The 50,884-nt window shown below is 40.6% G+C and overlaps 4 protein-coding genes, 1 non-coding gene and 1 pseudogene across 5 annotated transcripts; 5 read left to right on the top strand and 1 right to left on the bottom strand.

Moving 5' to 3' along the window:
* The first annotated feature begins 5,121 nt into the window (after positions 1-5,121).
* On the top strand, positions 5,122-7,423 carry LOC121765389. The gene is made up of 3 exons (XM_042161530.1): positions 5,122-5,395; positions 5,688-6,620; positions 6,803-7,423. The coding sequence occupies exons 2-3, from the start codon at positions 5,806-5,808 to the stop codon at positions 7,047-7,049; spliced, it is 1,062 nt and encodes a 353-aa protein (XP_042017464.1). The 5' UTR covers positions 5,122-5,395; positions 5,688-5,805; the 3' UTR covers positions 7,050-7,423.
* Positions 7,424-18,718: 11,295 nt separating this feature from the next.
* Positions 18,719-23,036, top strand: LOC121774619. The gene is made up of 4 exons (XM_042171486.1): positions 18,719-20,494; positions 20,618-21,035; positions 21,078-21,363; positions 23,033-23,036. Exons 1-4 carry the CDS (start codon positions 18,719-18,721, stop codon positions 23,034-23,036), a joined length of 2,484 nt encoding a protein of 827 aa, XP_042027420.1.
* Positions 23,037-32,509: 9,473 nt separating this feature from the next.
* Positions 32,510-32,616, top strand: LOC121793206. Its single transcript, XR_006049044.1, has one exon. It is a non-coding gene; the product is annotated as a small nucleolar RNA R71 (small nucleolar RNA).
* Positions 32,617-39,537: 6,921 nt separating this feature from the next.
* Positions 39,538-41,188, top strand: LOC121761993 (annotated as a pseudogene).
* A 425-nt stretch (positions 41,189-41,613) lies between these two features.
* LOC121761982 (26S proteasome non-ATPase regulatory subunit 7 homolog A-like) lies at positions 41,614-45,703 on the top strand. The gene is made up of 10 exons (XM_042157699.1): positions 41,614-41,892; positions 42,624-42,716; positions 42,809-42,890; positions 43,699-43,795; positions 43,941-44,016; positions 44,192-44,250; positions 44,339-44,461; positions 44,565-44,622; positions 44,747-44,832; positions 45,261-45,703. Exons 1-10 carry the CDS (start codon positions 41,706-41,708, stop codon positions 45,330-45,332), a joined length of 933 nt encoding a protein of 310 aa, XP_042013633.1. The 5' UTR covers positions 41,614-41,705; the 3' UTR covers positions 45,333-45,703.
* A 729-nt stretch (positions 45,704-46,432) lies between these two features.
* LOC121769456 lies at positions 46,433-47,392 on the bottom strand. The gene has a single exon (XM_042166262.1). It carries the CDS (start codon positions 47,095-47,097, stop codon positions 46,519-46,521), a length of 579 nt encoding a protein of 192 aa, XP_042022196.1. The 5' UTR covers positions 47,098-47,392; the 3' UTR covers positions 46,433-46,518.
* Positions 47,393-50,884: the final 3,492 nt, after the last annotated feature.

Genomic DNA, 50,884 nt, shown 5'->3' with positions numbered 1-50,884 from the left:
TTTTAATCCATAAAAGGAACCAAAGACATTTTAGTTATGACAAACTAAATAAAAAAAAATAGACATCATGAATGAAACAAAAGAGAGTCATAACTAAAATAAAAAAAATAGACATCATGAATGAAACAAAAGAGTAATGTTATATATAAAAGGTAAACTAAGATTGAACTACATATTTAGGCCGTGTACTTATCACAACGCATATTTATGGTCCATATACTTGTAAAATATCAGTTGCAATAACATCATGAATGAAACAAAAGAGTAATGTTATATATAAAAGGTAAACTATAAGATTGAACTACATATTTAGGCCGTGTACTTATCACAGCGCATATTTGTGGTCCATATACTTGCAAAATATCAGTTGCAATTTCTATATATACTTGTATTTATTCACGTTTTAAGATTTTTTTCACTTCTTGGTCTTTTTTAGACGAAAACACCCCAAATGGATAAACGGCAAATTTGTACAGTATTTATCCATTTCTCTCCCCATGTGGAATGTGGCGTCTTTATGAACAGATATTTTGAGAAACAAATATTTTAATTATTTTTATGAACAAAAAACAATTACTCCACAATTCAGAACAATGTGACTTTAATAAGCTTTGATCCATTTCAACGACAATGTGACATTAATGTCAAACTAATTTTGCCCCAGTTTCCATTACGCAATTCCTGAATCACCACACCACTCTCCAATTACTACCTCAGAAATCAAATCAGTAAGAACAATGATTTTCTTAAATTCGCTCCAAAATTATATTGGGCAAACCCTATTTTATTTTTTTAACCTTTTTGCAATTTGAATTTATAAAATTGTTTAATTTCATTATACTAGTTTAGATTGTTTTATTCTCATTGATATTTTTAATTTTTTTTTGTAATTACTTAATCATTAAAATTACTCTCCTCTCAATTAAAAATATCCACATTCATGGCACTGAACTTTAAACTGAGCTGTTGATTCTAGTGGGAAAAAAATTAATTGAATGTTTTAACGAAAGAGACAAAAGTGATCCTACAACAAAAAAATCAGACAAGGATACTTTTTAATCCTATTAATAATACTAATTTGTATGTCTAATTATACCATCTATGTTTCATAAAGAGTCCTTATTGTTAGTGCCCTAACCTAAATTAGTAGACATAAATAGAAGCATCCTAAAAACAAAACATTAAGATAATTTGCACTTTACTTAGGGACGCTTTCTTTTGCGTCCAGTATTGTGGTTATTTTTAAAATATTTCGAACGCTAGTAATTGCGTCTCAATTTTTGTATCCCTAGAAGATATTAAGTTTTTTGTAATGTGATATGATTTATTCTAGAAAAGGAAAGAGGACATTTTAATTGAGATAAACAAAAAAATCTAAAAAAGAGTAGAATTTAAAATAAAAGGTGAACTACAAATTAATATTTTTTACACTGTGACTTTCATCTTTGCTTCAAACATTTTAGTCGCATTTCATTAGTTTGCAAGAGTATTTGTCAATTCCTTTTTACTATTTTGCTTGTTTAAATTTTCTTAGATGCGCAGAAAAGCGAAAAAGGAATGATGCAAGAAAGAAATGAAGATAGAAAGGTTAAAAATACGGAACTTACATATTTCAAATACCTGAATTTGGTAAGTTTTAAATGTATAACATGTTAATTAGTCTTGGTCTTATATTTGCATGTTATTTTTTAATTTTTTGACATATTTATTAAGCTTTAATAGTTAATTATAGAAATTAGAAGGCAACGAATTGAGCCACAGGACGCACTCAACAGTCCACTAAGTGGTTCAGCAGTCGATGACCGCACTCCCAACAGCCCGCTTCAGAACACGCCCATAATCAAGAATATACTCAGCGGCCCACCGAGACTAATGCTGACAGACCGAGCCAAAGTCAGTAGTCCGCTGAGATCGAGCAACGAATGTTGAACCATAATTCAAGTAGATTTTTTCCGGTTAAATTCTCTAAATTCTGTCCCACATCGACTTGGTGAAGATCGTAGCTCCTCTATATAAGTATGGATAACCCTCCCTTTCATAAGGCCTTTTAAGAGGTGAGTGAATCATTTCTAATATAGTATCAGAGCGGGCTCAAGTCAATGATAGATTTCTCTTTATCTGTTATCTATCTACCTCACGAGTGGAAGACTGATGTTCTTTCCGGCCCACATTGATGATGGTTCTCTTATCTCTTGCATTGCCTACCCACCCGATGTCCTTTCCGGCCCACACGTGAGGGACCGTGTGGTCTGTCCCACATCGACTTGGTGAAGATCTCATCTAATCTATATAAGTGTGAATAACCCTGTTAAATTCTCTAAATTATGTCACACATCGACTTGGTGAAGATCTCATCTAATCTCTAAATTCTGTCCCACATCAACTTAGTGAATATCTCATCTAATCTATATAAGTGTGAATAATCCTTCACCTTATAATGTATTTTAAGGGATGAGTGGCTTATTTCCTCCACCTTAGAGCATCCACTACGTGTCGCGCCGGCGTCCCGCGACCCGTCCCGGAGAGATGGGTCCGTCGCGCGACGCGTTGCAGCTCGCCGTCCCGTCCCGCGTCCCATGTCGCCGAGACAAGCGACGGGCCGTCTCGCCACGCGCCTAGGCGACGTGGCGCGACCCGGCGTCGTGCGTGACGCCCACTCGTCGGCCCGCGAGTGGGCGTCGTCACATGCTGACGCAATAAATATTTTTTTTTACAAAATTCGAATTTAAAAAAAAATAAATGGAAAAAAAATTCTAACGGTAATAATACCGCTTTATTGTTTTTTTTAATTTTTTTTTAATTTTTAATTAATTTTGTTACTCTATAAATACTCCTAAACTCATCCTCATTTCACACACAACTACATATCTATTCTTCTTATCATCTCAAATTCCTCTCAAATTTTCATATAACAACTCAAGATGTCCGGCGACGGCAACTACGGCGGTTCCGGCTCCGGCGGGTGGGATCTCAATGCCTTCGGCGATTGGGAGACCATGATCAACACACTGGAAGGTTCCGGTTCGTCAATGCCGGGGACCCAGGGTTCGGCGACGCCGGGTGGGTACCAACCACCCAATTTTGACGTTGATGCATATGCTCGTCCCTCCGCCCAGCGGTATTCGCAGGGATTATCCCAGATCCGGGAGGATTTTCCCGTTGATCCCACGCCGGGAGGTGGGAGAGGCGGTGGAGGTGGCCGAGGCCGTGTACAACCCCAGGCGGGCGAGGACGAGGAGGAGGAAGAGGATCTAGGCCGACATCCTTACAACAACCTCGAAACGCTGGCTGTGTACAACGTCTGGATCACCATCTCGTACGATCTCATCGTCAGGAATCAACAACCCCGGAAGTGTTTCTGGGAAAAGGTCTGCGAGGTCTACAACCAGATAAAGCCGAAAGGCTCCCGCAAGCGCAAATATAAAATGCTACGCTCTCACTTTGACCGAGTCGACCGACAGGTCAAAAAATTCTGCGGCATCTACTCGGCCGAAGCGGCGCGCTACCAAAGCGGCGCCATGGCAACCGACATTTTGACGTCCGCTTTGCGTGCCTACTACCAGGACACCCGTCAACAATTCAGATTTGTTGATGTTTGGCAGGCCGTGAAGGACGAGGAACGGTGGGCCGGCGGTTTCCGCTCCAGCTCGGGCTCAAACTCGAAGAGCACCAAGTATACGGAGAGTGGCCAATACTCGTCTGCTGGTGACACCGCTGAGGGCATCAGCCCACATGAGGCTGAATCGCAGGAGTTTGCGGGTACGGTCGGCGATGCTGGAGGATCTGGAGGTGGGCGCAGTCGGCCGCAAGGGACGAAGGCGGCGAAAGTGGCTAGAGCGAGGAAGGGGCGAGGCGAATCAAGCCAGGCGGCCTCGGGATCGGGCTCGCAGGGAGGCTCGGATACACTTATGGTGGTGTACATGACCGCCACAATGGCGGACGTTTCCCGCTACTCGCCCTCCCAATACGCGGCCTGGTGGAACGGAGTTGTGCATATGGCAGCACGACTTGGCCTTCCAACTCCCCCTCCTCCTCGACCGCCTCCGGATGATGATTCGCCTGCGGAGTAGTTTTTTTCCTCCAGATTTGTATTTTAAATTATGTTGTGTGTTTTTTTATGTTGTGTATTTTTTTTAATAAAGTGTGTTTGTTTTAATTGAATTGGGTTGGAAAAAAATAAAAAATGAAATTGAATGATTAGTAATTTAAGGGACGGAATAAGGGACGGTTAAGAGACGGAGTGTTGCAGGTTATGTCTCTTAGTTAAAAGATGGAGGACTAAAGTACAATGGGGCCCTTAAATAGTAGTTTAAGGGACGGTAGGGGACAGCACAGTGGATGCTCTTATAAGGTCTTTTAGAGTTTTAAAGAATGGGTGGCTTATTTCTAATACCCTTTCGAGCTGCAATTGTTACTAAATCTTGGGAATATTTGTTTGGTCTGTTGTTACGTTGTTGCTGTATTTGGAATTCCAAAACAGTGGAATTTGAGGGAGGAATACTAAATAAAGGTGGGGAAATGAAGTAATTGTAGGGTAGCCGAGGGACATAAACAAAATTTCAAACAAAAATAAGAAAATAAAATTTTGATTTTTGATTAAAAACTACTCCCTCCGTTTTCTAAATATTGTCCCACTTTGACTCGACACAAGTTTTAAAAAATATAATGAAAAGTGAGTTAAAAAAGTTAGTGGAATGTGGATCCTACTTTTGTATATTAGCTTTATAATAAAATGTGAGTATGAATGAGTTAGTGGAATATGAGGTCCATTACCAAAAATTATATAAAATGAAATGGGTAAACTTTGTGGGGCGGACAAAAATAAATAAATGAAGAAACTTTCATGGACGGAGGGAGTAAATAATTACTCCATAGTTGAGTCTAGATTTCCAATGGATTTCTAGTCGACAAGTGTAATGCCCACGTGTATAGTTCCGTCAAACATGAAATTTTATGAGTTTATTTTGTGTGTTAAAAGAAAAAAAAGAGAGAATATGATATTATTTGTAGGATAAACTAATGAAAAAAAAGTGTCCTATTAGTTGAAAGAAATATACTCCTATATAATGCAAAATTTATCCTAAAAAAAATCAATACGAAAGCAAAAAAATAAAATTTAACCGACATTCCAATTGCAAACCGCCATAGATGAAGCTGCCTGCTGCCCCACTACTGATCCTAAAAGCGCAACTCTTGATTTTTTGGTGCTTACCAAATATCGTCTTCTCCTATCTTCATATCCTTGTATCCCTCATCCAATTCTTCCCTTCATCTCCCTTTTCCTCTATTTCCCATATTCTCCCAATTTCTTTTTGTATATCTCAACAATAAGCTTTTTCCATCCTACTCATTTCAACTCAAATTTCCAAGCTTCAGCGCAGTTTATCCGAATCCCGTGAGTTCCCTTTTCGCAAAATCTAATCTTTTTTCATCCTCTTCTCTTTCAGTTGTATATAATTTGAATTCATTCGTATATATGAAATTGTAGTTTGTAAAATTTGAGGTGTGCATATCTTTTTAAAATGTCAATTGCTTTATTGGGCATTGGTTTCATTGCATTGCGATTGTGGTGGAGTAGAAATTTCAAACAAGAAGGATCTTTATGCTTCTTGATTCTTGACATTTTATAGCTTGATTAATACCAAATTAATTAATTAATTAGTTTTGTTTGCATATCTATGTCACAGGTGTGGGCGGAAGAAGCGGCACTGTGCCATTTTGAACAATAGCGTTAACGACACCAGTAGGCGAGGTGGGAGGGATCAAGACTCGTTCTTGGAGTCACGTTTTGACTTCTTGGAGCCGATGATGCTAGTGATCAGACCGGAGTTCCCAGAGTGGCCGGATAAGGAAACGGCTGCTTGGGCGATGGTTGAACAGAAGGCGAATAGTTTGAACATTCCCCTCTCTCTTAGGATGATCAAGAAGAAGCTGCAGCTTGAGGAGGGCTTTGCTGGTGGCTCCGAGGAGGCAGAGGCGGGTGGCTCTTGCTCAGTGAAGGCGGCCTTTGCCTCGATGGTGTTCATCATCGTTGAGCTGCAAAGCTGTGCCTTGCACATGAGGGAAGCTATGTGTGATGAGGATTTAGATGTGATCACGTCTAAGGTACAGAAGGAGTTGCATTTCTCATTCGTGTGGCTGTTCCAGCAGGTGTTCTCGAGGACACCGGCTTTGATGCTGCACGTGATGGTGCTCTTGGCTAATTTCAGTGTACATTCGACCTCCCACAACGCCGCGATGGTGGAGCCTTTTCAGCATAGGCAAGGGCAGCAGTATCAAGTGTTTGGCTCGTCGTTGTCTATGATGGAGGAGAAGACTGAAGGTGGTTTAGGGAGTCCGAGCATTTATCTGACTGATGAGTTTGGGAGCATGGCAGAGATGTTGTTGTGGGACTCAATGGTTGATGAGGCTAAGAAGACAAGGGAAGGCGTGGACGTGGATCACGACACCATGAAACATTTTGTTTCACCCGTGGCTGTGGAGATCGAGAACGATAGCTATGACGATTTTCTCAGGGCGGACCTCTTGTACCAGATTAAATTATCTTTCGAACCTAATAATGCACTCTTGCTATGCAACTATGCGCGATTTCTGCATCTCGTTGCACGCGATTATCAGAGGTGATCTTTTGCTTCTGTTTCATTTCTCACGATATCACACCACATTACAGTCTCAATCTGTTTTTTTAATAGCTGTTTAACATAACCTTTAGTAGCACAAGCTAACAAAAACCAAGATGAGATGAGTGACTATTTGCTGTGCTTTATTTTATTCTTGCTAGTTCTCACGTTGTGTTGAACAGGTCCGAGGAATGCTTCAGGCGGGCAGTACAAGTAACGCCACCGGATGGAGAATCCTTCAGTGAATACGCCAACTTCCTATGGACAGTGAGGAAGGACTATTTGGCGGCCGAGGAGACCTACCTACAAGCTATGGCGCTCGAGCCACACAACTCCTACTTCGCCTCTAGATACGCCAACTTTTTGTGGAGCACTGGTGGCGAAGACACCTGCTTCCCTCTCAACAATTCCTCCAACTCGAACGTGTAGGAAGCCATCGAGCATCATCATCTTGATCGTATAGTTATACAAGAAGAATACAATTTGTTTGTCCCTTGCTTTTCCGGGACTCTGGAAGCTCGATCAATGGGGCTGGAAACCCCAGGGCATGAGGATATCTTTGTATGTGTTTGGGGCGACACTGAATATTGAAAAGGCTAGTTTTTTGATGGAGTTGGTCAGGAAGAAGGTGAAGGAAGATTTTTACAGCAGGTTACAATGCAACTCTTAATTTTTACAATTTGTACAGAAAAATGTTAGTTTTTTGTTACTAGATGAGTGGCATTATGTTGCTTCACTTGCTTGTATACTGTACTTACTACTCAAAATGGGGAGAAACTACATTTGTATATTATTACCATAAATTTCTGCAGAGAAGCCCCTCATGAATATGCATGCTAATTATTGTTTGATCCTTAAATTTGAGAAGTTGATGAATTGTAAAAAAAACAGTAAAGAAGAAGGGGACTACTGTTTAGTTTCGAATTTTATTTTGCTTATGGTTCATTGTTTTATGGATAAACAATTAATTAATACCACGTTTTAATATTTATATAAAATTCCATTTCAAAAAGTTATCTTATACTATTAAAAGATATTTATTGGACAATTCAATGGGATAAAATCAGTCATAACTAGTAGTCATAACTAGTAGCCGGGAGTGTTAGCTCACTCTAAAATTTAATCAATAAAATGTTAATTGTAAGGCCACCCGCAACGCGTCATGTGGGAGGCCCGTATTCCGTCACGAAGGGACGGGACGGCGGCGTGACGTGTTGCAGCGCCACGTCTAGTCCACAGCCCATTCCGCGCTCTGTCACGCCGTGACGGTTGGCGAGACGTCTCGCCACGCGCCGAGGCGATGTGGCGCGCTCCGGCGCCATGCATGACGCCCACTCGCCGGCCCGCGAGTGGGCATCGTCACGTTGACGCAATAATTTATTTAAAAAAAAAACAAATTAAATAAAAAAATTAAAAACGGTAATATTACCGTTATATTACCGTTTTTTCAATTTTTTTATTTTTTTTACTCTATAAATACTCCTAATTCATTCCCATTTCACACACAAATACACATCTATTCTTCCCAAATCATCTCCATTTCCTCTCCAATTTTCATCTAACCTCTCATCACAAAACGTCCGGCGATGGAAACTCTGGCGGACACTTCCCGCATGACGCCTCCCCAATACCAAGCCTATCTTAACGGAATTGCGTTTATGGCGGCACAACTTGGCATTCCGCCTCCTCGCGGCTTCAGTGCACATCCACCGCCTCCGGAGGATGATTCACAGGCAGAGTAGTTTTTTTTTAAATTTTCTATAAAATTGTATTTTAAATTATGTCATTTTTATTTTTTTAGGATTTTAATTATGTGTTTTTTTTTAATTTTAGGTTGTATTTTTACTTTATGTTGTAATTTTATTTTATTTTTAATGAAGTGTATCTTTTTAATTGAATTTGATTGGAAATAAAAATAAAAAATGAAATTGAATGAATAGTAATTTAAGAGACGGTTAAGGGACGGAGGGTTGCAGGTTACGTCCCTTAGTTAAGAGATGGAGTAAAAAAGTACAATGGGGCCCATGAATAGTAATTTAAGGGACGGTTAAGTGACAGCGTTTCATCTTGCCTAACATAGAGAGGATGGTCGTCTTGTTTCCATGCCTAAGGGTGAGTTCTCCCTTAGTGACATCAATTAAAGCTTTTCCGATTGCAAGGAATGGCCTTCCAAGGATGAGAGGGACATTTGGATCCTCCTTCATGTTCAAAACAACAAAGTCCACGGGAAACTTGGACTCACCCTCACTAAGACATTCTCAAGGACTCCATTGGGAAACTTGGCGGACTTATCCGACATTTGGAGGGTGATGGTGGTTGGCTTCAAGACACCAAACTTCAACTTCCGGAAGAAGCTTAAGGGCATGAGATTTATGCTTGCCCCCAAGTCACACAAGGCCTTAGTTTGCCTATCATTCCCGATTACACAAGAAATGTTGATGTAACATCCCTAACTTGAAATATAAATTTTTGCATAGCAACATATTTTATTCAGAATTATATATTACTCTCTTTGGTATTACAAGACATATTTTTTTAGAATGTTATAGAAGATGTTATCTTATTTAATTATGTGGAGTTGATATCATTATACATGGTATTAAAATTATTTATTATACATATGAACAAAACATATATGTATATAGTTAACTAGTTAAATTAGTTTATTTGATTAATATGTATATGTAATAGTAGTGTACATTAAAATATAAATTTAATGCTTAGTTTATAAAATGTGCATGTGTACACACGTAACTTTTACTAAAGAAAAGGAAGGATCACACGTATTCTATACGTGTACAAATTAAATCCCTACATATGTGTTGCATGCATGTATTTTGATTAGGTAGACAAATTTAGACCCAATGACTAAGCGTTATAGGATCCCATATTTGAGAAAGTATAATTAAGAAAAAAAGGAAAAGAAGAGGCAGGAGACGAAGTGAAGACGGTATAGAATCTGGAAAAATAAAAAAATAATTACATGGATTGAGCTATGTAGTTAGGACTGAGGGCTGTGAATTAGGAGACAGAATAAGAGGTTCAGTTAGACTCTTGTCATAATCAGGTGTGTATAAATCACACTTTTAGTTTTACATGTGTTATGTGGTTGATTGTTATATGTTGAATTGGAGTGAATTATTTGATTATATGGTGTGAAATTGATATGATTATGAATTGTTTGATTTTGATGGTCGAATATGATATGAATATTTGATTGCTGAAATGGACATGTTTGTTTAGATATATTGGATAATTTGATGGAATATGATATGAATATGTTATTGGTGCAAAGGATATGTTTATGATACCGATTATGTGAATCATTGGATTAAAGAGGATCTGTGATAGCCTTGTACTGGATCTGAAAGTTTAGAGGGACCTATGAGTCCAAATACAGAGGGACCTTCGGGTCAAATACAGAGGGACCTATGAGTCCAATTACAGAGAGACCTTCGGGTCATAGAGGAATCCCAGGCAGATACCAGGCTTGACTGTTACAGAATAATAAACTGAATAGAGTGGCATATGCATATGAATATGAAATGGTTTGTTTTTAAATTATGATATATATTGTTTCTAATTATATGTATTGATAAAAGAATATGCTTGATGTTTGTATCATGTGAGATTAAAGGTGGAGATTTATATATACTGAGTTGTGGCTCATATAAACCACTAAATTTTTCAGGAATAAGATAGCAGTAAAGTTTTGACTGACATGGGTCATAGGAACTCCACGTGTTATTAGGTTCGGCGGCTGACGCATATTGGCAACCTTCTCCTCCTCGTCATTTTGCATGTAGATAAATGTATAGTATATAGAGTGGTGAGAGGGTTCCACTACTTTACAGGATATTTTGAAATATGTATCGGATAAGTGTTGGTTTGAACTTATATAATATGGGTGTTCTATGAATTAGACACGTGTATTGATTGCTTTTATGATAAGGGTTTTATTTATTAAAAGATTATACGTCAGAGGGGTTGAGGTGTGACAATTTAGGTGGTATCAGAGCGGGGATAGAATCCCGCTGGGACATAGTATTCATGTATATCATATGATACATTTATGCTATAAGTTTCATTTGCATTTGTATTTTCATGAACATATCTCACTGAGGAAAGAAAGGTCAGCCGCCCTGCATCGTCAATTAATTGTAGAAACATTTCATATACATGTTGCATCATATGGGGATTACCTAGGCTTTTGGAACAAAAAGTACATGGACCAATGATGGGGTAAAAAGGTAGAAATTTTAGAGAACTCCGAAAAATGGAATTGTTGACTTTATGAGACTACTGATCCGGCCGAGGCTGAGATATGGTTGAAAAGGATAGAGAACATGTGTTCAATCAGATGAGTTGTATATCAGAAGAACGTTTTGATTATATAGTGTCTCTTCTTTGAAACAATATTTACTATTGGGCAGAAACAGTCCCACAAGCTATTATATAACCTTTGGTACTATGTTCTGACGATTTTCCTAGAGAATTTAATGATAAATATATGCAACAAGTGTATTGTGATGATGAAGTAAAGAGAGATTCTGTATTTAAACAAGAACTATGTTTGTTGTTGATTATAAGCTGGCATTGTTTCAGTATACACGGTTTATCTAGACTGCGTGGTGCGAGTTAATTCAGTTGAGCTGCCAGCGGATATTGATTCCTTTGTTCATACACAAATTTGATATTATCATGAGTATAGATTGGTTGTCGCTTCATCGAACAAAGGTAGCTTATCATGTAAAAAAATGGTAATATAATCATCGAGACGAGATCGAGTGATATTTAATGGTATCGATAAATTGCAACTTGTCTTATACTAGTAGCTACATCGACTTTTCGATTTATTCAAAGTGGAGATTTGCCTGGATTAGCACCTGATCAAGAGACAAAATTCACTATTGAGTTACTACCAGGTACTGCATCTATTACTATTCATCCTTATCAAATGTCTTGATTAGAGTTTCAAGAGTTAAATAAATAGTTACAAGAGTTGTGAGACAATAGATATGTATGACTCAATGTTTTACTTTGGAGAGCACCAATATTATTTCTGAAGAAGAAAGACGACACACTGAAGCATTATATACACTATTGGAAGTCGAATCAAGTGACTGTGAAGAATAAATATCTATTACCGAGAATAGAAGACTTATTTGATCAATTTCAAGGTATGCAACTGTTTTCGAGTACTGATTTTCGATCAAGATACCATTAGTTGAAGATAGCTAAAGAGAATATTGCAGAGACACCATTTTAAACTCGATACGACCATTATGAGTTTTGGTTATGCCTTTCAAATTAACTATTGCACCTACAATTATTTATGGCATTGATGAACAAAGTCTCTCAACCATTCCTATATCACTTAGTGGTTATTTTTATTGACTTACTAGTATATTTCACGAAGTACAGATGAGCATGTTAATCACTTGCAGTCACTATTACAAGTTTTACGAGATAAACAACTTATTGCAAGGTTGGGTAAGTGTGAGTCTAGCTAGATCATGTGGTATTATTGGGACACATGGTATCAGGTTGAAGAATAGAAATGGATATACAGAATATTGAAGTATTTGTCAACTGAAAATTATTCTCGATTATGGTTGAATTGATGAAGATGTTATTACGGAAGAGTTCTTCTCTTATATGGAGTGAAGCATGTCAAAACAGTTTTGATTAGTTGAATCATCAACTGACTATGTCACCTATATTGACAATTTCCATACGTACATGATCTTATGTTATCTACAGTAATGCTTTGCAACAAGAATTTGGTTATCTTTTGATGCAAAATGGAAAGTTTACTACTTATGTGTCATGACAATCACGAGTATATAGAGTTTCTTATTATGTTCATGATTTGGAATTTGTAGCATTATATTGTTTTGAAGATTTGGCATCCTTATCTACATGGATAGACTTTTTGAATTTCAGCCGATCATGACAGATTGAAATATTTGATGAGTTAGAAGGAATTGAATATGAGACAGAGACGTTCGATAGATTTTCTTAAAGGTTATGATTACACCATCGAAATACCATCTTAAGAAGGTTAATGTTGTTACAGATGGTTTTAGTTATAAGTCAAGCAGAGTGATTACACATATGCAAATAACATCATTATTAAAGTATTATTGGTGGTCGAAGATGAAGAAGAAAGTCGTAGAGTTTGTTTCAAGGTGTTTGACATGTCAACAGGTTAAAGCAGAACAGTGTGTACCTATAGGGTCACCGATAGCACATTTCTTACCTATAAGATGGTGTTGTTCGTTATATCACTTTGCTGAAAAGTACGCGAGAGATGTGTAATGTTTTTCACCCTTAGAAAGATGGTAAGTCAGAGAGAACTATAAAGACGTTGGAAGAAATATTTTGTGCTCGTGTTATTGAATTTCAGGGTTCAGGGAATGAGTATATTCTGCTGATAAAGTTTGCGTAATGTAACCATTTTCATTTATGACACTGTATGAGACATTGTATAGTAGAAAATGTAGAAGTTCAGTATATAGAGATTATAGAAATGTCATAGATTATTAGAGAAACTGTTCCCAAGATTTACATTATTAAAAGCATATTGAAAGCGACATTGGACAGACAGAAAAGATATTATGATAAGTATATAAACAAAAGATATGGAATATGAAGCGGGAGATAAAGTGTTTCTACGAGTTTCACCATCTAAAAGAGTAAGTTGAACTGTAATAGCCGAGACTTAGATTTCTCGGGAGTTATGAAATAAAATACTAGAACTTTTATTGACAAATGAAAGAGTATTTTTACTTCTTGAAAAAAAGGGGTACAAATTACAATTTTCAGAAACTCAAACTAAATTACAATCGTTGACAATGAAAATAAAAGTCGAGCTACACTACTACTTTTAGAAATCCCTAAGGGCTACTGTGGCCTTCGTCATCGGGCCGTCTCGGCCCCAGGGTTTTTTTTTTTTTTTTCAAACGAGCCGGGAGGGCGAGACCACGAGGGAAGACAGCCTCGTTGGCCAGTCGCAACTCCTGCCAAAGCGCACGAAAGAGAATTTGTTGCATGAATAGAGACTGTTGGTGGATTGTGATAGCTCGCCACCAAGCACGGCAGTTCGGCACCGAGCTCGGCAGTTCGCCACCAAGCTCGGCAGTTCGGTACCAAGCTCGGCAGTTCGCCACCAAGCTCGGCAGTTCGGTACCAAGCTCGGCAGTTCGGCACCAAGCTCGGCAACTCCGTGATCTGGAGAGAAAGATCAAAACATGAAGAAGAGCTCGGCTGTTATGACAACTCGTTTCAACAGCCGTTAGATCTCCTCAATCGTTTACAGAGACAACAAGAGAAGTGTATTAAGAAAGGGAAGGGGAAACAATACCTTGCAGAAATGCGAGTGGGTGTTGGACCGAAAGAAGCAAACTCCAGCCAGCAGGCTCCCCTCCAGCTAATACTCTGCCAAGCTGCAGGTAACAGCCCTTGCTTTCCCTACCCAGACTGGTTATACTCCGGAAATCAGCCCCCACAATGCCACCTCTAGTGTGCACCTGCAAAAGAAGACAAAATTCATGAATGAGCTAGGGTACAAGGCAGCACAAAAACACCAGAAATCAGTAAAGGATGCTGCAAGGTCAGCCAACATATAACCAACCAAGGACCCCTTTTCAGCCATGTACACCCTGCGAAATGCTGCAGAGGTAATGGCCAAATCAGCCCACCAAGGACTGCTTCCCCACCAGAGATGACAGCCTTTCAGGCTTTCAGTTAAGCCATGAGCATAAATAGGGCTCAGCCTCTTTCTCCCTCTTCATCACCAAGCATCATCTAGTAGAGAAAGAAAGGAGCCGAGGCAGGGGAGAGAGGCGAGGGGGAAGCAAGAGCAGAGACAAGAGCTAGCAGCACAAGTTCAGTGGAGGTAACCACACTTCCTTTCAACCTCAGTTAACCACATCATACCATCATGCAGTAGAAATTTCACTTTTTAATAGTGAACACCAGCATGCTAGGATACCGTAATTAGAACTCAGGGCGGTAATCAAAACATAATCGGTTGAACATAGTGATTATACCGCAAGAACATAGGGAGAATGAGAACTTAGCTTCTCCCGTTTTGAACCATAACGTAAGCTAAGTAACAAGTTAAAAGAAGGCTTAGCTCTAGGGGTTGTCGGAGATGGCGGTGACGACGGAGAGGCGTCGGGAGAAGCTGTGGGCTGCCTCCGAAACAGCAGCTGCTCTGATGGTGAGACGGCGTGGCTCACGGGCGGTGACGGCAGCGAGCACGCCGGCGGAGGTAACCACTGGGAGAACTCCTGCTCGACGGAGAGTCGGAGCTGGAAGGTGACGCCTCCTCCCTCTCTTCGGCGACCGCGCGAAACCGCCGAGCTTGGTGCCATTTCATCCGTCTCTGTTTCGGGAATCTCTCTACGATAGATGGCGACACTGCTGAACGCCGGAGAGCAACCGGCGATGACTCTCCGTCGCGCGGAAGGGAGCGGCGGCAATGATGCTTGCCGAGAGCTGGAATCGGACGACGGAGGAGCTGCCGACTTGTGGAGAATAGAGAAATTAGGGATTGATACTCAAAATTTAGGAATTTTGAAAGAGGAAAAAGGGCCGATGCGGATGGGGGATAAGAGTTCTCTCCTAATTAAATCTAAATTGGGCCATTTTACTTTGGGCCCAAAAGAAGGGAAAAAAGGGAGAGTGTGGGCTGATGATTAAGTCTGGGCCCGAGAATGTGTACAGTACCATCTACTTGGTTGAAGCCATGCTCCTAAATCAATTCCAAGAAGTTAATGGAATAAAATTTCCTAAGCCGCGGAAGAAGAGAATTTATAAGCCGTGATGAAATAATTCGCGAGAGGTTTTTTAAAGCGGACTTTAATAGTCGCAGAAAGTATTTCTTAAAATACTTAAGATAATCCGAGAATTCTAATACCGAACGGGTCAGCCGGTTACAGAACAAATTAAATCACCGTTTTAATTAAAGATTTAAGACTTCTAATTTTAGAAGGGCAGAAATTAAAACAATAAGCACACGCTTAGGCATGCATTCATGCAAGATTGAATGATTACTCAAAGCCTAATTTAAGTACATTATTTTTTGAAAAGGGACGTCGTCGCTCGACGAGTAAATCTCAAGTCAGACAGTACCCGTTTGAAAGGGTTAAGCAAACGAGGTGGGCTTTTCTATCCTACATTATGTGTGGGCTTCTTTCCTTTTTATTTACAGAACTCTATGAGAATAAGTGTGAACTTTTGAATGAGTTGTCATGCCATGTTTTATTTTGTGATTGCCATTCATGGTTAAAACGAATTCGGGTCCCAGTAGGTCAGTAAATCCTACTCGGACTAGTGTATACTTACGGACCGTGAGCTAGCGCAAGGTTGGCCGGTCTAGGGGTCGTGAGCTAGCGCCAGGTTGGCCGACCCAGTGATCGTGGAATGTGGCCACATTCCCGATTCACACAGCTTGACATGGTATATCATCAGAAAGTTAAAAGACTGCAGTTTATTTCAGAAAGAAATAACAGATTTTAGTGACCGGGACTTGTTTTCAGAAAAAAAACCCCGCGTTCACTCAGCTTGGCAGACAATTAAAAGAAAAACAGTTTTCGGCATAAGCCACTGAGTATATCAAGTACTCAGCCCTGCATATTGTTTTTCCTTAATGTGCAGGTTGATCGATCGAGGCAGAGGAGGTGTTGGGACTGAAGATAAAATAAAAGAAGGGTAGCTAGTGTAGTATGTCTCCATACATGTTATACTTGTCTTGGAACTCTTCCGCTGCATAGACCTAGCTTTGTCTCAGTAAAGACAATGTCCCACATTTCACTCTGATGTAATAACTTGCTATCTTGATGACTTTTAGACAGTATTTCCTTAATTTCAGTAATTATGATGATGTGTTGAGACAGTTTAGTATTGTTAGTCGCGAAATAGCTGCGCTTTCTTTGACTAGGAAGTTGTGGTCGTGACAGAGTGGTATCAGAGCACTTTTCTTTCGCTCTGACCCAAGAACCTTCTTTCTAAGCCTCAGTCCAGAACAGTAGCACTAGGCTAGAAAGTGAACAGAATGATCAGTACAAGATCCCAACACCTCAGCTCGACACGATCAACTGCACCAGAAACAGGGGTCGACGCCCGCTCGTCCAGAAAAGAGAATTTTGAAGAAAGAAAATATTTTTCCATTTTGAGAAAGAAAATGAAATTTTCTAAGTTTTTTTTTTTTTTTTTTTTTTCAGAAAAAGAAAATAATTTTCACAGCCCTTATGGGAACGAAAATGTTTATTTGAAATGCTTGCAAGATGCAACGTGATAGCTGATACTTTGCATAAGATATGCTTACTGTATCTGTGTTTTATGAGCTTGACATGAATGAATAGATGTCATGGGGACTATGTATGTGAACCTAGAGTGCTTTAGAGAAGTACCTTAGGTGAGACATGCAGAATCAAGTATTAGCAGAATGAGAACTTGTTACCGCCTTCCACGGCGACGAGACCAACTGAACTCATCAGTTAGGGAGAACCCCTAATTCCACAGAATTTCAAAAAAAAAAAAAAAATCAACAACGAACCAGAAAGTATCGTTGCAATATCAGTAGACAGCAAAGAAAGGAAGTCCATTCCTTTGAGCATACAGATAGTACATATATAGATATGTGTGTATACCAGCCGGTTATGAGACATAGCCACAGACAAACCTAGTACGACCTCTTCGAGAGACAACGACTCAGTTCATACCATCTTTTACAGCTTTTCGCATACTTGTATATGCATACTTTCAGTTACGAGCCGTTTTGAGGGCTTTTCTTCTTTTATGTAGAGATGGCACGACAGCGTTTTACCCACCGACGCCCACTCCGGACAGGTGCTGATCCAGATGCGGTGGTACGTTACTACAGGACGTACCGGCGTTGCCACGGGGACACTCTCGCCGAATTCGTCGCCCATTATGGTAAGCTATGGAAGGAGGCGAATTGGCATGGGGTGAAACCCTACGAGGGCATCGTGAGACTGGTGGAGTTGTTCCCACCGGAGTGGCAGGGGTGGATGGCAACCACAGCCCAGTTGTACACTTCTTCGCGGCCTCCGACCTATGAGCCGATAGGAGACATGCCGGGCTTCTTGAGTGCAGTCTCGGCAGGGTGTTTCCACTTTGGGAACGGGCCCCCGCCAGACATGCAGGCCCCGGGGAGTGAGCGGTTCCGTAGCCTGCCACCTTTGGCCCTGATGCGGGCGGCAGACGGAGTGTTCGAGGAGGGACAGTCGTCCCGAGCTCCCGGCCGTCACAGAGGTAGGGCAGAGATGGGAGATGTGTCGGGGTCCAGCGACGAGGTTGAGCAGTTAGAGAGCGGTATCGGGGGTGGAGAGAGTGAGGAGGATCCAGAGGAGGAGGATCCAGAGGAGGAGGATCCCGAGGAGGAGGATCCCGAGGAGGACATAGTAGGGGACGATGATGATGACGAGGAGCCGCAGATTGGCAGTCTCACGGACCAGATAGTGGGGGTCAACCCTCCACAGCCCCTCGAGCCACCACCAGAGATTCCTCCACCACCCATGGAGCCATTTCCCGAGGAGTTGGAGCAGCCCCTCCACCCAATAGATGAGGCGTTCTACAAGGGGCTATACTACTACGCCAAGCATGTGGACAAGGATTTCGTCTCCGACCTCGACGTACCAGTGGCGCCTTGCATGGCCCCAGAGATCCCGCAGCCGGTCGTCGCCTCCGAGGGCGAGGAGGAGGTATGGTCACCTATAGAGATGCCCCTCCCTGGGACGAGCCACGACGACCCGATGTGGATCGACAGTGACTTGGAGTAGGGGTCGGTCAGGCGGGACATAGCCGTGCTAGCTTAGTAGATTAGTTTCCCTTTCTTTTGTAAGAACTGCAGTGATGTCATATGTAAAAGATATTAAGACCTCGTGAGAGGCAATTTGCCCACTTTATGATGAATGCATATGATGTACCACTTTATGACTCCTATTTGATTTTGTTAAACATATGCATGAAAGAGAATGCATGGGTTGTGAAACGAATCCTAAGGAAATATGAACTCCGTATTGATGAAAGTGAATAACTAGTACTGATATCGTGTTATAAACAGAATGCCTCCCAGAAGACAAGCAGGCAGGCCGAGAAGGTACGCGCAAGTACCAGAGCAGGTACCTAGGAGAGACCAGGCTGGGGGAGCAGGAGCACAACCGCCACCTCCTCCACCACCGCCTCCTGCAGTGCCGGAGAGGCGAGTGGAAGAAACATTTCTCAAACAGAACCCACCTGTGTTCAATGGTCTGGGAAATCCTGCTGCAGCAGAGACCTGGGTGCGTGCGATCGAGCGCATCTTTGATTTTCTTCGGTGCACCGACAGAGAGCGACTCTCATGTGTGAAGTTTCAGCTGGTTGAGTCCGCCGACTTCTGGTGGGAAGCCAGGCGAAAAGTTATGACTCGTGAACAGTTGGAGCACCTGACCTGGGAGGAGTTTAAGAATGAGCTGTACGGCAAGTACATCCCCAAGAGCTACCGCAAGGCCAAAGAGGTGGAGTTTTACAGTTTGAAACAGGGAAAGATGACAGTGACCGAGTACGATAGGTTGTTCTGTGACATGTCACGCTATGCGCCTGAACTAGTAGACACGGACGAGAAAATGGCCGAAAAGTTTTGTACTGGCCTGAGATCGGAAATAAGAATGGCTCTGGCCAGTCATGGAGGTCTGTCTTATGTCGAGTCATTGGGCCGGGCCCTGGACATTGAGGCAGCTATGCCCAAAGAGAGGCCGACGACACATGTCACCACTGCTCCACCGCCGCCACAGCAGCGGTTCCCTCGAGAAAAGAGGAAATGGGAAGGAGACCGAGTCCCGACTGATGCTAAGAAACCACAGTTTGCCCCTAAGCCACAGCAGAACCGTTGGTACCAAACTGCCCCGACTCCAGCTGCGGAGCGCGGAGCCCAGGCACCTCTATGTGCGAGATGCTCGAAGAGACATGACGGCGAGTGTAAGGCCGGGACTGGTGGATGTTTCCACTGCGGGCAGAAGGGACATTTTGCCAGAAACTGCCCGAGCAAGGCGACTGGAATGGGAGGACAGCGTCCGCAACTGCGGGCACTCCAGGTTGAACCAAGGAGAGAGAATGCGATGCTCCCTGCACCACGTCCTCAGCGACAGCTACGCCCGAGACTTCCCCCACAGGCAAGAGCCTTCGCACTGCAGCAGAAGCAGGCCAGGGCCGAGGAAGGGAAACGGGAGCAAGGCAATTTGGCAGGTATGGGAACTCTCCTCAACGTACCAATCGCCCTTTTGTTTGATACCGGTGCATCACACTCTTTTATATCAACATCTTGTGTGGATACTTTGAACTTGCCTACGGATGTGATGGAACATAGTATGAGGGTGTCCTCACCCGTAGGAGGCCTGATAGATATCACACGAACGTGCTCAAACATAAAATTTTCCATGGGAAACCTGAACCTAGTAGCTCATAACTTACATGTGATGTTGATGTGGAGCGTCGACATTATACTAGGAATGGATTGGTTAGCCGAGAACTACGCCACAATCCGTTGTAAGGAGAGACAGATAGCGCTACAATACCCTGGGACAGAACCCGTAATGTTTCATGGGATCTCCATGAGGAAACGAAAATCGATTATTTCTGCCCTACAAGCAACAACCATGATGAGGAAAGGATGCCCTGCATACCTCGTCTTTTTGAACGAAGAAGAGAAAAAGGACAAGAAAATTGAGGACGTGGCAATAGTACGAGAATATCCTGATGTATTCCCAGAAAAGCTACCAGGCTTGCCACCAAACAGGCAATTGGAGTTCAGCATCGATCTGGAACCAGGATCAGCTCCAATATCAAAGGCGCCTTACAGAATGGCACCAAGGGAGTTAGAGGAACTCAAAATGCAATTACAGGAACTACTAGACCTGGGCTTCATTCGACCCAGTGTGTCGCCGTGGGGCGCACCAGTACTTTTTGTAAAGAAGAAAGATGGCACCTTAAGGATGTGTATCGACTATCGAGAGCTGAACAAAATAACCCTCAAGAACAAGTATCCTTTACCGAGAATCGACGACCTCTTCGATCAGCTGCAAGGAGCTGGAGTGTTCTCGAAGTTGGATTTGAGATCGGGTTATCACCAGTTGAGAGTTCGACAAGACGATATACCAAAGACTGCGTTCCGCACCAGATATGGCCATTATGAATTTACGGTAATGCCTTTTGGGCTTACCAATGCTCCAGCTGTGTTCATGGACCTAATGAACCGCGTGTTCCACCCGTACCTGGACAAGTTCGTTCTGGTCTTCATAGATGATGTGCTCATCTATTCGAAGAACGAAAAGGAACACGAGGAACATTTGAGAGCCACCTTGGAAACGTTAAGAGCCGAGAAACTCTATGCTAAGTTCAGCAAGTGTGAGTTCTGGCTCAATGAAGTGAATTTCCTTGGACACATAGTGACAGCAGAAGGGATCCGAGTAGACCCCGCTAAAGTTGAAGCCGTGCAACGTTGGCAGTCACCAGCAACGCCCAATGAAATTCGAAGTTTCCTAGGACTGGCAGGATACTACCGAAGATTCATTGAGGGGTTTTCTAAAATAGCAAGGCCGATGACTCAACAACTCAAGAAAGGAGTTAAAGTCAACTGGACCCCAGAATGTGAAGCAAGTTTCCAATTGCTTAAGGAAAAGTTGACCACAGCGCCGGTGCTAGCCGTACCAGAGGCGGGAGTCGACTATGTGGTGTATACAGATGCATCGAAGGTCGGACTCGGGTGCGTGCTGATGCAGAGGGGTAAGGTGATAGCATATGCGTCACGCCAATTGAGGCCGCACGAGTTGAACTATCCGACGCACGATCTGGAATTAGCAGCAGTGGTCCATGCGCTGAAGATTTGGAGACATCACCTCTACGGAGTTCGGTGTGAGATCTTCACAGATCATAAGAGTCTCAAATACTTTTTCGAACAGAAGGATCTGAATATGAGACAGCGCAGATGGCTGGAACTAGTCAAAGACTACGACTGTGGTATAAACTACCACCCAGGCAAAGCCAATGTAGTAGCAGATGCTTTGAGCAGAAAGACAGCGCCTCAAGCAGCTGTTTTCCTCACACAAGAAGAAGAGCTTATCCGGGAATTCGCCAAGATGCGGCTGGAAATAGTAAGAGCCCCGGGGACAGTGGACAGCAGAATATCCACCTTGGTCGTAGAACCAGATTTAAGAGCCAGAATTGTGGAAGCCCAGAGAGACGATGACGCTCTAGAAAAGATCCGTCTCAGAGTAAGGACGGGAAAAGGGGAATACTACCACGAAGAGGCGGATAATGCTCTCACTTTCAAAGGGAGATTATGCGTACCCAATAAGGAGACACTCAGAAATGAGATCATGAGTGAAGCTCATGAGACACCCTATACTGCCCATCCTGGAAGTACAAAGATGTATCAGGACTTGAAGAAGCAATTTTGGTGGGATGGCATGAAGAGAAGCATAGCGTCATTTGTGGAAAAATGCCTGGCTTGTCAGCAAGTGAAAGCTTTGCATCAACGACCCTATGGAAAGTTGCAGCCTCTCGAGATTCCAGAATGGAAATGGGAGCATATAGCAATGGATTTTGTGACAGGATTGCCAAAATCACAACGGGGAAACACGGCCATCTGGGTTGTAATCGATCGCCTCACCAAAAGTGCTCATTTCATACCAATTCGTATCACATACGGTTCAGACAAGTTGGCACAGATTTACGTGCGAGAGATCGTACGTTTACATGGTATCCCAGTAACGATCACCTCAGATCGAGATTCAAAATTTACTTCTAGATTTTGGATAAGCCTACAGCGAGAGTTAGGCACTCAGCTGAATTTCAGCACAGCGTTCCATCCACAGACGGACGGACAGTCCGAAAGGACGATCCAGACATTGGAAGATATGTTAAGAGCTGTAGTGCTCGACCGTGGAGTGAGCTGGGAGTCAGTACTTCCACTTATAGAGTTCGCCTACAATAACAGTTACCAGGCAACTATTGACATGGCTCCATACGAGGCATTATATGGGAGAAAGTGCAGATCACCACTTTACTGGGATGAAGTTGGTGAGAGAAGGATTCTCGGACCGGACTCGGTAGAGGAAATGATAGAAATTGTCCGACAAATCCGAGGGAGAATCAAGGAAGCTCAAGATAGACAGAAATCCTATGCAGATGCTCGCAGAACGGATTTACAGTTTAAAGCAGGAGACAAGGTCTTTCTGAAAGTATCCCCATCAAAAGGGATAACCAGATTTGGCGTCAAGGGCAAGCTGAAACCGCGTTTTATCGGACCTTACGAGATCCTAGAAACAGTCGGCTCTGTGGCGTACAGATTAGCGCTTCCGCCAAGTTTCGGGAATGTTCATAATGTGTTCCATGTATCACAGTTGAGGAAGTACGTGTTTGACCCCAAACACATAGTGCACCAAGAAGAGATGGTGTTAGAACCAGATTTGAGCTATGAAGAAAAGCCAGAAGCAATTCTGGACAGAAAAGTTAAAGAACTGCGAAATAAAAATATTGTGACAGTGAAAGTCCTTTGGAAGCATCACGACCGCAAGGAGGCGACGTGGGAGCTCGAGGACCAGATGAAAGAGAAGTACCCACAGCTTTTTGCCTAACCGAGACAAAATTTCTGGACGAAATTTTTGTTAAGGGGGGTAGAATGTAATAGCCGAGACTTAGATTTCTCGGGAGTTATGAAATAAAATACTAGAACTTTTATTGACAAATGAAAGAGTATTTTTACTTCTTGAAAAAAAGGGGTACAAATTACAATTTTCAGAAACTCAAACTAAATTACAATCGTTGACAATGAAAATAAAAGTCGAGCTACACTACTACTTTTAGAAATCCCTAAGGGCTACTGTGGCCTTCGTCATCGGGCCGTCTCGGCCCCAGGGTTTTTTTTTTTTTTTCAAACGAGCCGGGAGGGCGAGACCACGAGGGAAGACAGCCTCGTTGGCCAGTCGCAACTCCTGCCAAAGCGCACGAAAGAGAATTTGTTGCATGAATAGAGACTGTTGGTGGATTGTGATAGCTCGCCACCAAGCACGGCAGTTCGGCACCGAGCTCGGCAGTTCGCCACCAAGCTCGGCAGTTCGGTACCAAGCTCGGCAGTTCGCCACCAAGCTCGGCAGTTCGGTACCAAGCTCGGCAGTTCGGCACCAAGCTCGGCAACTCCGTGATCTGGAGAGAAAGATCAAAACATGAAGAAGAGCTCGGCTGTTATGACAACTCGTTTCAACAGCCGTTAGATCTCCTCAATCGTTTACAGAGACAACAAGAGAAGTGTATTAAGAAAGGGAAGGGGAAACAATACCTTGCAGAAATGCGAGTGGGTGTTGGACCGAAAGAAGCAAACTCCAGCCAGCAGGCTCCCCTCCAGCTAATACTCTGCCAAGCTGCAGGTAACAGCCCTTGCTTTCCCTACCCAGACTGGTTATAGTCCGGAAATCAGCCCCCACAATGCCACCTCTAGTGTGCACCTGCAAAAGAAGACAAAATTCATGAATGAGCTAGGGTACAAGGCAGCACAAAAACACCAGAAATCAGTAAAGGATGCTGCAAGGTCAGCCAACATATAACCAACCAAGGACCCCTTTTCAGCCATGTACACCCTGCGAAATGCTGCAGAGGTAATGGCCAAATCAGCCCACCAAGGACTGCTTCCCCACCAGAGATGACAGCCTTTCAGGCTTTCAGTTAAGCCATGAGCATAAATAGGGCTCAGCCTCTTTCTCCCTCTTCATCACCAAGCATCATCTAGTAGAGAAAGAAAGGAGCCGAGGCAGGGGAGAGAGGCGAGGGGGAAGCAAGAGCAGAGACAAGAGCTAGCAGCACAAGTTCAGTGGAGGTAACCACACTTCCTTTCAACCTCAGTTAACCACATCATACCATCATGCAGTAGAAATTTCACTTTTTAATAGTGAACACCAGCATGCTAGGATACCGTAATTAGAACTCAGGGCGGTAATCAAAACATAATCGGTTGAACATAGTGATTATACCGCAAGAACATAGGGAGAATGAGAACTTAGCTTCTCCCGTTTTGAACCATAACGTAAGCTAAGTAACAAGTTAAAAGAAGGCTTAGCTCTAGGGGTTGTCGGAGATGGCGGTGACGACGGAGAGGCGTCGGGAGAAGCTGTGGGCTGCCTCCGAAACAGCAGCTGCTCTGATGGTGAGACGGCGTGGCTCACGGGCGGTGACGGCAGCGAGCACGCCGGCGGAGGTAACCACTGGGAGAACTCCTGCTCGACGGAGAGTCGGAGCTGGAAGGTGACGCCTCCTCCCTCTCTCCGGCGACCGCGCGAAACCGCCGAGCTTGGTGCCATTTCATCCGTCTCTGTTTCGGGAATCTCTCTACGATAGATGGCGACACTGCTGAACGCCGGAGAGCAACCGGCGATGACTCTCCGTCGCGCGGAAGGGAGCGGCGGCAATGATGCTTGCCGAGAGCTGGAATCGGACGACGGAGGAGCTGCCGACTTGTGGAGAATAGAGAAATTAGGGATTGATACTCAAAATTTAGGAATTTTGAAAGAGGAAAAAGGGCCGATGCGGATGGGGGATAAGAGTTCTCTCCTAATTAAATCTAAATTGGGCCATTTTACTTTGGGCCCAAAAGAAGGGAAAAAAGGGAGAGTGTGGGCTGATGATTAAGTCTGGGCCCGAGAATGTGTACAGTACCATCTACTTGGTTGAAGCCATGCTCCTAAATCAATTCCAAGAAGTTAATGGAATAAAATTTCCTAAGCCGCGGAAGAAGAGAATTTATAAGCCGTGATGAAATAATTCGCGAGAGGTTTTTTAAAGCGGACTTTAATAGTCGCAGAAAGTATTTCTTAAAATACTTAAGATAATCCGAGAATTCTAATACCGAACGGGTCAGCCGGTTACAGAACAAATTAAATCACCGTTTTAATTAAAGATTTAAGACTTCTAATTTTAGAAGGGCAGAAATTAAAACAATAAGCACACGCTTAGGCATGCATTCATGCAAGATTGAATGATTACTCAAAGCCTAATTTAAGTACATTATTTTTTTGAAAAGGGACGTCGTCGCTCGACGAGTAAATCTCAAGTCAGACAGTACCCGTTTGAAAGGGTTAAGCAAACGAGGTGGGCTTTTCTATCCTACATTATGTGTGGGCTTCTTTCCTTTTTATTTACAGAACTCTATGAGAATAAGTGTGAACTTTTGAATGAGTTGTCATGCCATGTTTTATTTTGTGATTGCCATTCATGGTTAAAACGAATTCGGGTCCCAGTAGGTCAGTAAATCCTACTCGGACTAGTGTACACTTACGGACCGTGAGCTAGCGCAAGGTTGGCCGGTCTAGGGGTCGTGAGCTAGCGCCAGGTTGGCCGACCCAGTGATCGTGGAATGTGGCCACATTCCCGATTCACACAGCTTGACATGGTATATCATCAGAAAGTTAAAAGACTGCAGTCTATTTCAGAAAGAAATAACAGATTTTAGTGACCGGGACTTGTTTTCAGAAAAAAAACCCCGCGTTCACTCAGCTTGGCAGACAATTAAAAGAAAAACAGTTTTCGGCATAAGCCACTGAGTATATCAAGTACTCAGCCCTGCATATTGTTTTTCCTTAATGTGCAGGTTGATCGATCGAGGCAGAGGAGGTGTTGGGACTGAAGATAAAATAAAAGAAGGGTAGCTAGTGTAGTATGTCTCCATACATGTTATACTTGTCTTGGAACTCTTCCGCTGCATAGACCTAGCTTTGTCTCAGTAAAGACAATGTCCCACATTTCACTCTGATGTAATAACTTGCTATCTTGATGACTTTTAGACAGTATTTCCTTAATTTCAGTAATTATGATGATGTGTTGAGACAGTTTAGTATTGTTAGTCGCGAAATAGCTGCGCTTTCTTTGACTAGGAAGTTGTGGTCGTGACATGAACCCTTGTTATATTGAACCGTATGATATTGTTGAACGAGTTGGACCGTTAACGTACATGTTAGCATTACCTCCAGAGTTAGAGCAGATTCATAATGTTTTTCACGTCAGCATGCTTCGACGTTATCGGTCTGATCCGTCACATGTTCTGAGAGATCCTGATATACAAATTTCTGAGAATCTGAGTTACATAGAGAAACCAGTTAATATTGTAGACCGACAGGTTAAACAATTGCAAAGAAAAGAGATCCCAATGGTTAAAGTTAGTTGGCGGAATCACAGGGTCGAAGAGGCTACTTGGGAAACTGAAGAAAAAATGAGAAAGAACTATCCACATCTGTTACGGGTTAGTGATTTTATTGGATGCATTAACTCATGGGGAAAGCGAATTTTGCGGACAAAATTCTTAAAGAGTGGAAGATTGTAACATCCCTAACCTGAAATATAATTTTTGCATAGCAACATATTTTATTTAGAATTATATATTTATTACTCTCTTCGGTATTACAAGACATATTTTTTTTAGAATGTTATAGAAGATGTTATCTTATTTAATTATGTGGAGTTGATATCATTATACATAGTATTAAAATTATTAATTATACATATGAACGAAACATATATGTATATAGTTAACTAGTTAAATTAGTTTATTTGATTAATATGTATATGTAATAGTAGTGTGCATTAAAATATAAGTTTAGTGCTTAGTTTATAAAATGTGCATGTGTACACACATAACTTTTACTAAAGAAAATGAAGGATCACACGTATTCTATACGTGTACAAATTAAATCCCTACATATGTGTTGCATGCATGTATTTTGATTAGGTGGACAAATTTAGACCCAATGACTAAGCTTTATAGGACCCCATAATTAAGAAAATAAGGAAAAGAAGAGGCAGGAGACGGAGTGGAGACAGTATAGAATCTGGAAAAATAAAAAAATAATTATATGGATTGAGCTATGTAGTTAGGACCGAGGGCTGTGAATTAGGAGACAGAATAAGAGGTTCAGTTAGACTCTTGTCATAATCAGGTGTGTATAAATCACACTTTTAGTTTTACATGTGTTATGTGGTTGATTGTTATATGTTGAATTGGAGTGAATTATTTGATTATATGGTGTGAAATTGATATGATTATGAATTGTTTGATTTTGATGGTCGAATATGATATGAATATTTGATTGCTGAAATGGACATGTTTGTTTAGATATATTGGATAATTTGATGGAATATGATATGAATATGTTATTGGTGCAAAGGATATGTTTATGATACCGATTATGTGAATCATTGGATTAAAGAAGATCTGTGATAGCCTTGTACTGGATCTGAAAGTTTAGAGGGACCTATGAGTCCAAATACAGAGGGACCTTCGGGTCAAATACAGAGGGACCTATGAGTCCAATTACAGAGAGACCTTCGGGTCATAGAGGAATCTCGGGCAGATACCAGGCTTGACTGTTACAGAATAATAAACGGAATAGAGTGGCATATGCATGTGAATATGAAATGGTTTGTTTTTAAATTATGATATATATTGTTTCTGATTATATGTATTGATAAAAGAATATGCTTGATGTTTGTATCATGTGAGATTAAAGGTGGAGATTTATATATACTGAGTTGTGGCTCATATAAACCACTAAATTTTTCAGGAATAAGATAACAGTAAAGTTTTGACTGACATGGGTCATAGGAACTCCACGTGTTATTAGGTTCGGCGGCTGACGCATATTGGCAACCTTCTCCTCCTCATCATTTTGCATGTAGATAAATGTATAGTATATAGAGTGGTTAGAGGGTTCCACGATTTTACAGGATATTTTGAAATATGTATCGGATAAGTGTTGGTTTGAACTTATATAATATGGGTGTTCTATAAATTAGACACGTGTATTGATTGCTTTTATGATAAGGGTTTTATTTATTAAAAGAGTATACGTCAGAGGGGTTGAGGTGTGACAGTTGAAACTCCCCGGATCCTTCATTTTTGCCAGCATCTTTTGTTGGATGATTACACTACAATTCTTGGTCAAATTCACGGGTTCATAATCAACCAGCCTCTTCTTCTTTGACATTATCTCCTTCAAGAATTTGAGATAGCCGGGCATTTGTTGGAGGGCCTCAATAAGAGGTATGTTGAGGTGCACCCTCTTGAAGATATCAAGGAACTTAGCAAACTTCTCATCCAACTTCTTCTTTTGCACCACTTGACAAAAAAGAATTTTAACCACTTTTGGCCTAGGAGGAGCAATTGCCTCGGGTTGAACCTCGGATTGCATAATAGGTGATTCCACCTCTATCTCATCTTCTTCTTTCTCTTCGGGCACTTCCTTAGCTTCCACCTCGGGCATAGGAGGACTCTGTTGGTTCCCTGGGTGATGTTGGTTGCCTCTTTGATGTGGCGGGACATAACTCACCATCTGGTTGTTCGTTGCCTTCCCTGGTTGCTTGACTGGTGGCCTTGATGTCTGTACCCCCAGTTTCCTTCATTCTGTCTACTTGACCAGTTGGGCTGTCCTTCACTGGACCAGTTCCCTTGAGGTCCACTTGACCAACTTTCCTGACCTCCCTACATTCGGTTCCCTCCGTTGTTTGATCTTTCTTGGTTCCGAGCGGGCCTGTTGGGCTGCCCTTCAGAGGGTTGTATCTGTTGTGTCGATGGTTGAGGCGGATGGCTTTGATTCAGATCAGTCCACCTAAAATTGGGGTGGTCTCTCCACGGGGCGTCCCTTTGCTTCCCCTGGATCCAGCTGTCACTCGCGTTCCAGTGTCCTACTGCATTCACCTAGGGTTGCGGCTCCGCCTCAGGGGGAAACTCGCAATAATAGTAGTGGTGCTCCTCTGGCGGTGGCGGTGGCGACACATATTGCTTCTCCTTCGGTGCAGGCGGTGGAGGTGCTCTGGACTTCTCTACTGCCTCCAGCAGCTTCTTCTCTATTTGCTCGAATCGAGCCTCTAACTTCACATCATTGCGCGCCTCTGCTGCGTGCACTGCACCTCTTCTGTACTGGCCACGGGATATCTCATACGATCGCTTGGCTTCGATTAGCCTCTCCAGGATACTCTTTGCTTGGCTGAATGGGGTTTTTGAGAAATCCCCTTGAGCTGCTAGGTTGAGATCGTTCTTGCTATCCACTGTAAGTCCGGCGTAGAAGGTTGAGTAGATCTCCCTTTCTCCCATCTTGTGGTTGGGGCATGCTTGAAGCAGCCCTTGGAATCTATCCCAGTACTGGCCCAGGGGCTCATCATACTCCTGCCTAGCCTCTGTAATTTTCCGCTTCAGAGCACTCGTCTTCGATGCTGGGAAGAAACGATCTAAGAATATCAGACGGAACTCGGCCCAGGTCCTGGTCGATCCTTCTGGCAACCTTGACAGCCAGACTCCCGCATCGCCCTTTAAGACGAAGGGAATAGCCTTGAGCCTGTAATCTTCTGATGTGGATCCAGCCGGCACGGGTTGAATATCACAGTATCTGCAAAATTCCTCTAGAAAGGCGTAAGGACACTCCTTCGATAGGCCATAGAAATTGGACAAAACGGCCAGTACTCCTGATTTGATTGCGATGGTCCGCATCCCAGGAGTAACAGCAATGGCATGGGTGGGCTCCTTCTCGTCATGAGCGTGCAGAGAGTCAATTCCTGAGTCGTTGTAGACGAGGGTCATCTCTGCTTTTGCTTGTTCAAGTGGTGGTAGCTGGGGTGGTGCGTTCTGTTTTCCTTCTTCTTCGCTAGTCAGTTGATCAGCGGCTGCTGCTGCTGCTAGCGCGGCTCTGTACCGAGTGGTAACAACACCGGCTTCCTAGACTCGCAATTTGAGCGTTAGTGTCTCTGTATATATGAGGATGATTCCAGTGTCCGCCGCGTTGGTACCTTCTCATGAACAGAACGAAAAACAATTAGAAAAGAAAGAAACAAAAACTATTTACACCTATGAACTAAACACATCCATAAAATAACACCATGCTTCCCCGGCAACGGCGCCATTTTGGTGGGAAGGTTGAGCGAATTGAGATACGAGCGAATCAAGTAATATCAGATTATCACTTCATCAAGGTGTTCTCGCTCTCGCTCACCACCAATATAATTTATAACTCCCAAACTCGCACTACTTTAACAGTAAAGCGGCAAGAACGGGGTCGATCCCACAGAGAAACCGGTGTATCGAGTGTGTGAGTAGTGAACAGGGTTCGACTACTGCCACGCTTTAAATTGAGAGTTTTTTACGCTACTGTATTTATGCTGGGCAGAATCTAAACTAACTACTTGATCAAGCTATTTATCATGATGACACAATTAATGGATCAAGTAAGCGACAAGCAGAAATAAGAGCTTAACTACCTAGGCATGCTACGAGAAACACAAACACTCTGCCATTCATCATGATTAAATACTAAATCAAGGACTAAAAAGCGAAACTGAACTGGAACAGTAAACAGGATGACGAAAACAAAACAACTCCGATTTTTATAGCTCAGAACAGTGCGGTGAACATGCAGAATACAAAAATATCAAAACTTGAACTACGGAACAACACTGAATTTATACTAAGCTAACAATTTCAGAAAGTAAGAAAGTGAGTAAGGCCGAGGAGCTCTCGGTTGGAAACTTGGGACGGCGCCAAATAGATATTGAGTATTCTATCGTGCTCCCTTCAGTCGCTATCTCTCTAAATATTTCTTTAACTAAGCTACCTTCAGAACTGGAAACTAAACTCAAAACTGAACTAGAACGGAAAAAACGAAAATAAAAGAAGAAACTGAAAAGGAGATGCTGAAAAGAAGATTTTTAATTATGGTGGCACATCCTCTATTTATAAGCTCGCCGCAATGACCACTAGCTAGATAATGATCTCGGAAGAGGATATTCGCTCACGCTGTGATCGAGCGTCTCATCGATTGATACGTGCCTTCCTTCTAGAATGACGTCGCTCCTCAATAACAGAATGATGACTCAGCTCCGTCCTTGCGTCTTGCGTTTCAGCACGTATCCCCTTCTAGAACATCGTCATTGATAACAGAATGATGATCATCATCCAGCTCATTAGCCTCACGTGTCCTTCTTCTAGAACGCAGTGGTCCTCGCCTAACTGCTTGATCACTCCCTTGATCATTTCACCCGATTTTTGGCCTTTTTCGCCTTTTGTACCAACTTGATCAGCTTGGCCTTGTTGCCTTGGTCAAGCGGCATTCCTGCACAATTACCATTTGCTTTGCGCGATAAACTGATCAAGTAGCATACATTTTACCTCTAAACCGATGCATGAAATAGGCCTTATCAGACCTCCACTACCGCGGTTTCCACTTTATCAATCCTCATGGTGGAGTGTGTCATGATCACATCGGTCTTCTCCATGAGAGCTTTCAAAAGCTCATTAGTGACATCACTTGAAGATTTTGAAGTGCAGGGTACATTGGCCGCCCCACTTGGTGCTCCAAATCCGGGAGGTGGAGGTGGTTGGGTAGCATTACTCGGATTCCCATATGAGAGGTTTGGATGCCAGTTGAAGGGTGGGCGATAGCCTTGATAATTACCACCCTCATTGTTAGGGCGATAATTGTTGAAATTCCTTTGATTTCCCCCTTGGTTTCCTCCTTGATGTATGTAATTCACATCTTCAACGGTCGGTTGAGGTTCTCCCATGGGTTCCACCCCCACACTAAGGCTATCCACCTTTTGATTCAACATCATCATTTGTTGGGTGAGAAGATTAAAGGCATCCGCATCAACGACCGAAGCTACTGGCATTGAACCATCTCGGCCCGAGCTCCAACCCTTGCTTGTATAGGCTAGCCTTTGAAGCATCTTCTTGCATTCATCAACTCCTTTATCCAAGAAAGACCCCCCCCCCCCCCGATCCAAAGTCTAGTTGACTTTTGATGAACTCCGAGCATCCATTGTAGAATAGGCTCACTTTATGGCCCGGAGATAGCCCATGGTTGGGGCATTTCTTCAACAAGGCATTGAATCTCTCCCATGCTTCAAACATAGACTCTTGGCTCTTCATACTAAAGTGGGAGATCTCCGCTTGTAGGTTGAGAGTGGAGCTAAGAGGGAAGAACCTATCCAAAAACTTTTGGGCTAAGTCGTCCCAACTTGTAACCGAGCCCGACTCAAAGTTATCAAACCAATCTCTAGCATATCCCGACAATGAGAATGGGAATAGCCTAAGCTTGATTGTATCGTCGGGAACCCCATTAAGCTTAGTTGTATTGGCAATCTCCAAGAATTTAGCTAAATGCCTATTAGGATCCTCCGTGGGCTTTCCCGAGAAAACACGTTGCTCCACAAATTGAATCAATATCGTCTTCAACTCAAAATTGTTGGCATTCACCCTTGTATCATAAGGTGGAATTGGGATATTGATGTTCCCAAATGCATCTCTAACCGTTGCCTCTCGCCTCCTTTCCTTCTCTCTTTCCCTTCTCATCTCCGCCATTTCTTATTGTAGTTGGAGAATGATTTGGTCTTGATTCAATGGAGGTGGATGTGGAGGGGGAACTACCCATTGTTTCCATGTGGACTTTCCATTGGCTCAACTAGATGTTGAGCTCGTGCTCTCCTCCTTTGTCCTCTTCTCCTTCTATTGGTGGCTTCTATTTTCAAGTCAATCGGCTCAAGGGGTAGACGCCTTGAGCGTGTGAGCATACACACGTACACAACACAAGAGAAGAACAAAGGGAAGTTAGAACTAAACAAGAAAACTAAACTAAATATAGCAAGTGAAAATTGTAAACTAGTATTCTCAATCTTATCACAATATCAAACACAAAAGAAAATTTAGTCCACGGCAACGGCGCCAAAAACTTGACTCATGTTAATTTTGCATTAAAAAACATCACCCACAAGTGTACAGGCTAAGTAGCATATGGCAAGCTAAAATTATCGATCCTCAAAGACTAAAAGTCGGTTTGAGTATTACGATGCAACTTTAAACACTATTTAGACTACTAAAAGGGGTTTTTGATTTTCTATTACTAAGATCAAAGAACAATTAATCAAGTAAAGACAAATAACTAAGCAAGACAAACAAATGATGGTTTTTCACACAAATTTGGAAAGGTAGGGATATGGATCACGGGTTTCACCTAGGGATCATGCTCATCTATTAGTTATCATGTATGGCTAGGAAGGTCGGGTTAATTGGTTAGACCCCCTCTCGGGTGCATCTAACTCGTGGATTAATCCCTAGTGTAGGAGTCTCCTCCATACATTTCAAGATTAACTCCCTAGAACAACGGACCCAAGTCCTCTCTCTAGCTCATGCATCTCTCGATCACATGTAACGCACGTAGTTGTTGATTACCTAACCATTCTAATCATGCATCTCTCAATGTCATTAATTAGAACAAGATATATCAAATTGTTAGCTAGGAAATTGGACAATAAGAGCTCAATAACCAACAAAACCAACACAAGAGATAGATAGTATAAATCAAGGATCAACCCATGGATTTCATACAAACATCACCACATCCCTAAGGAAAATCTAGCTACTCATGTTCAAAGATGAAACAAAAAGGAAAACAAAGCAAATGGAAGAAAACAAGGATAGAAAATAGAAACTAGAACTCCATATGGCAGAAATGAAGGTGGGGAGTCTTCTCCTTCAATCTCTTGAGAGGGGAAGCTCCTAAGCCTTCAAATCCTCTTCAAAACCTTGCTTTCTTGCTCAGAATCGTCGTGTGGGAGTTAGGGGCTCAAATGTGTGAAGTCCCCTTTTATACTCAGAGTGAAAATCAGGATTAAATGAGTAATTATTCAAAACACTCGGCCGGGTGATCTGTAAGTGGCGAAACACCCGACCGGGTCTTCTCTCTGGAGCCCAACTTGTGCTACAAAACACCCGATCGGGTTTTCCGGGAAATGGAAAACACCCAGCCGGGTTTCTTCTCTGGAATCCTCCTCCTCGGCTCGTTTCAAGCTTTTATCATCACAAAACTACGAAAAGCTCATTAACTCACCTAATTAGTGTATATGTGGTGAAAACCCTATATTAAACACCTTAAATAATCAAAATCACTATCTAGTCACCCATTAAACAATCCTAAACTATGAGTTTGTCAGTAATCCATGTTAATTACATCTGCCCGACAAAATGCTCCAACTTCTTGCAGGAAATCATCTCATCCAGATTCTCCGAATGATTATACGTCTTCTTTCACATTCTCAATCAGATGATTGCATTCAAAACATTTTGATCTCTATATTGTAGTGCACAAGATAATGCGTCAATCATACCCAATAAATGTTTCATCAACATCACGATAAACGCAAAATCATATTGTTCCATATTTTGAAGCGAACCTTTTTATGTCCCACTATTATGACCATCTCCATCACCGAATAAACTTTCAAGTACTTTGACTACTGAGGGCCACATAGATGCAAGATGAAGTATAGTTGTATAATGAGATCCCCATTGAGTATTACTCGATCTATGAGGAGAAGTTTCTTGATTTAGACCTTTAGTTACCTGATCTTATTTCTCCCTTCTCAATTCTTTCAACCATTCTATCATATTCATTATGTTGAAGTTTATCTGCCTTTTTGCAAGAAGATTCGTTACAAATCATTCTATCATATTCATTATGTTGAAGTTTATCTGCCATTTTGCAAGAAGATCCGTATCTTGTAACAGTAAGGCTAAGATAGTCGAAAAACTTAGAAACATGTCTATTTACCTTACATACTGTCACATATACCAGTTGAAGCTGATGAGTAAAACGTACATAAGTGCAATTATGAGAGCTGCAAATAACATTTTTAAAATTTAAGTATATGTCGATCAGTCTACGTAAATGAATGGAGTTGATAAATCATTGCTAGTATTAACTTCGGAAGTAAACAAAACTTTAGCAGTAATGGAAATAGAAAATAAACTTTATTATATTGGACCAAATTTCGTTGCAAACATTTTCTAAGATAAAGTAATATAGAAAATGACATTCAACAACCAATTTTGTACTTGAGAAATTAGCTAGCTAGGGGCATTCATCAAACTAATTTTCAAGATTATTCTTCCCACTATTTAATTATGACGGCTTACATTATACTCCCACTAATTGATCTATATTATCCTCTCATGGTCACATAAAAAAAAGGAACAAAATGACTAATAAATAAATTTAATTATCACTTCATATAAAGTTAATTAGCAAAATAAGAAGTCAATCATTGGTTATCCATTGAGGGATGAGAGCTGGCAGGACAACATTATACATGTAATTATTAGCAGCTCATCAAATTGCATTATCAGGTAGTGATTGACGTGAAAACGAGGTCTTTAAAACCAAAGCATATTCGCAATACCAATATTCAGTATACACAAAGACTGCTAATTAATGTAGCATGCAGAATATACAGAAAAATAGTGAAATAAATTTAAAGATCTATCCTAATGACTGCCTATGTTATACTTATAAAGTGGCAAAATATTTTTTTTAGTATAGTAGTATTGGTTTTCAACTTTTCATAATTTCATTTTCCCCAGTTGGGAGATGTTCATCATTTTTAGGTATATCATGAATAATTAAACTACTCCATTTAGGTCATGTTTGGTTACCACGATTCTATCTGAGAAAGTAATCTGATTCCATAAATTTTAAAATCTCGTCAACCAAACATGGCCTTAGTACTATCTCCGGCAACAAAAAATAAACAAAGTTGTAAATAGCACGAGTTTAATGTACAATTGGTAATGTCAGGAGGAGATCCAGGAATTCGGATTCAAAAGAGGCAAAAATATTTATATAAAGAAATTTTAAGAATTTGAGGTGGGGCATTTATAAAGGAAATTGAAAAAATTGGAAAAGCATAAAATGATTAAAAAAATGTGTTGAGGAGGGGGCATTTGCCCCTTAACCCCCTCAAATAGATCTGCCCTGGGTAAAGTAAAAGAGAGAATGAAAAGATAGTGGAAGTAATGTTAGTATTGGTTTAAAATTTTCTATATTTAGCATAGTCTAATTTTGGTGGATGACCCTAAATGATAAAATTAATTTATTTTTGGTGGATAGCCCTAAACGATAAAATTAATCTATTTTTTGTGGGCGGAGGTTGCAGTATATATTTTACTTTTCATCAAAGGCATCATTGTCCGTACCAAAGTGTGACCATACAGTGGAATTTGCGGTCTAGTCCCCACATGCCAAACGTTGACAGAATGGAAGACGAAGCTTAGTCCTAGACCAGGAGACCGTGTGCGAGTTGTGGTCTGACCCGGCAACAACTGCATTGCAGGACTCTGAATCACACTACATCCTAATTTTTATTAAATATTTTATTGTACTTTCCTTTTACTAACTCAATTCACTCACATTCTATGGTATGTAGGTCTCACATTTACTAACTCACTTCACTCACATTCTATTATCAAATTTATATAAATAAGTGAACCTTATATTCCACTAACTTTTGCAATCTACTATTTTTCATACTCCCTCCCATAAATATATGAGCGGATGAGATGGCATGAGAATTAAGATAAAATAGGTAAAGTAAGAGAGAGGAGGAGAATGGTAGTTAAAGTAGAATTAGTGGATAGTGAGACCTATATTATTAAATTGATATAACTTTTCAAAAATGGGATGCATATATTTTTGTGGGACGGACGAAAATGAAAAATTCACATATATTTATGGGATGGAGGGAGTATTTCTTAAAACCTAGGCTCATATTAAATGTGATTGTTATTGTAGAACGAAGGGAGTGTATCATAATTAATCTTCATCTTTAACATTGAAATTCAATTTATCTGTAATTGTTGAAAATTGAGATTTGTATTTGTCGAAACACGAGAAAGAGAGAGAGTGTGTAGGCTGGGCGGCGTCCTCTCTTGTCACCACTATTATTCAATTCCGCTGTTATCCATCACCACAAAATTAAACGATTAAGAGCATCCATAATAAGAATAGCCCAGCCATAGTTTAGCCACAAACTCCTCCTGCCACATCATCAGCACCAAAAATCCTCTTGCCACATCATCAAAATAAACAAATAGCCCAACAATAGCCTAGCCATATCACTCAAAATTATATAAAACAAATAATTAACAATCATACAAAATACGGAATTAAATTTACGACACAGATATGGGAAAATTCAATTATATTATTAAAATTTAAAAAGTACATTAATTAAAAAAAACCCGTCTCCGTCTCACTCCTCATCGCATCGTCGCCGCCACCTCCGTCGCCCAACCGTGTCGCGGCGGCATTCAAATCGGCTTGCATGCTCACGAGCATTGCGTGAAGAAAACTCTTCTCCTCGGGGTCAGTTGCCGCCTTCTATTCGGCTAAGGTCTTGGCCATCTGAGCCCGCGTTTGTTGACGCGCGAAGAAGGCGAGATCGGCTGTCGACTGGCCAATAGGGGGGATGCCGACTGGACCTCTTGGGACCCCCCGGCGACCCCCCTCGATTTCCTTTGCTCCCGCCTTTGACCAACCGGGCGAGTTCGGTGAGCGAACGATGGAGGGGACGGGAGCTCCTGAGCACCCTCGGGTAGGTCGTGGGAACCGCCGCTGCTGCTGCTGTAATCACCGGTATAGTTCAGTCGCTGCTTCTTCGGCCAGCCAGCGTCGACACTTGCCCGGAACTTCTCGGAGTCTGTCAGCACCTCATAGCAGTTCCAGTAGGTGAACTCCTTGTAGAGCTCAGGCACGGGGAAGGCTTTCTCCGCTATCCTCCTGCAGTCCTCGTCAGTTTGGCCACTGCTCTGCATGCGGAGGGCGTTGGCGTACAAGCCCGAAAATCGGGAGACCCCAGCCCTGATTCGGTCCCACGCCTTCCGCCACTCCTCCCCGTGGCGTGGCCTCCCCTCCGGGCAAAATGCCTTGTAGGCTGCTGCTATTTTGGCCCACAAGTTGACGATCCTCTGATTGTTTGAAGTGAGGGGATCATCGCAAACACTCACCCACGCCTTGGACAGCGCGACGTTCTCCACATCCGTCCACTTCCTCCGTACCTGGCTGTCGTCATCAACCGGCTGTGACGACTCGCCGACCCTTTTGCCCTTCCCCTTGCCCTTCTTCTTTGTGCCGTCCCGACCCCGCCCTACTCCCTCGTTTGAACGGGAGTTTCCGGAACCCCGAGAAGATCAAACCTCAACTCCTCTAAGGAGAAAGTATCAAATTGCGTGAACTGCGTCTTCGATGGGGTCGATGTGTCCGAAGAAGCAGTCGAAAAATCAAAACTGGGGCGATAGACGTCCCCCCCGGCGTCCCCAGCGTCACGGGCTGCATCGCCGGTACCCCCCGGGATGAAGATGCCACCCCGACATTATCTGCATATCGGGATGCATTCCCGGTACTCCCTGCCATCCCGGCATACTAACCCCGCCTGCCATCCCGGGCATACTACCCCCGTCTGCCATCCCGGGCATCATCTGTTGCCACGGGTACATGTTGTAGTACCCGGGCATCGGACCCCATCCACCTCCCACAGGTACCGAGGGAGTTTGAGACCCGCTCGTCACTGGAGTACTTTCGTTGTTGTTATCCATTTCGCGTTGTTGCTCTTGTACTGAAATTAAGATAGGGAGAAAACTCGTTAAAACAAGTGGTGCGAATGAAAATGACGTGCAAAGCGCGTATATATAGTGTTTCGAAAATTAAATAAAAAAATAAAAAAAATTCCGCTCGCCGATCCGGAGCCTGCAATGGCGGCCAGTGGATCAGCGAGCGCATCGGCCAGCGCTCGGAAATCGGCGCGCGCTTGCCGTTTTTTTCACCGAAATTCGGCTAGCCGGTTACAATGGTTCGGCGAGCAGACCGGCTAGCGCCGGGGATCGGCTAGCCGGTCCGCTCACCGCCATTGTGGATGCTCTAATACTTTGATGGCCCTCCTCGTGTCAGCTGGGCTACCCACGTCGCTTTCACCAACTCAACCAAAATTACTAAAATTCATATAATACCCAAACAAAAACTCTTGTAGCATGATTGATGGTCGGTTTGTTTTATACTGGAAAAAAAAAACCAGTCCCTCTCCTCTCCTCTCCTTCACTACTATAAAAACATAGAATCACAAATCCACAACTCACAAATTCATCCACCAATCATCATACAATGGAGAACAAGGAAGAGGATGTGCGAGTTGGAGCCAACAAGTTCCCGGAGAGGCAGCCGATTGGCACGGCGGTGCAGACTCAGGACAAGGACTACAAGGAGCCGCCGCCGGCCCCCTTGTTCGAGCCCGGTGAGCTCACTTCCTGGTCCTTCTACAGAGCCGGCATCGCCGAATTCCTCGCCACTTTCCTCTTCTTGTACATCAGTATCCTCACCGTCATGGGCGTTCAGAACTCCCCTTCCAAGTGCGCCTCCGTCGGGATCCAGGACATGGCTTGGGCTTTCGGCGGCATGATCTTCGCTCTTGTTTACTGCACTGCCGGAATTTCAGGTCATTTTGATAAAACTCAACTTTAAATGTCCGCGATTAATAGTCTTACTTTTGTTGGAAAAAATAGCTTAGAACACATCCAACTTTTATATAATAGTTTTATAGTAATATATGAGAAAAAAAAAAGTTAATAGTAAAATATAAGTATTAAAAAAAGTAAATAAGACAATTATTGTTTGCAGGTGGACACATCAACCCTGCGGTAACTTTCGGACTATTCGTAGCGAGGAAGCTGTCGCTGACACGGGCAGTGTTCTACATGGTGATGCAATGCCTAGGGGCCATTTGCGGCGTCGGTGTGGTCAAGGGTTTTCATAAGACGCTCTACATGACCAAGGGCGGTGGTGCCAACGTCGTCAACCATGGGCGACGGCCTCGGGGCTGAAATAGTTGGGACTTTTGTGCTTGTCTACACCGTCTTCTCTGCCACTCATGCCAAACGGAGCGCCAGAGACTCCCATGTTCCCGTATGTGCAAATTTTAATTAATTACTTTATTTATCAAGTATTTTAATTTTTTTATGATGATGTTTTTTTTTGCAGATATTGGCTCCATTGCCAATTGGCTTTGCAGTTTTCTTGGTTCCCTTGGCAACAATTCCTATTACAGGAACTGGTATTAACCCTGCCAGAAGTCTTGGAGCAGCCATCATCTACAATAAAGATGCAGCTTGGAATGATCATGTAAGCTTATTACTGCTTCCAGCCCCATTAATTGTCTAATTTTGTCATTTCATCCAATTTTTATTAATTGTTTTATTTCACTAAATATTCTTATATTTTCTGATGGCTCATTTTCTTATGATAAATTTGCAGTGGATTTTTTGGGTCGGACCATTCATCGGAGCGGCCCTCGCGGCTCTATATCATGTGGTGGTGATCAAAGCTATCCCATCCAAGAACAAGTGAGCATGAAAGCTGCCTTTGATCATTCAACTTGTTGCATTAAATTTGTTTGAAGAAACAATATTGAGATGAAGATGATAAGAGAGAGAGACAGTAAAAACAAGTCCACGCTGTAATTTTCCATACTTTCCTGTTTTGTTTGGTTTGCTGTATGTATTAAATCAACTGTGTTGGCCAAGAATGTATTGGGATAAATGCTCATATAACTGGAACAAAAAAAGTGGGTATGTTGGTTTTTGGCATCATATGTAACATGTTTTATTTGGCTGTCAAATGCCAAATGGTCATGATAATAATTCACCTGCCCAACCTACCATGTCAACACTTGCAATTTTGAAAATATTGTTATATTTAATGGTTGAAAATTGAGAGTGTGGCTAATCAGTAATCACCCTATTCCCTAGAGCTAGTCTATTATACCCAACAAATCATAAGTATGTCCTTAATTCATAATATAACCAATGTTTAAATGGATATAAATTACATTGACCTTATCTTATAAACATTTAATGTAAAATATAGGTAAATAGGAAGTGATCGAAGTAGTGTTACTAGTGAATGAGACTTATCTTATTAAAGAGATAAATGTACGATTAATTTTCATAAATTGTTTTTGGGTTTTACTCCTACAAAGGAAAAAAAAAATAGTAGTAGTAGAAGCTTAACGATTTGAGGCCCAACCCACAGAAAATCTATTCGACTTAATAAATTGGAGTATATTAATTGGCTCACTTTTCTAATTGACAAAATACAAACACCAAAAAAGTTAAGGAAGACCGAATTCCTCTTTCGTCCCAAACCAAAACCCCAGCTCAAGAAATCCGAAATGGACGTCATAAAATCGCAGCAGATTTCCTCGCGGCCGATCGACAAGGTGGTCGTGCACCCGCTGGTGCTGCTCAGCATCGTCGATCACTACAATCGGGTGGCGCGTGACACCAGGAAGCGCGTCGTCGGCGTTCTACTTGGGAGTTCGTTCAAGGGCACGGTTGACGTCACCAACAGCTACGCCGGTCAGTTTTCCCTTTCTATTCCATACGTTTTTTTTTGTTTCTAACTTCATTTTAATTTTCAATTTTATGTGTTAGGACTTGCTTGTAGGTTAAGAAATTAGCTTTTATGGCGTGTTTGAACGTAGATTTTTTTAGGGTTTTATGTTGGATTTAATTGGGGGCTCCTGAGTTAGGTATCCTGTAAATTAAATTAGTAGGGCATTAGATCAGTTTGCGAGGGTAAGGATTTTGAATGGAACTGAAAATAACATCAGATTTGGACTGGAAATACAATTCAGTTGATAATTGCTCGATGACTGGAAAACATTGTTCGAAATGTTCTACTCCCTCTGTCTCAAGGTTTGGGCATGGAATTTAAGAAATGGATGTGGTAAAGGTTAAAGTGGAGAGAGTGGAGTGAGACAGATGAAGAGTGAGTAAACTATGAGAGAAGATAGATTTTTCGTCAAAAAAGGAATTTACTCAACTATCTTGGGACAACCCAAACCCAAAAAGGAATACGACTCAATTACCTTGTGACCGAGGGACTAGTATATTTGACTATGGGGAGGTGTGAAGGTAAAAATGGCTCAGACATTGTGCTGTGTCATTTAGTGTGTTGAAATGGAAGACACTAAATTGTAGTTGCATTAGCTGTCCTTTCACTCACCGTGTGCTATTTATTTATGTTCCCTTTTCTGTATAAATACTGCTTACAGCATCCAACTGATGTATATGTATGGTATAAACAGTCCCTTTTGAAGAAGATGACAGAGACCCCAGCATCTGGTTTCTCGATCATAATTACCATGATTCGATGTTTTCCATGTTTAGAAGAATAAATGGTATGTGATATTCCAAGACTCTACATTCGGAACCTCTGATTAACACATTTGCCTGATCAACTTCAAGCTTATGTTTCTATTGCTTCTGTCAGCCAAGGAGCACGTTGTTGGTTGGTATAGCACTGGCCCAAAACTGAAGGAGAATGACCTCAATATTCATGGACTTTTCAATGAGTATGATTTCTGTTTCAATTCACAATGGATTTGTTCTATTATCTATTTATCTTCGTTAGTGGGATGCTTGGGAATTGCTGATTCTTGTATGTGTTTTAATAGCTTTGCTTGAAGTTAAGAATACGTTAATTTATTGTGAAATCTGAGATGTGGATCTTACCTTGCGCTTTATTATACTAACTTGGTACCACTAGTCTTCAGTAACAGTACTATCTCTCTTATGAAAATTTTGTTTCTTACTGAGAGGATATGGAATTTGTTGTTTTTGTTTTTGTTTTTGTTTTTATCTTTTATCATATTCTTAGTTCCTTTGCTGTAATTCCTAGAAGATTTTGCTAAGAATGTGACTATTGAATTGAAATTTCACAACACATGCCACAAATTCTTAGTTGGTTCCTAAGTGTTTTATTTCAAATTTTCTATTCTTTTGAACTGTTACATTTTTCTGTTTACCTTGTGCATTTTCATGAATCATTTTTCCTCTTTTTTACTCCCCCGTTCCAAAGTAGATGTCACACTTTCCTTTTTAGTCTGTCCCAAAAAAGATACCACATTTCTTCTTCTTTTTTTTGGAAAAAAGTGGAGGCAGTATTTGTTTAGATAAAAGTGAAAAGGGAATCCCCATCTAGCTCGTGTATGCTTTCAGCTTGGTTGAGATTAAGTGTTTTTTTTTCAATTTTAATTTTTACATCATTTTCTACCAGTTACTAGTTTATGGCACTCTTCATCGTATCTGGTGCTTTTCTTGTTGGCCATCAATGTTTTAACATTTCTTTACACTTGATTACTTTATCATTTCTTCTTGCAGCTATGTTTCTACTCCTGTACTGGTGATCATTGACGTTCAGCCAAAAGAGCTTGGAATACCTACAAAAGCATATTATGCTGTTGAGGAAGTTAAAGAGGTATGATGAAAATGGTGCTGTGTCTTTATTGATGCATTCAGTCATACTATGACAGGAAATGAAAAATGAAGACAACAAAGAGACAATTCAGCATCATTCTGATTATTGGAGTAGGTTGATCTAATTGTTTGGATATTTTTTGCAGAATGCAACTCAGAAAAGCCAAAAGGTCTTTGTGCATGTTCCTTCAGAAATTGCTGCCCATGAAGTTGAAGAAATTGGTATGCACCTCAACAGAAACTTGCCTTTTATTCTGTTTCTTGCTTTCACTGTTTCATCGTCAAGCATGCTTTACTTCCAACTGTCTTCCACCCTTACTTTGCCCTTGAGATCAGAAAATTAGGAGGTCATTTGGTTCACCTAAAACTGCTAATGCTTTCTATTGTCGTTCTATAGGAGTGGAACACTTGTTAAGAGATGTGAAAGACACAACCATCAGCACTCTTGCTACAGAGGTTCTTTGTTTCCCCTTATATCCTTTTAATATCCTGATTATATTTTGCTATATTCTTGAATAAGCATGTCTATCTCTATCATGTGCAGGTGACTGGAAAACTTGCTGCTCTGAAGGGTTTAGATGCTCGACTGAAAGAAATTCGAAGTTATCTCGATCTGGTTATCGAAGAAAAGCTCCCTCTGAATCATGAAATCCTTTACCATCTCCAGGTACGATGAGTATTGCACTACTCTCTTGTTTTATATATGAGATTTATATTTCTCTTCTCTCTCTCTAAACAATTTTTCACCTTATCTTGAAAAATATCTGCAGGATGTATTCAACCTTCTCCCCAACCTAAATGTGTCTGAACTCGTGAAATCTTTTGCAGGTAAAACAGATGAGCGCCAGTGTTTGTTTATTTATTTCATCATTTCATGTCTTCATTTTCAAGTTTGTTCATGACATTTTCAAGTTTTTTCTAATGTAGTATCGGATCTTTGTTTTGTTTACAGTGAAAACAAATGATATGATGTTGGTCATATATCTGTCATCTCTTATCAGAAGTGTGATTGCTCTCCACAATTTGATTAATAACAAGGTAAGATGTTTTTCTAATGTGTTGTTTTATTATGGTAAGAGTTTTTAACCTTGTTAACAATGAGAAACAAATCAGATTTGTGTGATCTTCTAAACTTGTCCTAATAAATAGGACTTGTGGCTTTGATTGTTGTACTATTATCCATGTTGTTGTAACAGAGTAAGTACAAAGTATTATTGAATGTGGGAATAATGCCTTCTTATCCTGAATAAACAATTTGGAGTAAGACCTAGCTTGAGATATAGTAGAAGTAAACTTTCTGAATTTATCTAGCGCCTCACGCTTTTTTTCTGCTAATAAACATGTGTTTTTAGTAACTCGCCTACTCCTTAATGAGTTACAGTAGTCCAGTATGTAGGCACAGTTAGGCTTGTGGTTTGGGAAATCCTTTGTTGTCTTTGGTGAGATTTTGGAAAAATTGATTGCAGATGCTTAACAAAGAACATGAAAAGGCAGAAGACTCAAAGCCAGTTGCTGTGCCTACTGCCGCGGCTAGCTGAAGATATGATCTTCCTGGGGAGTTAAGCTTTCACGCGATATTCCAAATCTTGGATAACTCTACTTGGAGATCTCAGAAACATTTTGGCAAAACTGGATTGAGAATTCGCCCTCTCAAGTTAGAGCAAGTCATCAGTATTCGTATTCGATTTCTGGCCATGAATTTTGAAATCTCGAGTCATTCAGATTTGTAACAGTATTGGTATAGTTTCTCTCTTTCTCTTCCCCTTTATACGTATTAAGATAGTGATTACTATTTATTTCGTTTAGCGAACCTATAATTAAGTTGGACCAATGAAACAGATGGATGTTGTGTTTCCGACCTTTTTAAGTGCTTCTTGGCTATTTTATTTAATCCTACTTTTTAAGGCCACATTATGCAGTTCGGACCACCTTATATATTCTCTTTCTATCCCTGCAAAATATGAGCATATTTGATTTGACATAAATTTTAATGTATTATTATTAAAATAAGTGGAGAGAGATAAAGTGTAGTGTTTTTGAAGGCCACAATTTGCAGTTTGGACCATCTTGTGTATACTTCTTTGTCCTTGAAAAGTATTCCTTCTTTCCATTAAATATGAAATACTCCCTTCATCTTATAATAAAAGTTATGTTTTGATATTTCGGTCCGTCATACAATAAGTGTTACATTTCACCTTTACCATAAATGATAAGTAGGTTCCGCATTTAACTAACTCGTTTCACTCACATTCTATTATAAAATCAATACTCTATAAAAGAGTAGACTTCATATTTCACTAACTTTTCCAACTCATTATTCTTTACGTTTCTTAAAATTCGTACCAATACTAAATGTAACTCTTATTGTGAAATGAATGGAGTATTTGGGAACCGGCACAGAACTTTATGTAATGTTATTTTGTAAGTTAATAAAGAGATAATGAAGTGGAGATATGAAAAAAAAATGAAGTTTTCATTTGATGAAACGTTTTATTTTTAATTTGACAGTCTAAAAAGAAAAATGATTCAAGTTAGATGGGATAGAGAGGGTAGACTCTATATTATTACTGTTAATAAAATGTTATGAATTTATACATAATTTTAATTAACTATTCTAAAATTAAAATGTTCAGTGATGTCTTTTCAAAACAAAACTTTACTAACAAAAAAGAATTCGAGAATTCCTTTACAAATAATTATCAACCAAACAAAAGAAAAATAAAACTAGTCGAAATCATCATCATCATCATCGGGTCGCAGCGATTGCTCAAACTCAGCATCCATCACTACTCCATCCATCACATGCACTATAATTTCCCCAATTCTCAAATCTACCTCCTCCGAAACCACTCCATTCACCACCACGTTTCCATTCAAATCCTTGCTCACACGCAAACTCAATCCAGATATCGAATCGTAGCTCTTCTCCTTCCCAATCTCCAAATCGCCGGACGAAATCCACCTCGGCACCGATGAAAACCCCATCACCCGCGTCAGCACCGCATAGGAATCGCTATCGTTCCGCTTCAGCCTGAGATCGCGCCGGATCGCTTCCTCCGACGGCAGGAACAGCGTGAACGCAAGATCTTCAGGTAACAACTTAATCACCGTTTCCCCGAACTCGCTGATGCTCGCGCGCTTGGAGAGATCGGTTGTTTTGGTTGAAGGAGTTGTCAATCGAGGCACGATTATGAGCTGGAACGCAGTGAAGATCTGTGTGATTAAGAATGAAACGGTCACGATCGCGCACACGAGTTTCACTCGGTTCTTCAGCTTCAAATTCCCCAATTTTCTTCTTCTCATTTTAGCAAATGGAGGTAGACAAGCTGAATCAGAAATAGAATAATTACATGGAAATGCCTGGGTTAACTCGATGAGTTTCCAGTTTTCCACTGATGAAGGTCCACTACTTTTACATTGTGTTTATTTTAATGAGATTAAATAGTTTTTCAAAAAACCAATTTGTTTTTTCGAGGACATGACCAATTGACCACAATGAAGGAAATACTAGTACCAATGTTTTAAAAACCGGACCGACCGGTGAACCGCCGAGACCGGTTCAATTACTAGTCGTACCGTTTTACTTTGCAAATATAAAATTAAATATACTCTTACAAAATATATTAAATTTAGTGAGTAATATATTATAATTAATAGTAACATATAATAAAAACATATATTAAACATTTTAAGTAAATTAAATATTAAGAGTATTTAAAATAAGTGAATGATAAAATTTAAATAATTATTAAATACATAAACTTTTAATTAGTATAGCCAAAAAAATACATATTTTACATATATAAATAGATAAAATTCATATTATCTCAAAAATATTTATATGGTGAAATAATATTATAGACAATATATAAAACTAAACATGATTTTTTAGTTAATTTGGATAAATATATACTATAATAGTATTATTAGTTAATACATAAAATTAAACTTGAATTATTAGTAAATATGGAGTAATAAATTATATTAATAATATATATAATATTAAATTTTAGGTAAAATTAATTTTTCATATATATATTATACCAATAAAAATAAAATTTAATGGCTAATAATTAAAATTAAACATATCACAACTAACAATTATTTAAAAGTATAAAACTAAACACAAATTATTAATTTGTGTGGATAAAAAAATTATAGATTTAATGTATAACAATAATTAATGTTCATAATATTTCATTCAAGATCAGGTGGTGGAGTGGCAGAAATGTTTGTATCTTACCTAGAGGTTAAGGTTCAATCCCCTCTAGTCTCATATTTTAAACAATTATTTTAAACATAAAAATTGGTTCTCGGTTCAACCGGTCTGACCGGCCGGTTCCGACGGTTCAAGGCGGCCTAACATACTAACGGTTTTGGGGGCTGAACCGGACCGGACCAGCTGTCGGTTTGCAGTCCGATCGGTCGAACCGGTCGGTCCGGTCCGGTTTTTAAAACACTGACTAATAACTACTACTTCTACTAAATTACTCATTTCATTCCTTAAAAATATAAACTTTTAAAATAGCATGAGTTTTAATGTAAAATTAAAAAAAATAAGAGAGATAAAAAAATGTGTTAATGGGTCTCACCTCAGTAGAGAAAAAAAGAACTTTCCGCAAACAGAAAATTTCTATTTTTAGGGGACGGAACAAAAAAGAAAGAATTTCGATTTTTAGGAGATGGAGGGAGTAATAAATACTCCCTTCGTTCCACTATTAAATGTCTCATTTGTTTCTTTTCGTCTATCCGCCAATAAATGTCTCATCTTTTAATCCCTTCATCCCAACTAAGTTGACTCGAAACTTTTGGACACGGAGATTAAGAAATTGTGTTGAAAAATATGATAGATGAATAAAATAAGAATGATAAAGAAAGAGTAAAGTAGGTGATGGAATAAAATAAGAGTAATTGAATGTTTTGTGTTTAATCAAAAGAGGATATGATTCACTTAGTTGAGGCATCCTAAAAAGTAATACGACTCAACTTAGTTGGGACGGAGAGAGGTCTAAGGTTCAATCCCCTCTAGTCTCATATTTTAAACAATTATTTTAAACATAAAAACTGGTTCCTGGTTCAACCGGTCTAACCGGCCGGTTCCGACGGTTCAAGGCGGTCTAACATACTACCGGTTTTTTGGGCCGAACCGGACCGGACCAGCTGTCGGTTTGCAGTCCGACCGGTCGAACCGGCAGGTCCGGTCCGGTTTTTAAAACACTGACTAGTACCGACTACTTCTACTAAATTACTCCTTTCATTCCTTAAAAATATAAACTTTTAAAATAGCATGAGTTTTAATGTAAAATTAAAAAAATAAGAGAGATAAAAAGAAAAGTGTGTTAATGGGTCTCACCTCAGTAGAGAAAAAAAAAATTTCGTAAACAGAAAATTTCTATTTTTAGGGGACGGACCAAAAAAGAAAGAATTTTGATTTTTAGGAGATGGAGGGAGTAATAATCCCTCCGTTCCACTATTAAATGTCTCATTTGTTTCTTTTCGTTTATCCGCCAATAAATGTCTAATCTTTTACTCCCTTCGTCCCAACTAAGTTGACTCGAAACTTTTGGGCACGGAGATTAAGAAATTATGTTGAAAAATATGATAGATGAATAAAATAAGAATGATAAAGAAATAGTAAAGTAGGTGATGGAATAAAATAAGAGTAATTGAATGTTTTGTGTTTAATCAAAAGAGGAAATGATTCACTTAGTTAGGACATCCCAAAAATGAATACGACTCAACTTAGTTGGGACGGAGAGAGTACTGTTTTTTGTCAATGAACCTTATATTCCATTAACTTTTTTTATTTTACTCATATTTATTATAAAATTATTATATAAAAATAAGACATGCATTTCAATAAAAATAAGAGATGCATTTCACTCACTTTCACTTACACTTCTACTATCCACTTTCCTTCACATCACAAATTCAAAAAATTTCTTGTCAACTGTCAAACATTTATTTATGGACGGAGTAAGTCCTCAATTAAATTTGACCGTACGTGGTGGCAACTGACTAAGTTTTTACTAACTTTTAACCAAATTGATCATTAATCCTACACTATCCAAAAAAACGTTTCATTTTTAATATTCCTGCATTCCTATAAAAATATGGGCAATGGTATGACATGAGAATTAAGACAAAATTGGTAAAGTAAGAGAGATGAGGAAAATGATATGGTAAAGTAAGAGAGATGAGGAAAATGATATGGTAAAGTAAGAGAGATGAGGGGAATGATAGTTAAAGTATAATTAATGGATAGTGAGACCTATATTATTTAATTGATATAACTTTCCAAAAACGGAATGCACATATTTTTGTGGGACGGACGAAAATGAAAAGTGCACATATTTTTATGGGACGGGGGGAGTAGAAAAGAAAGAATACATATTTTCAGCTATTCCTATTAAATATTGCGCCTGTCATCAAAAAATAAAAACTTTGAAATGACACAGATTTTAATGCAAAATTGATAAAGTAAGAAAGAGATAAAAAAATTAGTGGAAAATAGGTTTCATCTTTCTAAAAAGAAAGAAATTTCTTAAAATAGAAAGTTTTTATTTTTAGAGAATGAATTAAAATGAAAGAGTTTTTATTTTTATGAGACGAGGTTGAGTACATTCAATTTAAATTCCATATGATTTTTTTGCTTTTAGCTTGAATCCATCAGAATGATATATATAGCCTCTATTTATTAATGTGTTAATAATTCATAGTATGGGTCAATATTTTAACCCGATAATTTTGACGTATCAGTGGACAAGCTGGTTTTGGCGATTAAATTCAAATTATATTAACATAAAAAAATTGATTATATTAATCATTTTTGTGACAGAAATAAAGATGTTTTATTTGCGTGGACAGATGCAATTTTAACTCGGGTTATAAAAGAATTTTAAGACTAATTCAGACTATAATTAGTAATCATTGTTAAATGGACTTTAAAAGTCATAAATGCGTTGAGCTATTTTTAATTAGACTATCTCCATTCGTTACCCTCACCCAACCCAACCCCAATTAACTTTTTAATAAAATATTCATTTCTCTATCTCCATATACACAACTCTCACTCAATTCAACAAGAGGG

This window comes from Salvia splendens, chromosome 2 (assembly GCF_004379255.2).
Source record: "Salvia splendens isolate huo1 chromosome 2, SspV2, whole genome shotgun sequence".
Taxonomy (NCBI): Eukaryota; Viridiplantae; Streptophyta; class Magnoliopsida; order Lamiales; family Lamiaceae; genus Salvia; species Salvia splendens.
This window is presented reverse-complemented; position numbering and strand designations above follow the sequence as displayed.

Coding starts and splice junctions, on each gene's coding strand:
- LOC121774619 (XM_042171486.1), top strand. CDS start 18,719: ATGCCTCCCAGAAGACAAGCAGGCAGGCCGAGAAGGTACGCGCAAGTA. Junction 20,495..20,617: donor CAAAGGCGCCTTACAGAATG/GCACCAAGGGAG, acceptor AAAGATGGCACC/TTAAGGATGTGTATCGACTA. Junction 21,036..21,077: donor CTATGCTAAGTTCAGCAAGT/GTGAGTTCTGGC, acceptor TTGGACACATAG/TGACAGCAGAAGGGATCCGA.
- LOC121769456 (XM_042166262.1), bottom strand. CDS start 47,097: ATGAGAAGAAGAAAATTGGGGAATTTGAAGCTGAAGAACCGAGTGAAA.
- LOC121761982 (XM_042157699.1), top strand. CDS start 41,706: ATGGACGTCATAAAATCGCAGCAGATTTCCTCGCGGCCGATCGACAAG. Junction 43,796..43,940: donor CTGTTGAGGAAGTTAAAGAG/GTATGATGAAAA, acceptor TATTTTTTGCAG/AATGCAACTCAGAAAAGCCA. Junction 44,017..44,191: donor CCATGAAGTTGAAGAAATTG/GTATGCACCTCA, acceptor GTCGTTCTATAG/GAGTGGAACACTTGTTAAGA.
- LOC121765389 (XM_042161530.1), top strand. CDS start 5,806: ATGATGCTAGTGATCAGACCGGAGTTCCCAGAGTGGCCGGATAAGGAA. Junction 6,621..6,802: donor GTTGCACGCGATTATCAGAG/GTGATCTTTTGC, acceptor TGTGTTGAACAG/GTCCGAGGAATGCTTCAGGC.